General features: G+C 42.7%; 5 protein-coding genes across 7 annotated transcripts; 1 reads left to right on the top strand and 4 right to left on the bottom strand.

Annotated features, from left to right (window-relative positions):
• Positions 1-17,631: 17,631 nt before the first annotated feature.
• tut4 (terminal uridylyl transferase 4) lies at positions 17,632-36,196 on the bottom strand. Of its 3 annotated transcripts, none has more exons than XM_035176473.2 (30): positions 35,813-36,196; positions 32,925-33,481; positions 32,684-32,835; positions 31,902-32,018; positions 31,619-31,796; positions 31,006-31,094; positions 30,857-30,908; positions 30,459-30,528; positions 29,133-29,259; positions 28,675-28,794; positions 26,675-26,869; positions 26,376-26,550; positions 25,782-26,284; positions 25,173-25,323; positions 24,542-24,628; positions 24,108-24,211; positions 23,944-24,001; positions 23,248-23,351; positions 23,074-23,163; positions 22,372-22,485; positions 22,201-22,278; positions 21,896-22,073; positions 21,769-21,816; positions 21,417-21,499; positions 21,176-21,291; positions 20,684-20,838; positions 20,457-20,554; positions 19,484-20,042; positions 18,592-18,762; positions 17,632-18,149 (listed from the first exon to the last, which is right to left on the bottom strand). In XM_035176473.2, the coding sequence occupies exons 2-30, from the start codon at positions 33,397-33,399 to the stop codon at positions 18,061-18,063; spliced, it is 4,536 nt and encodes a 1,511-aa protein (XP_035032364.1). In that variant the 5' UTR covers positions 33,400-33,481; positions 35,813-36,196; the 3' UTR covers positions 17,632-18,060. The 3 variants fall into 3 exon arrangements, with proteins under 3 accessions (XP_035032364.1, XP_035032366.1, XP_035032365.1); XM_035176475.2 differs by having other exon boundaries at positions 19,949-20,042; XM_035176474.2 differs by having other exon boundaries at positions 31,902-32,015.
• A 215-nt stretch (positions 36,197-36,411) lies between these two features.
• Positions 36,412-40,545, top strand: gpx7 (glutathione peroxidase 7). The gene is made up of 3 exons (XM_035176476.2): positions 36,412-36,887; positions 39,092-39,353; positions 40,076-40,545. Exons 1-3 carry the CDS (start codon positions 36,753-36,755, stop codon positions 40,237-40,239), a joined length of 561 nt encoding a protein of 186 aa, XP_035032367.1. The 5' UTR covers positions 36,412-36,752; the 3' UTR covers positions 40,240-40,545.
• Positions 40,546-43,146: 2,601 nt separating this feature from the next.
• LOC124854686 (integumentary mucin C.1-like) lies at positions 43,147-43,644 on the bottom strand (the record flags this gene model as incomplete). Its single annotated transcript, XM_047342930.1, has 1 exon — positions 43,147-43,644. A coding segment is annotated over one exon (498 nt), but the record flags the coding sequence as incomplete, so codon positions are not given.
• Positions 43,645-43,884: 240 nt separating this feature from the next.
• LOC124854684 (mucin-2-like) lies at positions 43,885-45,228 on the bottom strand (the record flags this gene model as incomplete). The annotated part of the gene is made up of 2 exons (XM_047342928.1): positions 43,885-44,936; positions 45,048-45,228. Coding segments are annotated over 2 exons (1,233 nt in total), but the record flags the coding sequence as incomplete, so codon positions are not given.
• Positions 45,229-49,001: 3,773 nt separating this feature from the next.
• Positions 49,002-50,048, bottom strand: LOC124854685 (integumentary mucin C.1-like; the record flags this gene model as incomplete). The annotated part of the gene is made up of 2 exons (XM_047342929.1): positions 49,002-49,498; positions 50,000-50,048. Coding segments are annotated over 2 exons (546 nt in total), but the record flags the coding sequence as incomplete, so codon positions are not given.
• Between the last annotated feature and the right edge of the window lie 18,239 nt (positions 50,049-68,287).

Raw genomic sequence — 68,287 nt, 5'->3', positions numbered from 1 at the left:
TAGTTTCAACCATTTCACCATCGTGCTCATCAGCAGTTCTGTGTCTTACACATGGACCATGATGTGTTCTGCTTCTTCCATGTTGCACCACGTCAGAGAAGTGAAGCTGCAAGACACAAATCCTCCACATTTACACCTCAGAAAGCCCGGGAGTGCAAACATGGTGTCGCCTGTGTGTGTGTGTCATATGAAGGTGGGGGGGGGGTCAGGTGAGGTGAAGGGAGACGGACAGCTAAGCTCTCACTGCTGAACACAGGAGCAGAGGGGTCAGTGTGTCTCTGTGGCAAAGTGCTGCAGACTATGACCTGTTGTTTTTCACCTGGTTCGTTGGTTTCTCTGCCGTCACCTTCAGCATCAATCGACCTGCCTCCACCTGCAGAGAGCAGGAGAACAGCAGGTTTGAGACTGGACACAGACTCAGAGACAGAGCACAATATTATATTCTGTCTAATTCCAAAGTGTGATCAGAAGCTCAGACACTGGGTCGACTATCGATGTGTTAAAATCTGCACGGCCACAATTAAGTGATAGTTTAAAACAATTAAAATAATAAAAAGAAAATCTGTTAATACCCAAATAATAACTGTTCTTTTTCATGGAGCCAATAAACAGAAAATACCAAGATAAAGTGGCATCTCATCATAAAACATGATCTACGCATGAGAGTCTATAGTCGGTTTAACCCAATGAATTTCTTTCAATGACTGTTGGTGGTGGAGGAAATAAGCAGCTTTATGGTTTATGATTTCATCTTGGTATGAATTAAAAAAATCCATTCACGTTGCTGCTTTGTTGCTGTTCCTCCAAATCTGAAAATTTGACTCAAGATTTCCCAAAATTGTTGATACAATCACAAAACTTGTCAAATTGCCTCCAAATGCAATGCAACCATAAATGTGCTGCATTAGGGTCCGGACGCATAAAGAAATGATATGAACATATGAGACCGAACTGTGTCCTAAAAATAGACTCATTGTTTCAGTCATTCATTCATTATGCATCACTCACAGGAAGCTCTTCAAGCTGAGGAAAAGAACCTCGTCTCTCACAGACATGTCAGATGTTTGTCAGGACGTCTCCTCACAAGGTCACCGGCTGAGCTCAGATCCTCCAGATCACAGTCACTGAGCTTCGACTGTTGTTTTCCTGAATAAATTGAATTAACTCCTCGTCGTTCCTTTAATTAAGACCTGGACTCTGCTTCTCTCTGAAGAGTGGCCCTCAACGGGTGAGGGCTCCATGAGTGTGTGTCAGGGTCCACACGCAACATGAGGTCACATTCAAAAGATTTTAGCTATAGCCTTTACCTTAATATAACCTTAACCTAAATATATATCTAAACTTAAAATTAACTTCTTTACCTTTTAGGTCCCCCAACATGGCACCACACACACACACACACACACACACACACACACACACACACACACACACACACACACACACACACACACACACACACACACACACACACACACGCACCTCACAGGGGTCACGTACCAACAACAAAGTCATTGACCACATCTTTCACCAGGTGTCCAACTATCGCGTACGCCACCGCCACCACCACCAGCGCGGCCATCACCAGGTAGAGGACCGCTTTGGGCAGCGGGATGGAGTCTCTGCCCGGTGTCCGGTAGTCGGTGAACAGCAGGTCGCTCTCCGAGTACTGGAAGACGTGCTCCATGCCCGAGGTGTGGTTGGAGTTGAGCGGCGGGTTGCTGGCGCTCATGGCGCCGTGCGGCTGCAGCGCGGTCACCGTGGTGGTCGCCACTGACTCCGCTTGGTCGATGCTGACTAAGCCCGTTGTTTTATTCATCAGAGGCAAAATCTGAGACAGGAAATAGCTCCAGTCCTTGATGGCACTAGTGTTGCATAAAAACATAGTTACTAAGGTGTAATCACCGCAGGAGGGGGGGAATCTGCAGGACCACAGAGGCGCACGGATCTGAAGACGCACAAGGGACGCACCAGGAACCCGTCCTTCCTGAGTGACAGATTAATCCAACAGGTTTCCTCAGGAGCCAAAGTCCGACAGGAGCTCATCGGTGCCTCTGAAAACTTACCTCGCTTCCACTGACGCGACGCACACCGACGAGCTGCGCGCCTTTTACGCACGAATCACGAAGGGGTTCTGCGCATCGAACCATTTCCAAAGAGCAGCAGAAAACAAGAGCCTAGAATCTCCAACAAGGAGAGAGACGAGGAGGAAGACGTGTCAGCGTTTTCTCCCCAGATCCTGAAAACGCGTAAACCTTGATGTTGGATGAAGGAGAAGAAACATCCGCAGAACCACCGGGGTCCGTGCTGATGGTGATAATTACGCACAAAACGCTTCGTCCTGTTGCTGGTGAGCGCAGGACGCAGAGGACGGTGAACGGGCTGGAGTCACGATGCCTCCCTCCTCTTCTTCCTCTTCCTCCTCCTCCTCTGAGGTGACCGGAGAAAACATGTGGTGAGAACCTGGGATCCACTTGTTCGTCTTTGCTCGTCGGCTCCAGAATCAGCTTGAGGTGAGTTCTTGTCTTAATTCGAGCCCAGTGGAGATTTTTCACGAAAACAAATGTAACTTGAATTGAGTCCTGGTAGAGAAAGATAAACCAGAGAGATGATTCTCTTTTCTTTCATCTTTCAACCAGATGAAGTCTGATTAGAAACTTTCAGGAAGATCAAATGAGAGGTTTAAAAACTACAACTAGAGAAAAGTAACACAAATGAGGAGTGAAGCACCTGATGAATCAATGGAGGTTTGATGAAAAATGAATTTATCAATAAAGTAAAAAGGGATAATTCATGAGACTGCATCTCTAAAACTCACAGTGTCAGTAAATGGCCCCAAACTTCTGGAAAGATTAACCTGCTGAACTCAAAAACTAAAATTAATTGACACATGTAGTAAAACTGTAAAGTGATACAGTACATTTCTGTGAAATAACTTCTCTCAGTGTATTTTTGAATATTATATTCAATATAAAATAATACTGTCGTATTTGAATTTAAACAACGTATTATTTTGATTTCTTCATTTGTCTTTGTTGTGAAACATGCTTCAGTTTGAACCGGTCGGACTAAATGTTGGTGCGTTGGTCTGAGGAACCTTCACACCTGATATTTAGGTTCAGACTGAACTGAAAAGTCTGAAGGTCTGAAACGAACCAGGTGTGAACGAGTCCTTTGATTCTGTCGACTCTACCACTGTAGAATCTTCATCTCTCTAAAGAAGAACAAACCGGTAACAGTCCACTTTAGTTTCTTCCATTAGACAGAGTGGACAGTGAACCACAGATAACTGATGTCACTTATCTCTGTACCTCTGAAGACTCCATTTCTCTTCTCCTCCTGTTTTTCCCTGAGAAGATGAACCAGACTCAATTAAGATCACATCAGCCGCTCAAAGATCAGCTCAGAGGAAATGTATTCGACTCACTGACCCTTAAATCAATCACAGCGTCCATAAGTCACCGCGGACGCCACCGCGGCCTTCAGGGATTCTGCCGTCACAAATGTAGAGGACGGTTTCTTTTTTGAGATTAAGAAAAAAAGTGGACGTCAACCACTTGTAGTTGTTCAAAAGGTCAGCGTAGGACACAATGATCAACTCTATATTAAGTTCAGATTCATGAATTCGGAAATGATGAAATTAAATGGATAATCACCGGAGATCGGTGCTTTAACTTCCTGCTGTGATTGGCCCGTGTCGGACCACATGTTGAACCCTGACCGATCACTCCCGTTCATGACCTGCGGTGAAGTGGGCAGAGACGAACCAGCCGTGTCGTCTGAAATGTCACAGAGCATTTACAGGATGTTGTGAAAGTGCAGAGGAGGAAGAAAACACTTCTCGTGTTTCCCTCCGGAGCCTCGACGAGAAGTGATCGTGTTCCGCCACGAGACTTCACTGACGTTGTGAAGCCAGACATCAGAGAATCAGCCCAGTGGGAATTCATCCTGCTGCAAGTCCACATCTGAAAGATCATTTCAGTTTTTCAGTTCAGTCTCCTGGAGAGGTCGACAATAAGCTGACTCTCCATTGGCCTGATAGAAATGACTCATGGTTTACATCAGTTTGACATGATGCTTCTGTCGCTTCTGCTCTTCTTCATACAATCAGTTTGAATCCTGGAGCCTTGTTGAACAGCTACGAGATGAATCGTGACCATTAAACATTTGATTCAGAAACAAACAACGTAAAAAAAAAGGCAAAGTTACAAGTCTGTGTACGTGATTATTTGAAGAGTGAAGGAACTACGTATCCCATAAGCCATTGCGAACGATCCCTTTCATCTGCTTCCTCTTGAATTTAAGCTGGTTGTTGATATAGTGTTGTAATATGTTGCACTTGTGTGTTTGTATATAGTGTTTCGTATGGTGTAGTAACTTAACTCTGAACGATCCAATCGTAGCCGTCATGATTTTGGTAACAGCGAGCTCCACCAATCAGAGACATCACTGCTCCACCAGAGGATTGTGGGTAATGTAGTTTTTCTCTTTGGCATCGTGAATAAAACATAAAACATATTTCTACTTCAGCTGGTATCACACAGACAGAATGAAGATCTGTGGTTGGATGTTTATTACCGCAGTGCACTGTGGGATTTGAGAGCTGTCATGTCGTCCATCTTCATTTACATAATTTAATAGTTTAATAAGCAGGTGAGTCTGTATATTGCAGATTTGCATAATGAGGCTAGTAATGTGTCCGTCTCGTTAATTTCCGATTCCAGTTTAGTGAGGACATCACTGCATTGTGAGGACGTGTTGGACGAATCTGAGGATCTGTGTTTAGGGTTGTGTGTGTGTGTGTGTGTGTGTGTGTGTGTGTGTGTGTGTGTGTACCATCACATGCATGTTCAGTGTTCCAGTAGCTGTGTGTAATATGTTCTGATGAGAACAGGAGCTACCTGCTCATGCGTGGACATGGACATTGAAGGTATTTTAGTCCGATAATCCTCGGAGAATACGAGATCGGTTCATGCAAAATATAAAACTCCTGAAAACTTTGCTAATATGTCCCGGGGGCTTTGAGTGTGTCTGGCTGTGCTGAGCTCAGGGGAGACGAGAAAACTCTGTAGGTTTTTATATTTATAGGCCGGAAGGAAGTCTGGTGGTAACTTGTTGGTATATTTTAGGGATAATCCACAACTAGGCTGAAATCTTTCATTCCACTCGGGCCATGTTTCACCCAAACAAGAGGCCGACTCCGAGAAACGCACAATATTCAAGATGGAAAAGGACAAAATATTCTCGACAAGGTTAAAAGCTAATGAAACGAAAAGTATCTCGTTCCACACAACCGTGCATGAAACTACGTGTCACAACAGTGCAGAGGTATTAAAGATAAAGTCTGTGACCGACCGTGTGTGTGTGTGTGTGTGTGTGTGTGTTTGGAGAGTTGTGTACCTGTATCTCAATCCATGTGTGCGTAATCTGATTTGTAAATTGTTTGAGATAAAGAGTAGAAGAGAACTAAATCCTAAATCAAGTCAAATCAATCGATTTAAGGGATTCTTAGTTTAACAGAAGGATTCATCAAAGGCTTTTCATCCTGAACAACCCAGTGGAGACTGAGAGGAGGAAAACAGAGTGAAAGGAGGATGAAGAAAGAGAAATCAGAACGGAGGATTCTCTCTATTCCCGTGTGGATCAGATGGGATTGTGACGGCAGCGGAGAGCGAGTCCTGCTGAATAACAGAATCTCTGTCTGTGCGGCTCCGGCTTATCTGGCTGCCTGATGAATATTAACCCCAATACTGGACTCGTGTAATTTAATCAGATATGACCCGATTCAGACACACGTTCGATTCCTGCCTCCTCCATCCCTCCATATTCCTCCATATTCTTACATTCACAGGCTAAATCAAGCTCTTGTGTCACTCGTCTCCGTCTCATCCTCACAGGCAGCGTGGATGAAAAGTCTTTTTCTCCACTTAAAACCATCAAGGTCACACACACACACACACACACACACACACACACACACACACACACACACACACACACACACACACACACACACACACACTAATCCTCGGCAGCCCTGAGGTGAGCAGATTCTCAGGAAGTGGATTCACACGATGATCCACGATCCTTATCTTCGTCTTTTGTCCTTTTTCCAGCAAATTAACGTAAATGTGAATCTGCCTTTCTGTGCATTTCTCATTTTTTACATCACATGAACAAACTCCCCCAAATCTTCAGGCTCCTACAGAACATGTACAAACCCTCAGGAGAAATGTTTGAGGAAAAAGCTTCCAGGATGAAAAAAAACAACATAATTTTCAATGTATGAATCAACGTCTTTGGATCGACATCATTTCTCACAACACAAACAGTTTTGTTGTGAGAAACCCTCAATTTAAATAAACGTAACATTTTTAATTCAATTTGATTTGAAATGAAAGAAAAGATCCGTCCTGTAACTGGTCGGCGCCCGAGTCGCCTGCAGGAGGATTTCTGTGTAATCATGTCAGAGCAGGTCAACCTTCAGCTGCTCCTCCATCCCTCCCCGGATACTCTACAGGTAAATAGGACACTGGGCCACATTGATTTTCCCCCAATGAAATGAAATTGGCTTGATGTATTTTAAGGCCCTCCATCAAATCCAAAGCATCCTCTTCAAACTGAAGGTCGAAGGGACGTTGGTCTGCTCTCATGTTCACACTGACGCCTCGTGGTGTCTGACGTGTGAACCTAAACACACTGAAATAACAGATACTATTATATTTACATCTTTACGTGATGTGGCTCGACACAGGTTTTGTGTTTTGTACAGTTTCCTGTCAGAGGATTCATCCACATCCCTGCTGACGGTGCACATGTCGTCTCTGAGCAGCTACAGGTGACACGAAATCTGGATTTAACTCCCATGATCATGATCCTGTGCTGAGCTGTGACACTGTTTCCATCGCATTAATCATCGGATCATCGGAGCTGACGTCTCGTTTCAGCAGGAGATTAATTTCAAAAATGGACATCACTGTTTTCATTGTGATCTTAATATTCCAAATGGAAAAAAAGTTAAGCGAGCAGAAATGTAAGGGGTGAATAATGTTGGATATTTTTCGTGGTTCCCGGCTCTGGATTTGGACGTTTGTACTAATTTCTTCACACATTACTGACTCGTTCTAATCCAACTATCTCCCCTTGGATTCAAATTAAACACATTTTTCACACGCACACAGTTTTGAGTACGAGCTACAAAATCTGAACATGAATTCAGTCCTGCTCTCAAACTGAAACATCATCTTGAACGGAAACGGGGAAAACAAAATCATCATTAATGAGATTTTTAACACTTTAGAAAAAAGGAGGAAAAAAACGGCAGAAACAACATGGATCCTGCAGATGGAAGAGAAAGTGCAGAAGCTTGTTCGGAACAACTCAGAAAGCAAAACGAAATATAATAGAGTTGTAACATAAAGTGAAACATTTGATTCCAGTGTTATTTGAGGATCTGTCCTGGTGGGATCTGTATTTGTCTCTATCAGCGTCGGAGGTGGACACACGAGCTGAAGTCAGAGACACTTTCTGTTCATCTCAGCTGATACTGTCACTTGGATCGATATCACATTAATGTATTCCCCTCACGCTCTCCACGGGGACCTGTCTCCTTTCATCACCTCCGCATCATCCTCTCATTTCTCTTTGGCGTTAATAGAGACTTTGCAATTTTCTGCTTAATAGCAACAGAAATGGAATTCAGTTCAAACATCGTCCGATTGTATTTGCAGAGAACGAGAACGTGAGTAAGTTTGGTGACAACAGAAGCCACAGCTCGGTTTTTCAAGAGCTCAATATTTCTTGCAGAATGTCTTTATTGCTTCATGCATTTTTACTTTGGAAAAAGATTTATTTCGTGGTCTTCCCCCCGGCTGCCGGTGTCCTCCATCACAGACGTGATAATGGAAACCTCTGGCAGATGGAATTGTTTTGAATAGGCTGTGTTTTCCCTGATGAAACACATTCGTTTCTGCTGCTTTCCCTCCTCAGACGTCCTCGCAGGGAAAATGGTCTTTTCACAGCTTCCCCTCAATGTGTCAAAGAGACAAAATCTGCTCTCGGAAAATTTAATTATCACAAATGGTGAGGTGGAGGAGCCGGGGCTTGCTCAGGCAGGGCCGCCCTGTTTGGTTACAGCCAGGAATTCCCCCCCCCACGGCGTCTTTCTCTGACCTCAGCCGACTTATTTGAGCTCTTTGCTTCAACGTACGACAGCAGATCATAGAAACACTCAAAAGACACCAGCTCATTTTGTTATCTAGGTACAAATAGTGCAGTGTTGTAAACGTGTGTGTGTTTGTAATGTTGTGTTGTCTTGTGTTGATACTTCAGAATTATACCTCATCATTAGTGAGTCGTCCTCAAACTCTTCTACAATGTTCTGTCACTTTTTACTGTTTGTGTGCAGAGATTTTTATAAACAGTCTGTGGTGCAGAGGGAAGTTATAAAACTTTGTGTTCATCCTACCTGGTTTATCTGCACTGAAGGTTTTATAGTAATAGTTTTTCAATAAAATTAAACTGAATTTGCTTTATTTTAGTTTTTGTGGTTTATATATAAGTTTGAATGATTTCCTGAACTGGTGTTATTGTTTCAAACTGTTCCAGAGTCTGTTAAACAACCGACACAATCTTCAGACATACGTTCACAACTTTTCAAAATAAACGCTCAACAAAAGCCATTGCAGCTACGAACGTTGTCTCTAAACTACACATTTACAGATGGGACAGTGACGAGCGGGAGGAGGAAGTGGACCAAACATTTCCAATTAATCACAAGATAAAGATTCTTTATTTGGTCATAATGCGGCTTCATCTCATTCTCCATAATGATGCCATTCGTCAGTGTCTGACTGTTGTTGTTGGAGCTGTTATGTAACCATGGTGATGGCAGCAGTTTAATCTCACAGTTTAGATTCATGCGGATGAACATCTGACCTTGATGTGGTCGTCACATGTCATTCTGAGCGGGTTCCCTCAAGGTGAACGGGAGGAGGCTCCTCTGAGGCCGGGACTCATCTCCTGGAATGTACCGTCCCTGCACACTGTGTGTGTGTGTGGTGTGGTGTGTGTGTGTGTGTGTGTGTGTGCGTGTGCGTCTGTGTGTGTGCGTGCTGTGTGTCTGTGTGTGTGTGTGTGTGTGTGTGTGTGTGTGCGTGTGTGCGTGTGTGTGTGTGTGTGTGTGGACTGAGTGAAAACGATATTCACTCAGTGCAATCACATTTATTTAATTTCATTAGAGTGACACTGATGGAAATGGCTGCCGGTCCCCACGACGTCACCGACCTCACAACCAGGAATATGAATAAATGGGATCTTTGGAGCCACAGACACTAACGGCAACGATTCACCCAACAACCATTAACATCTTCATTTGGTGCATTTGGCGTTGAGTCCCTGCAGAGTGCGTCTTCTAGTGTGCGTCAGCGTTTGTGAGGTAACGCAGAGCGACACTGAACTGAGCAGGTGACTCTGCTGGAAGGTGTTGATCTGTTACCATGAGGTGATGAGAGATGATTTCCTCGAGGCTGCAGATCGTCACCCTCAACAGATTCTCAGTGGCAGGTGGAGACTAAAGAGTGAAATACAAGTTTCGCCTGACAGAGAGAGAACTGCACTGATTCCACTTCCAGCACACGGTGGACGGTAACAACTTTATGGACGATAACATGATCGTGGCCAGAAAAACACCAACTTTAACATTTATTTACAAATCGACTAAACAAAACAAATCAATTTGGTTCTGAATCTCGTTTTTTTTTATTATTTATTTAAGATCACTAACATTGTGAGATGTTTTATCGACTTTTTTTCCTTTAGTTTAAAACGTTCTGGTTAAGATGGACGTTTGGGATCAAGTCTAAAGTATAAACTGTCACTGTCCTCGTTCTTCACCCCACATTAATAAGCAGACCTGAGTGTTATTAATCCATTTTTAAAGCCACTGGTCCAGTTAATAAATACCTGACATCAGATTGTCGAGGTGATGAGCAGACTGACACTCGGCTCTAATAACTGACAAGAGTATACGTGGGATAGATGAGGACACAGCATCTGGCCCTTTCACGCCTCATTGACTTGATGGAATACTAATAAAAGCCATATGACAACAGCATACTAAGTGAGCAATTAATATTCTAAAATATTCCCTGCGCCGCATGTGGCACAGACCTGTTCGAGGCTCCCTCACCGGCAAAGTGACGGCGCCGTCTCTCCGGTAAAGAGGAGATGTCCTTATTAACCTTTTCTTTTTCTACCCTGCAAGTCTCATCTCAGACGAACCAGCGTGTTCTGCTGGACGCTCACGTGGCGGCTGACTGTCGTCCGGTCGCCTGCAGTCGTCCTGACAGCAGATAAATGATCTCCTCTGAAGCCGAGTGGCTGAGTGGTCAGGAGCAGTTTCTGTCCTTACCTGGTTCCAGATGAAGGGCATCGAACAAGTTGTGTATAATCAAAAGGCTGTGATGACTGAAGTGTCAGGGACGTGCAGATTCGTTTTGTTTTCAGTGACAGAAAGTGTGAGGTTGTGTGCAGAGTCTGCAGGTTGATGACAGATCCATTGGCCGGACGGAGGGTGGACACACAAACCATCGTACCTTTCAATATACAATACATTTGTTATTGGTTTTCAGACAAGAACTCATTCAGTCATGTCACATATCTTCCAACAAGTTTCATGGAAATCAGTTCAGCAGTTTCTCTATAATCCTTCACACAAACACACACACAAACACACACACAAACAATCACACAAACAAACAAATGTTAAGGGGGAAATCAGACTCGGACATAAAGGCCTGAATGATATTAAACAGTAATGAGGCCTATTACATGATGATAATTCCATAATGACAGTGACCTAACAGAGAAGTATAACCTCTGCATCACGTCATTGAATTTCACTGGTTTTCCTGTTGTTATTCCTCTTTTGCAGTTTTTCTCTGCAGCATCTGAGGACGAATGTGTTGTGTTGGTTGCAGAGGAATTGTCTCTGGAGACACACACACAGACACAGACACACACAGACAACTCACACACTTATTATACGTGCCTGTCTCCTGGGTATCCTCCGCCAGACAGATAAGCGGCGGCAGAGGAAGCCCAGAAAGCCTCTCTGATAGATGATCGGCGGCTGCAGAAATTCAGAGCAGATTTACATCAGCCTGCAGTGAACAGGAGGCAGGAGCCTTCCTCTGGGCTCCCCCCCACCAGCACCTGGCTTAGCTTTAATGTTTCATTGTAGAACCTCGGTCGTATCCATCTGTGGAAGGTGACTTTATTAGAGCTGCTGGAGAAATGAGTTCGTAGAAATACAGTTTGAGCTGAACTAAATATCAACTCTACAAAGATCTTAACACTGTGGAGTCTGAGGTTGTTTTTATATTGAATCAATAAGGGAAACAGTTGTGTCAGGAACTTTAAACGTTTCTAAGTGAAGATGGAATGTGTGTGTGGAAAAGAACCTTTAAGGATGGAAGTACAAAATGTTGGTCGTGCAACTCGAACACAACATGTTTCATGCTTGGGACACGCAACACAGCCAGTTGTCAAGCTAACGGGACATGTCTGCTGTCAATGTAACGTGAAAGAGAAGCACACAGGAAATAATAACCAGACCACATAAAGGACCATGATGCAGTTGGGCAAAGCAGGACGTCGCCCAATCAAAGTCAATGAGCAGCAGCAGTAATTCCCAAAAGGTTGAACCTTTCCTTTAAGTGATCCTGGTTATGTGAGATTTGTCTGTTCATACTTCACCTTCCATACAACACCTCATTATAAGAAGCTTTAATTAGCTGCTTTCATCTTCTGCTGCTTCACAAGCTTCTGATAAAGAAATGATAGAAAGAGGTAAAGAACATCGACAAATTAAAGATCATTATGCGACAAAGGAACCGTTTGAACTGATCTTTACAAGAAGCAGCTTGTTTACATCTTAAACAGCAGGAATATGTTAATGTTTATGAAAGATGTCAAACAAGAAGAATTCAACTACAAACCTTGAAATATTATCGAGACGCAGCTGTTTTTTGTCTCCTGTTTTACTTAAAACATTTTTAATCTATTCATGCTCCAAAACAACACAATCTTCAAGCACATTATATTTATATCAGGTTAGAGTTCAATCGAAATCTAGTTCTATTTAAACTTAAGTTAACTAAATGATGCCTTGACTAATGCTCTGGGTTTGTCTCTGTGGGAGGATATCTGGTGTTTTTGTCTGGTTTTCCTTCGTCTCTCGACATCAGCTGCTGAGCTGTCTCCTCCTGTCGACACCCGCTGCATCGCACGAACAGCAGGTCACTTCGAAAGCTGCCGACCCTCCACGTCCACTTGAGGGGTCAGGAAAGAGCAATTTGCATTTTAACGCAGGGAAAAGCACGAGAGCTCCTGAACAGAGAGGCAGGTCCAGGATGCAGACAAATAGATTCATAATCCTGTACTGATGCAGATCTGATGCATTATATTCCATTCTTTGAAAAGTTTCACTTCATGAACACGAGGGAAATATGTGCACTGTGAACTCCAGCATGATCCGATTATTCAGATTAAAGGTGTCGTCTTTCCTCACGGTTCATGTGATCAGAAGTCAGTCTGGTAAGTGAAGCAAAAGACAAGCAAAGGTCAAACATGAGGAAGCAACTCTAGGGCTGTTTGTGCGTTTGTGTTGTCGGAAAAACCAGAGAAGACGTGAACGCAACCTCAAGTCGGAAAACAAAAAGTCGGACAGTTGGTGAAAACTTTGGAACACGAGTTTCCGACTTGTTGACGTCATCATCACTTAAGAACTGATTAAAATAATTTTACAATTTGCTCTAAACAGAAGCTTTTAATGTGAACTTCAAATATTACATTTCTGTTAAATGCAAAGTACATCTCTGCCCATCAAAGTTCCCCATAGAGTCCCAGGTGAAGTGTTGACAAATGAAATCGTCTTTAACCTTTTAATGATTCTAGATGTTGTTCACAGAAGCAGCGTGAGGAGAATGTATCTCTACACTGGTCATGAGCTCAGATTTCATGCGGCCGGCTGCAGGTTTTGCAAACCTCAGTCTTTCTTGTGCTTTATGAGACCATTGGACTGTGAAGGACGTTATAAAGTCACTTGTTTCCTGCGCAGGTACGACGAGCAGAAGACATTTATAAAAATGTTAAACGACGCTGCCTCCTGATCCAGAGGAGGAGCCGGTGATGGATGCAGCGCGGCAGGAGGAGATCATGGACGTGACGCTTTGATCGATGTATCCCTCCACACAGCTGCTACAGAGATATAGTGCCTGCCATGTTCAGGCCTCATTGTTTAATCTAACACATCATTTGCACGTAGGCAAAGGTTAACGAGACGCCGATAAACCATTCAGTGATAAATTCATCATTCTGAACTGAATCTGTCCCAAAAACTCACACACGCTGATTCACAGAGGAGGAAGAAGGTGCAGCTGCAAACACAAACTCTCCAAACGTCTGATCAAAGCCTTCAGGAGGTTTTATTCCTTGTACTTTCCTCTTGGTGTAATTTGTCTGTTTTATCTCAGCTGAGGCGCTGAGCCGACTTTGGGGGCATGTTTCGACAGCCCCGACATCCATTATCAGTCCCAGGCAAACCCGTTTAGAAATTCTGTAAAGGAATTACTCAGGAGGAGAGGAGATCGCAGTGATGCTGTCACCTCCTCCTCCACCCACACCCCCCATCGCTGCTCTTTAATTGGGCCGCTAATCAATTAAAGCCTGTGTGCGAAAAGATCGTCTGAGCCAAGTGCATAAATGAGGCTGGCAGTCGGATGTGTGGACACGGAGAGGAGACTCTGACTTGGTGTTTCATCCTGAATCATCTTAACTGACGTAGTGACTGAGATACAGGGTTTGTCTTGTGTAACATCCGTGTTATGGGGTCTGTGCATCAGGAGGTTTGTGACGTAACCATCACTTCCCCCTGAACTGGGACTTTTTGTGGTGTAAAAACTTTATTTTGAAAGCTGATGCCTCTGATAGAAACACACTTTCTATAAATGTTCCTGGTGAAAGTTCCTGCACTCGAAACGTAGGCACTGAAATAAGATAAGAATAAGAAGTCAACATCTATAAATATTTATCAAAAGCCAAAACTTTTATTTCGGGAAAATCAATCCGTTTAAATGTTTCTGTCACTTTGAGAGCAGAACTTCTTGATTTAAAGTTCAGATTTTGGAATGCTCTCACTCTCGTTCTCAAAAATTCCCAAAGTAAAAAAGAGAAGCAGCGTGATGAGAAGAGTGCAAGCGCCCAGGTTGAGCACGAGCAGAGTGAATCTGAGCAGAGTCCGGAAGTATCTGAGTGCGAGCGCAGGGTTTGAGTGAATCTGAGCGTTCAATCAATTAGTCCTGTTCTCAATCTGAGACCATGATCGTGATGAATGAGAGAAAAGGAAAACCCATAAGATCCTGATTCCCAGACGCTTCAGTGTTACTACCTGTACGTCTACTCTGGTTTCCTGACAGATCAAGATGCTGCTGCTGGTTTGATCGTTGGGATCTGGACCGTGAATGTTTGACATTCACACATCAGCCGCAGCCGAGCACTTAAAGAGCCGCATGACGTGTAGGGACTGACAATGTTGAGAAGCACGAGCGTCCATTTCCACAGTGATTAAGACCATTTAATAACTTCATCCTGCAAATCAAAAGGAGAGCGGGACGACTCCGGCGTCCGGACTCAGGCTAAAGCTGCTCAGTCGTCCACCTCCTGCTTTATTCTATGAAAAGATTAAAAGGCTGCAGAACCTATTGACTCAGATTCCTCCTGCAGGTAGAGAGTAATTAATGTAATTAGACCCTGTATCTCTGCTCAGGCCTCTTATCAAAGCTGCTTCTTTATCGCTCCTGGAAATTTTAATTAGAAAAATCTTTCTAATTAATGATTGAGCAAAACGTAAGTTAACTTCAAACAGTTGATTCCCTTGTTAATCGATGGCCGGAGGCACTAAAAGAGAAGAGATGGATTCACTGAAGGACCTAAAGCTCCAATAATCATTTCCATTATAGAGCAAAGTCACTGTGGTTCAGTCTCAGTGTTTCCAGCAGCTCTGGTAAAACCACAGTTCCCTACAGAACCAGCACCAGGCAGCAGACACACACAGATCCAGACATCAAGCTGCTGAAGAGAAAAGTAGCTTTGTGAAATCCTGACTTCCTCTGAATCAGAGCTTCTGAGACCATCATAGGCAGATTTTTAATCTTCTGCAGCAGATTCTAATGTAAACTCACGAACCCCTCAGTCCTGTGCTGGCTGCTGCAGCGTGTCGGGCGCTGCAGGCCGAGGGGCGGGAACGTAACCATGGTGCAGAAAGAACAAACAGGAAGCTCCACACCTCAGACACAACGAGAAACAGGATCCACAAAAGGAAACGAGAGCGCGCTGGAAAACAGCGATGGAGTAATTGTACATGTAAGTGAAGGATGCTGATACAGGGACGAGGTGTTAGATGTTCCTCACCGTGCTAAAGGCTGAGGGAGTGGTTGGTCTGTTTCCAGGAGCATCTCCATCACATCACCTGTGTCATGGATCAGAAAAACACGACGGGAGCAAAAACAAAAACTATCCCCAGACTCATTGTCAAGATCGTAGGAAGCAAACAAGTCAAGCAATTTATCCAAGAGCCAGATGAGTGAGTCTGATGATATATCAACATACATGTACATATCAAAATATATATAAATATCCTAAACTACAGATCAGAGGTTAAACCTTTAACTCATTTCTGAAGCACCGATGCTTTCACTGATTATGTTCTGGACAAATGCAGCTAATTTGGGCCTCGGATTAAAGCTGAATTTTTGTTTTAAGTTCACAACACTCACATTGTCCTGTTGTGTTTCTGCTGCAGAGAAACACATCAGACGTCAGAGGAAGCAGCAGCTGAGGCAGCAGGCGACAGCTCAGAGAAACCGGCAGCAAAACAAGAAGCGTCTCACAGTCGACAAGAGAACAGAGAGAACTCTGGGATGTGATCAAACAGTTTACTGATATTCAGAGGAAGTGATAACAACTTATTTACAATCTGAAGCAACTTCTATAACAGTTAGAAAGTGTTGTAAGGTACTGGAGAGTAAATAAGTACTTTTAGTGGAGTACTGCACTAGAGTTCAATATTCAGGTGCTTGTAAGTTATGGGGAACTGAAACTGACAAAATTAAAAGTCAATAGACAGAAATAAATACATGCAGAAATAAATAAACAAATAAAAGCAATTATAAATACATTTGGTGATTGATTGTATTTCTACATGTGTTAATTTATTCTCTATATTGTTGAGTCATTTATTTATTTTGCAGTTTTGGTGTATTTTAATATTTCCATTCTATGCAGCTTTATTAGAGTTGTTGTACTTTTTTATTCCACTTCATTAATTAAATATATTTGTTTCTAATTAAACAAAATAGGACCAAATAATATAATAACTTATAATAAGATAAGATATTAATCACTGGGAGGAAACATTCCTAATCTACACAGCTAACCCAGGCTTACCTTCACTTTTGGTACTTGTACATTAAGTGTTTTTTAGTAGTTTTACTCTTGAGTTGAGGGTTAAGAACAGAAGATGTTGCACGATGTGAATATGTGAATATGTGCTATACAGATCAAATTTGATAGATTTGATGTGTTTGTTTCCATACTTTCACTTGAGCTGAATTTCATGCAGGACTCAGTGTTTATATCTTATTTTTGAACTTCACTGGTGTCTCTCTCTGCAGGTTCCTGACAGGTCGTGTGTGACAGCTCCCAGTGGCGATCGCTCAGGTCCTACATTCACCCCAGGACTCCTCATGTCACTGAACGCAGAGAAGCTGCAGCACAGTAAAATATAAACTTAATAAAGTCTTCAGTAAAACAGGATTCATGTCATCAAAGTGTCAACAAGTCATCGCTCCTTGCATTATTACAAATAACTTACAAGAGCAGATTCTGTCATTTAGCAAGTACAGATGCTTTTTCTTTAAAACAGGTAAACAGTGTGATTGTTTTAATACAGAATTTAGTTTTAATACTACATTTCTTTTTATTTATAAGAATATGGGACAGGCTACTTAAAAAAACTTAATTCAGATTAATTAAGGATTCATTTCACATCCTATTTTAATCATGTGTAAAAGTTTTGCTTTTTAATCTCTAAATCAAAGTGTCTATTTCCTAATGAATAAAAAGCAGATTTGCAGAAATGCCTGAGCTACATCACAGATTTACTCAATTTTATTATATAAAAACTACAAAATAACAATGTGATTTTAACTTTCAATAGAAAAATGATGCATTAATTCCTGTTATTCATCTTGGTGCTGCCATGTGTTGTTACAGATTTATCACAGAAACCTTCTTCTCTGCGTTCCCCGAGGAACGGAACTGACAGAAGAACTGAAAAGGTTATTTTCACCTCCCGAAGGAAAAGAGCTCAATGTATACATGTTGAGTATATATTATTATATATATATATTTGATGATGACGTTCACAAATCATGTCGCGACCCTCCTTCTGTGACCTGTGTCCAGGGGGTCACGACCCCTGGTGTGCGAACCACTGCAGAGGAGTTCATGACCTTCGTCCATCTTTATAAACACTGATAGAAACAAATGAACCCACATGACACAACAAGCTTCTTCGCTTTTTTCTTTATTTTTTTGTAGCTTTTTGTATATTTGATATTTTTCCCTTTTTTCTTGCTATCCCTGCGTTTGGCACTAAATACTGAGGGGACATGTTAGATTGTTTTAAAACAAATGTCTATTCAAAGCCTTCATCTTGCGGCAAGCAAAGTATGAATACAGCTAATAAAAATAAAGGTTTACATTTGTCCTGTTTACTTTACACATAAAATAAAAACACTTTTGGACCCCCTCAAAAACGGGGGTATTAAAATATTTGACATTTGTATCACAAATCAATGTAATGAGACAAAAAATAAAACCTAAAAACTGTACAAAAATGATAAAATTCATTTTAAAAATGTCCTGCGATCAAATGATGCAAAGAGAACATTGCTCTGCTTTTACTGACCATGAACCGAATTCAAATGAAAGACAAGTTCATTTCTTCTGCTGGATGAAGTTCAGATTGACTTGATGTCGGACATGAGGGACCAGAGGGAAGTTGGGGTTTGGATTCACCACAGAACCTGATGAACGAGAGAATCAAAACAAAAAGTCAGGTCATTGTCAGCAGCGAACAAGTGAGGACCTATTTTTCTCAGCAGGAATAAAAACTGGAATTATCGTCCTGTGGTGGTTTTTTCTCCACCAGAGACGTATATGAGGTGACTTTGACCTTTGAACTCTTATCAGTTCATCTTTGAGCCCAAGTGACAACTGGTCAAAATTTGAAGTAACTCCCTAAAGGCAGACTTGAGATATCATGGTCACCTTTACCTTTGACCCCCCAAATCTGAGTCCTACACCTCTTTTACACCAACATTAGCAGGTTTGCTACATGTGGGTGAACCTGCTCAAATGTTAGCGCGTTTAATCAGTTCATCCTTGAATGTTTGAACCAAAATTGAAGAAATTCCCTCACAGGGTTCTTGAGATGTCATGGGATGAACAACTGTAAACATGTCTGACCTTGGGCCATGAAGGGTTTTCCAGGCTGGAAGCCTCCGTTGCCCTGCTGGATGAAGTTCTGGGGCATCCTGTAGGGCCACGATGGAGGCAGGGCGTACTGGGGTGTTTTATTGTGCTCCCACACACGAGAGCCTTGATTCACACCCACAAACTGGGCCGGGTGACCTGACTCTGTAGAGACGAGATGACAAATACACACTTGGTGACTCACAAACAAGACAAAGTTCAATAAAAGTTAAACCAAAACACACATACGTCCTCGTCAAATCCTCACCCGTGTAAAATGAGTGAAAATATTTTAAAAAGCAACTTAACACCTGAATTCAGCTTTGTTTCTGTGCGAATGAAAAGTTCCATGTAGGAAAAATCAGTTCATTTGTTGACTTACTTAAATGTTGAATTAAATCTGCTTTGTCACATTAGCTCGATGCAGCAGCTGAGGCTCCATAAACCTCTGAAGAATTGAACAAGTTAAAATTCCCACATCTTCCACAAATGAATTGGAGCTAAACCCCACAACAAATTGTGTTTTAGGATTGGGTCACTTAAAGTTTAGTGTACAAATTACACACTAGTTCCTGTAGCTGTATAATTTTTCCATGACAAATATCGTATGTTTGTATTAGTTTATATCTCTCAGGTCTTAATTTGTTGTCTATATTTGACTGATGTAAATTAACAATGTGTATTCTTATAAAACTATGTGACATCTTAAGTTTTGTCCAGTTCTCTCTTTTAAAAATGGTAAATGTCTAGATCTAAAAATAAAAACGAGGGAATCCGATGGACGTTCAGTAAATGACAGTAGAACTCAGAGCAGTGGAATTAGTGTGAAGTTGCTCTTTGAAGATACGAGAAACACACGGTGCCGCCACAGTTCACCCGTGAATACCTGACTTGACAACAGTGCCATTTCCCATTAGTGAGCCAGGTTGTGCCATGTGGTTGTGCCAGTGTCCTTCTCGTCCTGGCCCACCGATGCCCAGCCGCCCCCCCGCCGGCTGAGCGAAGATGATGCTGGGGTCGTTCAGGTTCATGGGACCGGGACTGACCCCTGAGCCTGTGGGACTCCCGTTCCCCGACGCAGAGCGCAGAGCGAATTTCAGGCCGGGTGGGGAGGGAGCGGGGTTAGAGGACGTGGCGAGGACCGGTCCATGGATGGGCCAGGAGGTGGAGGGGATGTGAACCGGGTGATGAGGCAGTCCCTGGGACTGGTGTTGGTGGGGGGGCAGAAGCCCCAGTGCGGTGAGCGCCCCCGGGTGGTACGGGCTTGGAAGAGGGTTGGGGAAGCCAAAGAGGGACAGGGGGACCTGGGGGTGAGCTGGCTGTTTCGGGGGACCAGCAGAACTGGTCTTACTGTGGGAGGACTGAGGAGAGCTGGAGGACTGGGAGGAACTCTGAGGGACAGCGCAGGGCTGTGGGGAGTAGGGCGGAGTCTGCCGAGTGTCCGACTGTCAAGAAGAAGAAAGGAAAAAGTATTAGAGTAAACAAAATGAAATCTTTTATATTCAATCATTCCAACGGGAGAACAATTCAAGTTGAAATAGTTTTATGAACATTTTACTTATGATTATGACAAATATTTGTTTTAGTCGTTCAGTGACTGCATTGTACAGAAAACATTAACTGATGAAAACTATCTCCTCACCATCTATCGCTTATTCTCACATTCTCAATAAACATCTTAAAACTTAACCTCCCTGGCAGAGGTAGTAATAAAGTGACTATGAAATATAATGTTTCACTCAGTTTACAGGAAGTTCCCTTTCACTGTATTTGGATGGACACAGACATCTCTAGAAGTTTACAGGAGAAGGTATTTTAATAATTCTTTGTAACGTGGACGTCCTGTTTGCTGTACTCACACACTCGGAGGGTTGTCTGGTTCTTCCAGGACAGTCTGCAGCCGCCTGCGGGATGGGGATGGACTGAGAGCTCACCATGGCTCGTACCATGTGAGGAACTGTGGAGAGCAAGCACTGTTATTCAACACTGGGGATCGTAATAAACTAAACTGATGTTTTAAAATGTGTGAATTAATGAGTGAGGCTGCTTTGACTTGTGAAGTAAGCTTCTACGAGTCTGTGGTCACCTGGTGCTCCGGCGGCCCTTTGTTTGAGGTGGCGGTACTCGGGACAGTCCCTCCGTACGTGACCCATGTCCCCACACAGGAAACAGCGTCTGTCCTTCGACTCGCGCTCCTCCTCTTTAATGTCCTCGTCTTTGTCGTTTTCCTTCTTCTTTATCCTGGAAAAGACAAAAACAGTCAGGGATACGTTAAATCTGAACGTATTTAACATTAGGTAAATAGTTAGTAGCTAGTTCGCAGTTACACATTAATGACCTCGGTTAGATTCACTCAGTATAATCTTGTTAGTAAAAATCCAACCAGTTAGAAATAAACCTTTTTTTCGTGTTAGAAGTTTTTCCCTCTGATTAAATTAATCGTAAGATGATGAAGTTTCCCTCGTTCTCTTTTTGAGAACGAACAAAATAGAATCTATATCCATTTTTAACATATTTATTCCTTCTCAGTGTTTTCTTGTGTCGAGAGAAACATTTCCCTGAATGAAGGATGGACAACCTGCGTCTTTTCGGACAGTCTTTCATGTAATGGCCAATCTTCCCACAGATCCTGCAGCATCTGTCATTGGGCGCCAACTCGCCATCTGTCAGCACCTTGGAGTCAAAGAAATAGTCCTGCAGCAGAACACGGGAGAGAGGGAGCAGATGTTTAAGATCAGGAATCAGGATCAGTTTCCTCAAGAAAAGGAGCAGACAGAATTAGATTATAACATTTAATCCGATTTTTTGGGAAGACGCACCACTTCAGTGCCGGGGATGGGGTAGAAAGGAGTTCCAAACAACTTCCTGCCATTTATAAAAGCCTTCATGATGAAGTTTGTCACTGCAGGAGGAAAAAAAAGAGTCAGCGTGAGGGACAAGGGGAGTTTTAAAATGTTTTATAACAAGAATTCAACAGCAGTTAAAAAGAAATCTAAAATAAAACGAGGATGCCGGTGTTGATGTGCAAAAACACATCATTTCCACAGAATTAAACGTCATGTCCCTGTTTGTACTGTGCTTGCAGGCAGGCACTTTCTGTGTACCTGCTGCACGTGAGCATTATGAGCTGGGAATATCTATTTGTCATCATGGCCGGACAGAAGCACTTACTTTTGCGAGAAACTCCAGCACCAAGATTATGATTCAAATCAAAGGGATCTGTGGAGAGGAACAAATGAATGAGAAGGACCGACGAGACTGAAGCAGGTAAAGACAATCAGCTGACCCGTGTCAGCACCTTCAATAGCGATGCATTTGCTGGTCCACTGTTTCTCAAACGTGGTGAGGCGTTTCCTTTGGCGGATGCTGATGACGTGTTCTTTGAAGTCGAACTCTTCCGTGTAGAAGCGCAGGAGGCCCAACCACAGCTCCCCAACCGACTCCGTGTTCGGCTGCAGCACAGAGAGACGCCGACGCTGCGTGGACAGAACAACACACACTGACTACAAACTTCAACAGCAACAGAGCGACAGGAAGGTGAGAAGACAACACTGCGTTGTGCGTAAATTTTAGTCATTGTGAAGTCGTTTTCATTAAACGCACCAGATCCTCAATGTTGTCAAAAAAGAAAGCATTCCAACCATCGACCATCCGCTCAGGAACAGTCTGCCCGTCAAAGATCTAAAAAACCATCATACAGAGATGATTCAAAACTAAAACACTTACAGGTACAGATTATTCATGATGCTGCAGTGATTAACCAGTGACAGATACCTCCTGCAGGACTGGAACGACTGGTGGCTGCCTCTGCTGAAGGAAGTAAAGCACCATCAGGATGTAAGCGTAAGATGATAGACTTCCTCTGGATGCATCTCCAATGTCACAGCGCTGTGAACACAGAGGCAGGTTAGAGACAGTTACACTGTGGTGTCTTGAAGCGCTCCTCGAAATCACAGGACATCCCCAAAAGACCAGTCGCACTGATCAGAGGGGGCACCAAGAGAAACCATCAAAACCTCAATACAGCTTTTGTTTATTAGTAGGATTATGCAAAAACTACAAAACCTATTTCCATGAGATTTTGTGGAGGAGTAAGACAAGATGCAAGTAAGAACCCATTCAATTCTGGTGTGGATCTGGATCAGGGGGCAGTTCCAGGAATGTTTTGGTTTTTCAACATTTGAGTAAAAAAATTAATGGATCTAGATGAAAAATCTGGATGTAGTAAATTTTAATATAGTTTGGTAAGAGGACTGTTGGGCCTTAGCAAAGTTATGTGGAATTCTTATTCCAAAAGTCTAAATGTTTGCCCGAACATACGAGTTTTCAAACCAAAAAAAGGACCAGCGGCGTTTCCAAACGTCTCCATTTTAGGAGCTTAAAAACACAGAGTAGTGTGGAAGTAGCCTAAGCTGTTCTCGTCAGGCAGGCAGAAGTGCTTAGAGTTGCTACATCAGTTAGTCCTCTCTGACATACCTTTGCAAAAACCTTCATTGTGTATCCAAGGAACTGCACACGTGGATCCAGGGCTGCATACGCAGCCAGCATTCTGGTGTTGTGTTGAGCCTACAGAGGCGATACATCCACATTTATTCACAGCACTCATCAGTAAACACGTAACATTCTGGTATGAAAACCTTGTTCACTCACCAGAGTGTTATAAAGGCTAATATCTCCCTCCAAACCACTCTGTCTGTGCTCAAACTTCACAATAGGCACTTTAGCTGTTGTAATAGGCAAGATGTTCCTCAAACCTGTGACGATGGAAAAAATAGAGCCGTTTTCAGACATGACCTGTAGGTAAAGTCCAGAGAATCGGGTACGGACTTTACCCGAAGTTTGCCGTTCACACATGCACAACACAGCAGGAGGTTCACAACAGCAACAAATCCTCTGCATTATTCAGGCGAGAGGTGGAGCAGCCGGGTAAAGCAGACGGAGACAGGAAGTGACGCATTAACTCCGCTGTGGAGATCATGTGATCATGTTTACATCACCCCGACACCACCGTGAGCTCTTACCACAAACTCTCTAGACAACTTTGTCTGTGTTTTCTACGATTGTGTAACCGTCTTTTCACCAGGAGATGTTTGTTTTCTTTTGTATTTTATTCATTTTTGTTGTGTGTGGTCTCAAATTAGATTCTCCTGACTTTCTACGGACATTATACTACTCACTCTGACTTTTGCGTTTACACATGCACCTCCTCTGGAGAAAATGCGGAGGATCTGCAGAGTTCAGTGCATGTCTGAAAGCAGCTTAGGAGATCACAGTCTATCAGGTCCATACTTGACATACATCACATTTTCATGAAGCGGTAGAGAGATATGTTCACGGTGAGTTCACCTGTATGCTTCTTTAGCACCTTTGCAAGACCTTCAATGATCTCTTTGCAGTTCAGCTTCTGTTAAGACACAAGTGTCAGAAAACCGGTGTCACGTCTCTGATCCGCTGAGGAAACGTTGAGTTGAGTCAAATGTCGGAGCTGTTGTGTGTTTAGTTTTCTCTACCTCGGCAGTTTCATGACCCTCCAGCGTCATGCAGATGTCCAGGTCACTGTCGCGGAAACCAAAACCATTTTTGGAGGAACCAAACAGGCAGAGCTGAGCTTTATCTGCGGGTTCAGATACAGGAAGAGATTTAGATTTCTATTATTAACCTTCAGTTGTTTCTAAACTCTGTTAAAACAAAACCTGCAGATGTTTCACACTACATGGGAATCATTTTGTCTTGTTAACTGCTGGAAAGCTTTTAACTTGAAATGAACTGAGGAAGCATCAACAGTAAACAACGACTGCAAATTAACACCACAAACAGGGAGACAACAGCAGAGGCAGTAAAATATGTCACTGCAGACACACATTAGAAGAAAAGACCTGGTTCTCTCTTCAGAGATGAACGTTCTGGAACATATGTCGAGCTGTATTTTAACCTCAGTGCTCACCATTGTACTCCTTCCTGATAAACCTCTCCAGGCCTACGAGGATCTGCTCCCTCTTCTGCTGCTCTACAGGTGTTGGGGACAATTCATCTATAAACAGCAGAGCAGGAAACAGTCACACAGAGACAATTAATTCAGGCAAACAAAATAATGTGCATCAGCAGCTGTTTGGGTCTATTTAATATTTAATATTTAATGATTCTAGGTTCAGAAAATGTGCCCTGTTTGTTTTTCTTCATAATTGTGGTAAACTGAGGATTTGGAAAAAAAAAGACATTGAAGATGACAAGATTTAATCTAGAAAATAATCTGCAGCAAATCAGTAAGGACAATAAATAGTTTTACCCTTAAAATCACATAATATTGATAACACTGGTTCAGTGATATAGGTTTTCAAGTTCAGAGAAAAGCCGAGAACACTTTTTGCACAACTCATTTTAGAGTCTGACCAAATTTCATTGATTAAATCAACTTGTTTTGTGCTTTTCGTGTCCAGTGATACTCAAAAGTAGAAGAGATCACATTCTGTATGAAAATGTCAATTATCAGTTTCATAATGGCAGTGAATGTTTACGTTTTCCTAAAGAGAATATAAAGTGAGAGAAGAGTCAGAACTGCCCTGTTGCCTACGTACAGAAGCACAGTTTACAGAGCCCGTCGAGAATATCTCTGAAGCGCTCGTTCATGGGAGGCAAAAGCTTCAGCTCAATCTTCTTAAAGTCTTCGGGGCAATCGTCCTTCAGGTGACCATCTCGTTTGCAGATGCTGCAAACAACAGTAGGAGGCTGGAAGGGGAACAAAGTTTGTATATAAAATGACAAAAAGTCCCAAATGTTGTGAACTTGACCATTTACAAAAACTCACTGACAAAACATTGTGACATGTTGAGTAGTTTGAAAATAACATTTCTTAAGGTTGATCACAGAGCACGTTCATAGCAACAACAACTGGTTCTCCAGTTTGAGGTCCTGCGAACTGAGTCAACTTCACCGGACATTGAATAAACAGATGTGCAGCAGCGGCGGCGCAGCTTCAGGGTTCTGAGGACTGAGTCTCGCTGCCAGTTTCAGAAAGAAAAGCTGCAACCAGCACTAACACAGGACAAGCAAACATTTTTAAAACTGTTTGAAATGGCCACTGCACTAGTATAAAATATAATTTACAGAATTTAGTAAGTCTGGCTGACTATTTATTATACATTATATTACTTAAATAAAGGGAAAATGGTGTTTAACATTATTACCTTCCCACCAGTGAAAATCATCTTGTCAAACACATAGTGCAGATCCTCCGATGAAACATTCTCCTCCTTCTCTGAATCATCGTTTTCCTCCTCCCCCTCCTTGTCACTGTCCAGCAGGCCGTTGGGGGAGAGTGAGGGTCTGTTCCCCTCATTGAGAACCATGTCCATGAGGCTGGCATCTAAAGTCCTCTCGTCCTTCTTTTTGGACGAATCTGAACCATCTTCATCGTCGCTCTCAGGCTCCTCATCCTCCTTCAGCCTCTGACTTCTTTCACCTTTCTCTTCGTCTTCCTCCTTGTTCACAGATGCTGCCTCCTTCCTCTCGGCCCCTTCCAGTTTCGCACCTTGCTTGCTGACTCCTTTGCTTCTCTGCGGGCCCCGGTGACCCCGTCTCTGAGGGCACGCAAAGTATTTGTAAGCGGAGCGGAAGCGCTCCTGGATGTACTCGAAAACCATTTGGCTGTTCAAGCTTCGTGCAACATTCCTCTTCAAGGCAAACGGATCTAAAAACAAAAAGGACAAAGACACAGAGTGAAGTTCTGTTTTTTTCTTAAAGCCTTTATAGATGAAATTTCCAACAGAGAGGTCTCCTACCTTCAATAGCGAGCCTGCGGCGAGGCCAGTTCTTGGTTTCTCTGGAGAGGAGTACCTTTAAGCGGATGCTGATGATGGATTCTTCAAGCGCAAACTCCAGTGTGTAGAAACGCAAGAGCTCCAACCACAGCTGGCCCAACGTCACACCTTTACCCAGGTCTAAGGTTAAGCGGGTCTATGAGGGAAGGTAACTGAGGGTTAGTTAAAAGCAGACTGAGAAGAATAATCAATACAGCCCTTCATAAGAGTATGATGAGAATTCTAAATCCTCATACTGTGGGTGCTGTATTGTGACTCACCAAACCCTCAGAATAATGAGAATCATCAAGTTTGCTCTTCTCCAGTTTGGATCTACTTTCTCCTCTGGCCTCGTTTCTGTTCTCCCCTCGTCCGTCTGTGGAGCTCGGAGGTCTGTGCTCCCATCGCACAAACATGTCCAATGCAATTCCAGTTAGATGATACTCATCCACGTGTTTCACATCGAAGCCTTCGATCTGAAAACGCAAAAGAAAGTAAAGCTATCAGAGAGAATTGTTCAAAAACATGACTGTTTTTAAAGAGCCAGTTTCCAGAACCAAAATGATACCAATGTACTAACGCACATCATACTGATAACTTTACCCTATCACTAAATGCCACAGGGATAAAAAAAATCACTGCAGATTTGTGACAATGATTTGGTGCAGGCACATTCTGAGAAACGTAGCTCATGCAGGTAGTTCCTTCAGAAGACTCGACAAACCTGCTCCTCCTTTCCGTATTTAGACTCGTACATACCACACTAATGGGGCCTCTGCTGCCGGTTATAATAGTACTATAATTAGACAACCGTCTATAATTAGACTGAACTATTATTCAAAATCAATACTCGACATTTAGCTCAAACATCAAAAATCGAACTCAGATTCTTGTACAGAATTAAAGGAGTTTGTCATCTACCAACTGTAAAACTACTGAGCAGCAACACTTAGCAGTTAAACCCTGTGTTTCACAGCGAATTATTAAAGTGACGCATTTTTCGTATCTATCGAAGTCGAGCAGTTAATTAGATCTAGAAGCTTCATATCCTGAATTAGCTTCACTGTTGTCAAAATCTATTCTCTGCAGATGCCGTGCAGCGCAGCTACTGATTCACGTGTGAATGGTCCGATCCGTCTGGTTTAACCAGCACAACAGGAAGCTGTGACGCTCCCCAGGTAGAGTCATGACACTTACTTAGAAATACATACTGGCCTCGGGATGCTATTTATTGGAATTACTCAATCTTCAACAACCTGTGGTCTGACATTTAACACATGCTCTAGCAGCAACTCGTCGCACCAAAAGCCTGAGGCGCCAAAAAACAACTACACTCGTTTTGAAGAGAAAATCTAGAGGAGAGAAAATCTCACCTACACTTAAATATTAAAGAGGCTTTCTTCCTGCTCTGCCCTAAAAAATAACTGCCAATTATATCAAAACACCTTCTATCTTTTATGCCAGAAATGATAAATGCAATCCTAATTAACAAGATCATCTTCATTACACCAGGCTGTGACATTAACACTATCAAGTTTATTTTCTGAGATATGTTTTGAATTTCAATGCATTTCTCCTGCTTTATAAACTCAGGAGACCTTCCATTTATAAAAAGAAGATGATTTCTCATTTAAAAAAAGGTCATGAACCACAAATATTGGGGAGCAGGCAGGACGGCACTAAATATAAGTTAAGTTAGAAATTCACACAAATGTCACTCACAGGGAATTGCTATTATGTAGAAGTAATTAAAGTATGCAGCCAGAAAGATAAATGAACAAATATTTACACTTACTATTTTTCCATTAAAATCGGTATGTCTCTGTCTATGAGCAACTAAATGTGACACATGCTGAGGGGATCCAGGCCTGGTGGGATACGTCCCTCCAGGGAGTTCTGGGTCGACCCCTGCGTCTCCAACCAGGTGGGAGCACCCACATCCTGATAAGAGGCCTGAACAAATCTAACAGGCTCTTTTCAAAAAGGAGCAGCGGTTCTACCCTGAACTCTTCACTCTTTAAAACCTCATTCTTTTGGTCTCTACCACTCATTCATTCATGTGTTTAGAAAAAGGATTAAAAAAGTAGAAACGCTGAGTCGCCGAGAGGATGAGGTGTCAACCTTTGTTACGTGTCATTCTCCATCTTACTCCCTCCTCATTTCCTGTTATCTCTCTACTTTCAGCTACTGTATAAGAATAATAAAGAGAAAGAAAAATAAAAGCTATCTGCTGAGGAGGGTGGAAACAGAGGAGTCCTGAAGAGTGCAACACTTCACCTACCCAGCGGCCCAGGTAGACGGGGAGGATGGGCTCTTTCCTCTGCTGCAGGAAGAAGATAACCATGAGGGCGAAGGAGTACGAGGGAATGCCACCTTCAGACTGGCAGTCGATGTGACACAGCTGCAGAGATCAAAACAAATAATTGGTTCAATTATAAAATGATCACTTGTTATACTGTTAACACTAAGTCCATTACACAAAACAGTTCATTTTTCAGTGTTTCTTTCCTCTTATGTGTTCTTAAGTTTTTTTTGTGAATGTAAAAAGTCAAAAATCCTCCTTTGAAATCCAACGTGTCAAGTATCATTGAAAGACTCTTTAAAAAGCAAGTTTACAAAAGAACTCAGACCTTAAGCATTTGCTGCAATGTGCAGGAAACTAAAAAAAAACACTAAAACCCACTTGAATATCTTTATCCTTTCTATTTCTGCTGAGGTGTCAGTCGCTCGCTGCCTTACCCTTGCCCAGTAGCGGAAGGCCAGCACCAGGGGGGCCAATCGGGGCTCCAGTTTAACCAGGGCTGCCAGGTGATTGGTGGTGAGGCAAGCAATGTCATTACCTGCACTCACTTTACAGATCAGGCCGCTGCACGGAGGTAAAGAAAGACAGCAATGAAACGCTGGAGAAAACATTATTAAAAAGGAAGTTATGTTTTCATTGTTGGTGGTCTGTTAGCAAGAATAAACTAAAACTGCTGAACCGATATCATTGAAACTTGGTGGAAGGGTGGGGTATGAGCAGAGGAAGAATTAATTCACTTTTGTAGCTGATTTGATTAAGATGGAATTCTTTCTTTTTCTTTCTTTCTTTCTTTCTTTCTTTCTTTCTTTCTTTCTTTCTTTCTTTCTTTCTTTCTTTAACATTGCAAGTGAAGAAATAAAGCAGAGATCTTCATGCAATAATCTGGTATATTTAGAAGGCTGATATCTACTGAGTGCCATTCTGGTTCTTGTTAATTGTTAATTAATTCTGTATTTTACTGCCCACTTGTGGCAGTAGCAGGCTGTTGACTCTGGATATTAACTTGACTTTCAGCCAATGCTGCTCATTGTTGAAGGTCTTACAAGAAACTTTTTTTGTTGATCTCGGCGCCTCTGTGGACCAAAGCGGTGGCGTTTCCACTGTGACCCGTTTTAAAAACCTCGGTCCAGACATGTACATTTGTTTTGGAAGGAGTTTTTTTTTTTTTAAAAGACACAAATACTGAACATATTCATATAAAAAATGAATACACATAAAATATGAACCCATTTGTAAGTAAAGACAATCTTCTAACAATATTATAACTGATTGAACATAACCATTGAGCATTAAATACATTTATTCAGGTACGAAAACCACACTTTCCTCTCCTCTTATTGTGGGCAAATGGAGACATCTCCCCAGTCTCATTCACCATTTTAGTTCATAAAGAGGCAGCAATATTGAAATAAGGCCATTTGATTAACCAGTTAAAAACTCCTTGTCGGGGCTTTAATGTCATTTTCCTGAATGCGACCTAAGGCTGGAGCGTGACCCTCTCAGCTTATGGTAAATATTTTGAAGATCCCCGTAGCAGGGACCAAGTTGTAGTCATAAAATGTCCTTTTCATATTCAACAATTTTAAAGTTGAAAACAAATATATTATTATAATAACAATTATAATATAATAACTACATACTGCAAACTATAACTTAAGTAAACTCCATTTCTTGGTATGTATGAAAATATGACAACTAATTAAACACTAGGGAATATAAATAAAAAAAACACTGTGCATTGGTGCATTGAAACCAACACTCACCTGATTGCGTCCCGACAGAAAACTGCAGGAACTTTGGCATGAAAATCTGACTCCACCTCAGAAAATTCAGCTGAAGAGGAGAAACGAAACTGTGAAAATGAACTTCAGTAAACTTTTAAAAACACAAATTAACTGCAACAACTCGGGACAATAATTATGGATACGGTCTTAAAGGATTAAAAATGTATACAAGATTAACGTAGATTATGAATTTCTAAGCAATGCATCTTGAAAATGTTCTGCTGTGTCCTCATTTCTTGCAGCTTGCAAACACCACCTGACACATGGACTTACAAGGCAACCCCATGAATTCCAGATCAACAAGAGGAGCCGGTTTGAGCCCATGAATAACATGTAATTAAGTCTGATGTCTTAAGTACAACTGTAAAAGCACTCACGGCTTCTTTTGAGGATTTCCAGCACTTGAATCAAGACCTCAGGTTGTGTCATCTGGACGGACAGAAGTAATTAAAGAAGGTGAGAATGATTGACATGTTATTACAGAAAACACTTTCTTTGTTTCGTGAAACACTAGAAGCTGACTCACTGAGGGAGGGTGTGTGACATCAATATTGATATCACTTGACTTGAAGGCAAATCGCGTGAGACATGAACCATAGAGACGGAGACAACAAGCTGCAAAACAGAGGAAAAGATATTTAGGAAACATGCACTGTCTAAGCTGCATATATAAATGAACTGATCTGGAACAGTCATCCTGAAGAGGGCAGCAGAGTATGTGGAAACTTCTTGAGGCAACCTCAAGAACCAAAGGCTTTAAACACAATTTTATTTACTGTATTTATTTGTTTATTATTTAATACATCTTGGACTGTTTTATAGATAGATCACTTTATTATATTATAAATATTCATTCTTATATTAACACACTAACAATAAGAATTGTTTTCAATCCTACATTTTCATCTGTTTTTACTCCTCACAGCATTTTATGATATTATCTTGTTCTCGTCTCTGTTAGTATTTTATGATTTAATCTTGATTGATAGATTCCCGCTGGCTGTTGCCATCTCTGAAGAATAACCGGACAGAGGATGAGGAAGGTCTCATTTCAGAAAGACTTTAAATTCAAACGTTTGTCAAGACACTTCCTTTTTAACACTATACAGACAAAGCTGAACGACATCACAGCATACAACCTGAGAGATGCTTCTTTATGATCTCCTCCATCTTGATGACCACAGCCTTCCGAACTTCAAAGTCTTCCTCTGAGATCCCATGCTGTCTTGCTGTTTCTATGACGGCCACGTCCACAGCCCTGAGCTGGGCTGCGGAGGGCGGCGGCAGAGCACGCAACTCGTTCTCCTCCTGTTTTTCCTGAGCAGAAAATATAAATACCTCAATCCTAAACCTTTTCTTTCCTAAGAGCATTAATAAAGTTTAAGTCCGAGGACAGCCAACACAAAGTAATAATACCCGTACCATGATGTTCTTCTTGTGTCTCTTCTCCTTGATGTGTTTGTGTGCTCCTTGAATGTTCTCAATGTGCACAGAACAGAGCTTGCATAAGTATTGATAGTTTGGGTACTCAGGGGACTGCTGTCAAAAAAGAGGAAGAAGCAAAAACCATCAGTTGTTATGTTCTCTCGCAGTTTGTAGATTTTGTCATCCAGACAATCAACACCATATTCATTAACGATGAAATGCCTTTTCCAGCACTCCTAGTCTGCAAAAAATACTTTAAAGTAGCGTTTGAGACGATGATTGACAATCAAAGCAATGGGAGAGATATTAAAGCAGATTACAGCAGATTTTCATTGAGGAAAACAACACTGAAAAGGATTCTGATCCAGACGATGTTCCTGCTGAGCTGCTGACCAAGGCTCAGTCGGTAAGAGACATGTTTGAGGGAGAGGAGGCAGGAGTGGAGGCATCTCCACAAGTTGGCCAGATTTGCAATATGCACCTGAATAAGCATGAGCTGATGTGGAAAGATTCTGCTAAAAACAACCACTTCTGCACTTGTGTTTTTCCCCTGATGTGAAAGTCTGAACATCTTTTAAAGACATGTGTATGTTGAACCATTCATATGTACAATCATACGTAGATATTTGAATTTCATAGTCACTTTGTTTTTGTCCAATTTTGACTTTAACTAAATGAGTTAGAATAGTTATGCGATAGAGACCAACTGTCACCTGACAGATGCCCAATGCCTCCCAGGCGTTTCCTGTACATCAGGTATACATGGATAAGCTACTTACTTTGAGCAGTCGGTGGATGTAGTCTCTGTAGAGGCGCTCCTCCGCCTGTCGGAGGCCCAGCTGTTGCTCTGTCAGGGGTCTTTCCTCCACGGTGGGTCTCACCTCTGTGGCCTCATCAGACTGATGCATCAATGCTGCAGCTTTCACCCCCCCTACAAACAGCCAAGAACATGCAGTTTACTTGACCCACATTTGGTGATGAAGAAACTACCATCTCAGGGAAATCATTGTGCAAACCTACCATGGGACTTTTCCTTTGCAGGAGTTATAACGGGGCTCTTGCCCTGCACTGCGAGGCCCCCCTCAGGTGTACCAGTCACAACAGGAGAGGTAGTCTCTCTGTTTGCTGAGGGGCTGCTGTCTGCAGAAAAAGAGGCCCTGGAGTCAGGAACCTGTGTCGACAGTTGCTGTTGTGAGTTTGCCCCTTTGCCTCTCTCTCCAGAACTTGTTCTTCCAGTCAGTCTATTCAGCCTGGTCGGCCGTCCTCTCCTCTTTTCCTGGGGAGTGTCTGTGGTATTTTTGCCTTGCCCACGGCTACCCTGGCTGCCTATAATCTGGTCATCCTTCGCACTGGTGAGGTGTTCTTTGCCGCGAGGTGCAGGTTTGGGGCCCTCTCTCTGCGCAGGAGCTTCTTTATAGGACTTCTCGCTGGACAAAGCTTTGGCTCCTCTCTGAGTCTGATTGACGGATTTTACTGGACCTTTGGACTCATCCATCCCTCCTGTCCAGCTGCTGCTGCTGTCCCTGGTGGAGTCAACACCACGCTGAGGATTACCAGGCAGGCAGGGCACCTGAAATCTAGGTTTTAAAAAAACAAACCAGGGCTATCAATCTAAGTAGTCGGAGAAACACAACACAAAGCATTGAGACAGCCTGTTCTGTTTGTTTTACCAATTCAGTTGAAGATTCAACGTTTTAACATATGAATACATTTATCAATTATCCAAACAGCTAATGGAAAAAACTTCCTGTACCTTAATTAATGAAATACTTCTTTCAGATATACTGTCATTAATCAAACAATGGCAGTGGAGAAGTAATGCAAGATTATAGGGGGAAATTAAAAGGTTTTTAAATGCATGATAAAAAAAAGGCCTGGTTGATGTTTGTGTGTCAAAGACTGAGACGAATTAGGGGACAGCAAAAGTCACTTGCTTAGTTTTCAGTGCCTGGAGCAGCATTAACGCGACGGCAGGTACATCTTTGAAAACTATTGCAGCCGCAGTCGAATTGAACTGTAATTAATATATATACTTATAAAAAGGAGAGCGGCACAAAGTCTACACAGTTTCTTTATGACACTTCTTTGACATTGCTTGTAATAAAGAGCAGAGTTGATACTGTTAGCAGAATTAGTCAGTGACAGAGTGTAATGGCAACAGTTCTGGTGACTGATTAATAGCTCGAGAGCTGTTTCTCTTGCATGTTATTATGTAATGACACTTCTTTGGGCTTTCAGAATATGAAAGGGGGATTTTTCTTAAGAATGTGTTATATTTCAAAAGCTAAACCTTCAGTTGATAGATCAAAATCAGAAGATAAATAATAATTGTTAGTTTTAGCCAAAATACAGATTTACCAAGGTCTGTTGAAGAATTCATCAAATTCTTTACTCTAAGTAAAATTATAGGGGTGGGCGATATGACCATAAATATATTTCACTGTATTTGTCAGAGTTTGCATGGGGATGGTATTATATCACAGTATTACTTTATTTTCAAGTTTTGGGAGCAGAACCCTATCCTGCAAGGTGATATCCTTCCATCTCTTACTAGTCTTGTCGTATATGGCGTGGAAGCGGTAAACGATGCCAGGAGTGACACCGGTGTGGTTTTGGGACGTGCTCTACTAGCGCTGGCTGTCTGCATGCTGGATTTAGCCTGGGTGCAGGTAGCCTCCTCACATTCACAGTGTGTTAGTTTTAAAGTGCCGCTTTCAAACAAAAACTTAGTGGTATGGACGTGGCATCGGAGGCGGACCACAAGATTCAAACCACTCATCTGCACAAATAATTGGAAATCCTGATTGAAGTTTGCCAAGAGGTACGGAGATGAGCCGCAAAGGCTCTGAAACAAAGTGTTCTGGACTGAGGAGACCAAGATAAAGTTCTTCCAAAGTCACTGAAAGGCCAAAGTGTGGAGAAAGAGAGGATCTGCTCATGATCTAGAACATACAAGTTCTTCTGTGAAGCTTGCTGTGGTGTCATATCTGGACCTGTGTTCTAATCTTTACACGTAAAACTCACGCTGGGAGCAGCAGAATGAATTCACAAGTCTACAGAAACATTTTGTCTGCCAGTTTACAGAGAAGTGATGCAAACCTCATCATGCAGCACGACAATGACCCACTAACACAACAAAGGGCTTCATCAGGGGGAAAAGGGGAAGGTTTTCCAACGGCCAAGTCAGTCGCTGAACACAACAGAGCAGCGTTTCACCTCCTGAAGAGGAGACTGGACTGAAAGAGGCAGTGAACAGCTTCACTAATGAAGAATGCCACAGTTTGGTGAAGTCGGGGGGGCTTGACAGGCTTGACAGTTATTGCGGCAAAGCTTATGCAACCAAATATTAAATGTTTTTACTTAAAGTTACGTTAAGACCAACTGCTCCTTTACTTTTGCTCAGACAAACGTGGTGTGATGCAAAAGATTCAAAGTCTGAAGCCGTAAAAAAAAAACAGGAAATAAAACCTGAACTCTTATCTGATATTATCATCATCTTTGGGGGGTAAGAGGTAGGTTCAGGTGAGACTTAAGTAAAAACGTGAAAGTACACACGTATCCTCCATAAATGTTCTTAAATGTTAAAAGTAAAAGTACTAATAGTGCAGAAAGATGGCTCCTTTTTGGGCTTTTATTATTATTATTGCTGTTATCATTCTTATTATTATAAGCTAATGGAGGAAGTGTACAAGTACTGCAGTAACCGAGGTACTTTCCACAGCTGCTGAACACCAACACGTCCCATGTGCAGAGAAGCGGAGCCGTGCTGGTGAGTTTGACCCGGTTCACTGGTGGTACTGGTCGTGACTGGGAGGTGTTGGAGCCGAGTGAGGCTCAGGTGGGACGGAGGGGGGGGATTCGACACAAACCAAAGCACACGGAGAAGATCGACTCAAACAAACGCTCACCATTAAAACCAGAAGAGGATCCCCGCGTTGTGTGAAGGGTTCCCCGGGTGACACCCAGGCGGCTCTCCGCTCTCCGCTCGGCCGACACCTCCGCTAGCTGCCCCGGCTGAGCTAGCTGCAGTTAGCCGCTGAGCCCCGGTCCGGGCTGTGATAATAAATAATCCCGGAACCGAGTGGTTAAACCCACCGAGGAGGAACGCCCGGTGCCGACACGACCCGCAGGAGCTGGAGTGAAGTCGCGGTGCCGCCGGGAAGCTGCTGTGGTGTCACGGTCTAACTGCCTCCGCGCGGCTGCTCCTCATCTTGTTTTCCTGATCCCACGGCCCCGCTCACAACAACCGCCGCCATGTTAGTTCACCACCGCGCTGCATGCTGGGAGTTACAGTGGCGATAAAGAGGGGCGTGCTGCGTTCAAGGACAACTGTGTAGTAAAGGACTTTCTTTCTCTCTCTTTCTCTTTCTTTCTTTCTTTCTCTTTCTTTCTCTTTCTCTCTCTTTCTCTTTCCTTCTCTCTCTTTCTCTCTCCTTCTCTTTCTTTCTCTCTCTTTCTCTTTCTTTCTCTCTCCTTCTCTCTCTTTCTCTTTCTTTTTCACCTTCTGTTTCACTTTCTCTCTATTTCTTTTTTCTGTAATTTTGCATTATTAAAACCGTTGTTATTGTTGAATTGTGACTTTATTCCTGTAACAGTAAACTCCCTTTTCCTTGTTAAATGAGGACTTTATTCTCCTGGTGGCAACACGACTGTTACTTGTCTTTGGTCTAATTTCACTACTTGATCAAACTCATTTGGTTGTTTGCTTGTGGGAAATGATGAAGCGACACAGGAAGTGAATGGAGGCTTTTATTTTGAAGTGCGGCACATAGACTGTATGTGTGCAGCCTGACTCCTGCAGGACTTCGCAGATCTGGTTCATGGTGATTTTAACAGTTTACAGAGAAGATGATGCTCTCCGGGCTTCTCACCGTGTTCCTGACTGTTCTCAGCTTCTCTGAGAGCAAACACAAAGACATGTACACCTTCAAGGTGGTGAACAGCAGAGGGAAGTTAGTTTCCCTGGAGAAGTACCGGGGCTCGGTGAGTCTTTATTACAGACTCTCTCTGTCTCTCTGCATGTCTCGACTCTTTGCATGAATGAACTCTGCATGGGAACTTCTTGTAGTTGCATGTCTCCTGTCTGACTCTGTAGTAACTAACCCTGTAGACAGAGGATCAGCTGATGTCCCATCATGCAGCCCCGCTGGTCTACGTGGCATCAGGCCTGAGCAGCAGAGTCTCCGTTCACAGCAGGTACCGAAGCCCTTTACGAAAGAAACACACAAACTGCGTTCTCAGGGTTTATCAGGACCCACTTAACTAAAACTGCTGTTTCCCTTTAATCTCGTAATGTTCGTTGTTTTTCTTGTTAAATTGCAACTTTTTTCTCGTCATATTAAAACTTTTTTTCTCATTAAATTCCGACTTTATTCTTGTAATATTGACTTGCTTCTCGTTGTTTTAAAATGTTATTTTCGTAAAATTATAATTTTTCCTTTACTTTAAATCATGATTTTTTTCACATAATATAAAACCTTTATCTCTTAATATTGTGAGTTTTTTTCTCATTCAATTCGTACTATATTCTCGTAAAATGAACACTCTTAACCAATAAATTGTGACTTTATTCCCGTAATATTAAAACACTTTTTTTCCAAAGTATTCTAGGACACAATTGAGAAACCGCCACACACAAGTATCTGTTTTGTTTTTCATTGGTCCCTGATGAATGAAATCCTACAATAAATCGTGTGCTGCGTTCATTTCAAAAGACATCACGTGACAATAAACAAAATAGAGAAAGTATAAATTTGTGGGCAGCACAGGATTTATTTTACAGTAGGAGAAGCTGAAGTTTTCCTACCTGACCTTTTCAAATATTATCTTTAAATTGAATACTCCCGACTGACCTTATTGTCTCTCACATACATGGTTCCAGATTCTCCCATGACCACACAGTTAGTCACAGTATTTAAAGCACTTCTTATATAGTGTTTTTTCTATTTGGGATTTAGTATAACATACATATTAAATGAGATGTTCTGTGGTGAAGGGAGCTCCTCTCCTCCACAGACAAGCTCCTGAAACACCTTGTCCGAAGAAGTGTAGATGAAGTGATGTCACATGATCACAAATAATCACACAAATTAAAGTTATTAACCTGAAGATGAGAAGAATATGTTTCCTTTAAATCCCATGATTCATTTTCAGATTTGTCCGACTTTAAATTGCTTCCCTAGATGGTGGTATCACCAGTCTGTCAGTGTGCGGTCAGACTGAGAGACGATAAAATCAGAGAACGCATAAACTTACTTTATCAGTGATGAGCTGCTCTTCTGTCCAAACTCTCCTGTGCTGACTGAGCTGAAGCATGAAGCTGTAACATGTAGTAACCTGCACTAACAGTTTCTGTGCTGTGTCTGTACAGAGGTGCATCAATGACCTCTGCACTAACATGTAAGATAAACAGGTAAACAGCAATAAATAAAACAAATAAGTATTCATGGAAGTGGTTTTAGATGAAAGAAGCATCGTTATTGTCCATTATCATCCATCCAAAATAAGTGTTTTCCAGACACCTCGCAGTTTTAGACACATTAAATCAGTTATTAGTTAAAGGTCCAGTGTGTAAGATTTAGGTGAAAGGGATCTATTGGCAAAAACGGAATATAAAATAATCCTAGTGATGTTTTCACTAGTGTGTTTCATCTCAATTGTACAAATCATTGTTTTCTTGACCCGAGAATCAGCCCTCTATATTTAAATACTTTATATTTACATCAGGAGCATGTCCTACATGAAGGCAGCCATGTATTTTACAGTATCCCAGACTGGACAAACTAAACACCTTTTGAGTTTTTATGACAACTGAAGCTACCACAGGTTCTCTCTCATGTTTGGAAGGGGAGGGTGAGGTGAGGGGTATTCAGCAGCAACATGACACATCACCACTAGATGTCACTACATTCTACACACTGAACCTTTAATAATTAATGTTTGTTTGTCTGTTTTACATTGCTGCAAATTAAGTAAGTAAAGTATTGTGTGGTTTTAAACTGCAGCTCAAAGAAAACTGTTCTTATTTGACATTTATTAATATCTGAAAACACATGCTAACAAACAAATGGATGATGTGTACAGAGCATGTTCTGTACGTCACAGGTGTGAAACAGCTCTTTTCACTCCCCTGGCTGTTGTTTGGTGACATTCAGTTTTAGTTTTACAGTATGTTTCTGTGGCTTCAGGTGTCCCTGGTGGTGAATGTAGCCAGTGAATGTGGCTTCACAGAGGAACACTACAAAGACCTGCAGCAGCTCCAGCGGGACTTTGGGCCGTATCACTTCAACGTGCTGGCGTTCCCCTGCAACCAGTTTGGGCAGCAGGAGCCCGGCAGTGACAAGGAGATTGACAGCTTTGTGCGCAGAGTCTACGGCGTCTCCTTCCCCCTGTTCAGTAAAATTGCTGTTGTCGGAACTGGAGCCAACAATGTCTACAAGTACCTGGTCGGTGAGTGACATGAAATGCTGGTGGTAGTTCTTTCTTAAATCACATGAAGCAAATTAGGCTGAAAGTCAACCAGGGTTCTATGAAAGACAGTGGAACCTGTTGGATCTCATCTTTACAAGTGACGAGAATGAGTATGACACGGAAGACAAAACACAGACTGTACTGACATCATTTATTTGTGCGGGTTCTTACGAAGTTGTAGAAGTTTAGGAGCAGCAATAGGAGTTGTAAGAAGAAGAGATTTGTTGTGAGTCAGCAAACAATAGCAGAGACAAAAGGAAGGAATCATTAAGTGTCACTGATGATACACACAAGTTCACACCCTGTTTACTTTCTTTAACAGAAGATAATCAATTCTAAAGGCATTGTGGGAAAGCAACATGTGAGGGATTAGTGATGTAAGAAAAAAGGAAGATTCAAAGCTTTAAAACAATTAAAAACTGTAATATATTTTGAAAAAGTGCATAATGTCCTTGGAAGCTCTGAAAAAAGGGCATAAATAATAAAACGGTTGTGCGTCTTGAGGGTGTAATCTACCAAATGTCTACAGATCCAAAGTTTTGTAAAATGCTGGAAACAAGTCAGAGGTGGTGTCACCATTATTGGGGGCTCTTTACTGCAAGAAATACAATTCAGGGGGAAAAGAAAACAAGAAAGTTAGGAAGACAATGTAATGTACAGCACAGAATGTTTTTAAATCTTTGCTTTCTTCTTCTCTGCAGAGGCTTCTGGAAAAGAACCTGACTGGAATTTCTGGAAGTATCTGATTGATGTTAACGGCAAAGTGGTGGACACATGGGGACCAAAGGTGTCTGTGAAAGAAATTCGACCTAAAGTAGCTGAAATGGTGCGGCAGATTATCCTAAAGAAGAAAGAAGAGCTTTAACCCCTTGTTTCAACACAGTGTTTTGCAGTACGAGATTCAATACGAACTAGACGGACAAACGGAAAGCTTGTATGTTGTTTGTACAATATGAACCATTCAGTTTGATTCATAAAGCAAAAGCAAATTCTAATTGCTTTCGGAAAGCACTGATGTAACACCACTATGTTTTTACAAGTCAATGTTAAGTTGTATCAGGTGCATGACTTTAGAAACTGCGGTTTTATGCCAAAGAACCCCCGTTTCCCTGTTTGTAAGTCATGTGGATTTTATGTCTGATTTATGGAATAAATTGTTGATACCTCCCCATTGAGTTTATGTTTTATTGCCATTAAAGTCCCCTAAACATAATGATAACATAATAATGACAATCCATAGGATAGCATAGCTTAAGATTTCTTTATTTATATTACCTTTTGGAAAACAAAATAACAACAACATGATTGTTAATAAAAAGCCCATACAATATATAAAGCAGTAAATATTTCATTAGTTTGTAATTTTACACACATTTATACTCATTTACATGTTTTTTTACCTTCATTAAATGTGAAAGTCCAATTTGAGTCATATGAAAGAGTCACCACCACACAAGGATTTATTAACATCTTAAGCAAAGAAAAATATAATTTAATAGATAAAAACAATTAAAACCATAAAGACCCAATATTGCTTTTCAAGCTCTCCCAAAAACTTAACTGAGAAAAAAAAAAGTGCTTTTCCTTGTTTGTCTTACAATATGCAATCATCTGTTAAGGGTGTGTTTACTGTAGACCTACTTTTTTATGCTTTAATCTTCTAACATTTAAGATCCGTAAAGTAGTATTGTTTTCTCTGTTATCTTAAATGACAATTATTTTTTGTGTAGATGTAATCATGCAGAAACAACACGTGTCAGAAATTGGAACCAGTAGATAACATTGGTTGTAACTAAACTGTCATCGGCTGTGATTTTGATTTAAATCTTGCACCTGTACTGACTGACCACATCATTATCACTATACCAATATGAAATAATAACAATGTTAAATAATGGAAAAATAATAGGTCTCCTCAGATGCCGCAATGTTTTGAAGTAGGAAACAAAGTGATTCAAAGTGTTTATGTGAGGTAAATTGTCCCATATTGTGGCTTTCATTTAAACCAGAAATTTGTTACCCTAATGTCTTTTATATAAAGTATTTGTATAATTTTCAGCAAAATATTGAATTAGATAGAATATGGTAAAGATTTCAGTGCATTTGAAATACACAGGTTTTGGAGGAAAACCCATAGTTAGTAACTTCCACTTTAATTGGAAACATTCCAGTCAAATTAAAGCTGATGAATAAATTTAAGACTTTACACTTTATTTTCCCCTTGGGGAAAAGTCTAAAGTCATTGAAGTTAAATTAGAGTTTTGTGTGCATAGTTAATCAGAGGTCATCTGGTGGCTTCATAGTTCCTTCATCCTATTCTAAAATAGAATGAAATAAAGGAATATAATCAACAAATGGAGCATTCCCATCCTGATATAACAGGCATCACTGGCAGAGGTTGGAGCTGCCTGTGTTGTTGAGTTGGAAGTTGTTGCTGGGGTGGAGGACATTGCTGTCGTTAGAGGGACAGTAGTTGTTGTTGGGAGAACAGTTTCTTCAGAAGATATAGTTGGAGAAGTAGTTGTTGTAGTTGGTGCAGTGGTTGTTGTTGTTGATGGGGTTGTAGTTGGTGCTGTAGTTGTTGTTGTTGGAGTAGTGGTTGTTGTCGTTGGAGTAGTGGTTGTTGTCGTTGGAGAAGTGTTTTTTGTAGTTGGGGTAGTGGTTGTTGTAGTTGGGGTTGTTGTAGTTGTGATAGTGGTTGTTGTAGTTGGGGTACTTGTAGTTGTAGTTGGGGTAGTGGTCGTTGTCGTTGGGGTAGTGGTTGTGGCTGTTGTTGTTGGGGTCGTGGTTGTTGTCGTTGGGATCGTGGTTGTTGGGGTAGTGGTCGTTGTCGTTGGGGTAGTGGTGGTTGTTGTTGGTGTAGTGGTAGTTGTAGTTGGTGTAGTGGTAGTTGTACTTGGGGTAGTGGTGGTTGTTGTTGGGGTAGTGGTTGTTTTAGTTGGGGTAGTGGTTGTTGTCGTTGGGGTAGTGGTGGTTGTTGTTGGGGTAAAGGTAGTTGTAGTTGGGGTAGTGGTTGTTGTAGTTGGTGTAGTGGTGGTTGTTGTTGGGGTAGTGGTTGTTGTAGTTGGGGTAGTGGTTGTTGTAGTTGGGGTAGTGGTGGTTGTTGTTGGGGTAGTGGTAGTTGTAGTTGGGGTAGTGGTTGTTGGGGTCGTGGTGGTTGTAGTTTGGGTAGTTGTAGTTTGGCTAGTGTTAGTTGTAGTTGGGGTGGTGGAGGTGGTTATTGTCATTGGTGTTGTGGTTGTTGTTGTTTGGGTAGTGGTTGTTGGGGTAGTAGTAGTTGTCGTTGGGGTAGTGGTAGTTGTTGTTGTTGTTGGGGTAGTGGTAGTGGTAGTTGTAGTTGGGGTAGTGGTAGTTGTAGTTGGGGTAGTGGTAGTTGTTGTTGGGGTAGTGGTTGTTGTAGTTGGGGTAGAGGTAGTTGTAGATGGGGTAGTGGTAGTTGTCGTTGGGGTAGTGGTTGTTGTCGTTGGGGTAGAGGTAGTTGTAGTTGGTGTAGTGGTAGCTGTAGTTGGGGTAGTGGTTGTTGGGGTTGTGGTAGTTGTAGTTGGAGTAGTGGTGGTTGTTGTTGGGGTAGTGGTAGTTGTTGTTGGGGTAGTGGTTGTTGGGGTTGGGGTAGTGGTATTGTTGTTGGGGTAGTGGTAGTTGTAGTTGGGGTAGTGGTTGTTGGGGTTGTGGTAGTTGTGGTTGGGGTAGTGGTAGTTGTCGTTGGGGTAGTGGTAGTTGTAGTTGGGGTAGTGGTGGTTGTTGGTAGGGTAGTTGTAGTTGGGGTAGTGTTTGTTGTAGTTGGGGTAGTGGTTGTTGTAGTTGGGGTAGTGGTTGTTGTACTTGGTGTAGTGGTAGTTGTAGTTGGGGTAGTGGTTGTTGTAGTTGGGGTAGTGGTTGTTGTAGTTGGGGTAGTGGTAGTTGTCGTTGGGGTAGTGGTAGTTGTAGTTGGGGTAGTGGTAGTTGTCGTTGGAGTAGTGGTAGTTGTAGTTGGGGTAGTGGTAGTTGTTGTTGGGGTAGTGGTTGTTGTTGTTGGGGTAGTGGTAGTGGTAGTTGTAGTTGGGGTAGTGGTAGTTCTAGATGGGGTAGTGGTAGTTGTAGTTTGGGTAGTGGTGGTTGTGGTTGGGGTAGTGGTACTTGTAGTTGGAGTAGTGGTGGTTGTTGTTGGGGTAGTGGTAGTTGTAGTTGGGGTAGTGGTTGTTGTAGTTGGGGTAGTGGTTGTTGTAGTTGGGGTAGTGGTTGTTGGGGTTGTGGTAGTGGTAGTTGTCGTTGGGGTAGTGGTAGTTGTAGTTGGGGTAGTGGTGGTTGTTGGTAGGGTAGTTGTAGTTGGGGTAGTGTTTGTAGTAGTTGGGGTAGTGGTTGTTGTAGTTGGGGTAGTGGTTGTTGTAGTTGGTGTAGTGGTAGTTGTAGTTGGGGTAGTGGTTGTTGTAGTTGGGGTAGTGGTAGTTGTCGTTGGGGTAGAGGTAGTTGTAGTTGGGGTAGTGGTAGTTGTCGTTGGGGTAGTGGTAGTTGTAGTTGGGGTAGTGGTAGTTGTTGTTGGGGTAGTGGTAGTTGTAGTTGGGGTAGTGTTAGTTGTAGTTGGGGTAGTAGTGGTTGTTGTTGGAGTAGTGGTAGTTGTAGTTCGGGTAGTGGTTGTTGTCGTTGGGGTCGTGGAGGTGGTTGTTGTCGTTGGTGTTGTGGTTGTTATTTTTGGGGTAGTGGTTGTTGTAGTTGGGGTAGTGGTTGTTGTTGTTGTTGGGGTAGTGGTAGTTGTAGTTGGGGTAGTGGTAGTTGTAGATGGGGTAGTGGTAGTTGTAGATGGGGTAGTGGTAGTTGTTGTTGGGGTAGTGGTTGTTGTAGTTGGGGTAGTGGTAGTTGTCGTTGGGGTAATGGTTGTTGTCGTTGGGGTAGTGGTAGTTGTAGTTGGTGTAGTGGTAGCTGTAGTTGGGGTAGTGGTGGTTGTTGTTGGGGTAGTGGTACTTGTAGTTGGGGTAGTGGTTGTTGTAGTTGGGGTAGTGGTTGTTGTAGTTGGGGTAGTGGTTGTTGTAGTTGGGGTAGTGGTAGTTGTAGTTGGGGTAGTGGTTGTTGTAGTTGGGGTAGTGGTAGTTGTGGTTGGGGTAGTGGTAGTTGTCGTTGGGGTAGTGGTAGTTGTAGTTGGGGTAGTGTTTGTAGTAGTTGGGGTAGTGTTTGTTGTAGTTGGGGTAGTGGTTGTTGTAGTTGGTGTAGTGGTAGTTGTAGTTGGGGTAGTGGTGGTTGTAGTTGGGGTAGTGGTTGTTGTAGTTGGGGTAGTGGTTGTTGTAGTTGGGGTAGTGGTAGTTGTAGTTGGGGTAGTGGTGGTTGTAGTTGGGGTAGTGGTTGTTGTAGTTGGGGTAGTGGTAGTTGTCGTTGGGGTAGTGGTAGTTGTAGTTGAGGTAGTGGTAGTTGTCGTTGGGTTAGTTGTAGTTGGGGTAGTGGTAGTTGTTGTTGGGGTAGTGGTAGTTGTAGTTGGGGTAGTGTTAGTTGTAGTTGGGGTATTAGTGGTTGTTGTTGGAGTAGTGGTAGTTGTAGTTGGGGTAGTTGTAGTTGGGCCGGTGGTAGTTGTAGTTTGGGTAGTGGTTGTTGTAGCTGGGGTAGTGGTTGTTGTAGTTGGGGTCGTGGAGGTGGTTGTTGTCGTTGGTGTTGTGGTTGTTATTGTTGGGGTAGTGGTTGTTGTAGTTGGGGTAGTGGTTGTTGTACTTGGGGTAGTTGTGGTTGTTGGTAGGGTAGTTGTAGTTGGGGTAGTGGTTGTAGTAGTTGGGGTAGTGGTTGTTGTAGTTGGGGTAGTGGTTGTAGTAGTTGGGGTAGTGGTTGTTGTAGTTGGGGTAGTGGTTGTTGTCGTTGGTGTCGTGGTTGTTGGGGTAGTGGTTGTAGTAGTTGGGGTAGTTGTTGTTGTCGTTGGGGTAGAGGTTGTTGTAGTTGGGGTAGTGATAGTTGGGGTAGGGGTGGTTGTTGTTGGGGTCGTGGTTGTTGTAGTTGGGGTAGTGGTAGTTGTAAGTGGGGTAGTGGTGGTTGTTGTTGGGGTAGTGGTGGTTGTTGTTGGGGTAGTGGTAGTTGTAGTTGGGGTAGTGGTTGTTGTAGTTGGGGTAGTGGTTGTTGTCGTTGGGGTAGTGGTAGTTGTAGTTGGTGTAGTGGTAGCTGTAGTTGGGGTAGTGGTGGTTGTTGTTGGGGTAGTGGTAGTTGCAGTTGGGGTAGTGGTTGTTGTAGTTGGGGTAGTGGTTGTTGTCGTTGGGGTAGTGGTAGTTGTAGTTGGTGTAGTGGTAGCTGTAGTTGGGGTAGTGGTGGTTGTTGTTGGGGTAGTGGTAGTTGTAGTTGGGGTAGTGGTTGTTGTAGTTGGGGTAGTGGTTGTTGTAGTGGGGGTAGTGGTTGTTGGGGTTGTGGTAGTTGTAGTTGGGGTAGTTGTAGTTGGTGTAGTGGTAGTTGTACTAGGGTAGTGGTAGTTGTACTTGGGGTAGTGGTGGTTGTTGGTGGGGTAGTTGTAGTTGGGGTAGTGGTTGTAGTAGTTAGGGTAGTGTTTGTTGTAGTTGGGGTAGTGGTTGTTGTAGTTGGGCTAGTGGTTGTTGTAGTTGGTGTAGTTGTAGTTGTAGTTGGGGTAGTGGTGGTTGTAGTTGGGGTAGTGGTTGTTGTAGTTGGGGTAGTGGTTGTTGTAGTTGGGGTAGTGGTTGTTGGGGTTGTGGTAGTTGTAGTTGGGGTAGTGGTAGTTGTCGTTGGGGTAGTTGTAGTTGGGGTAGTGTTAGTTGTAGTTGGGGTAGTGGTAGTTGTAGTTGGGGTAGTGGTCGTTGTTGTTGGGGTAGTTGTTGTTGTAGTTGGGGTAGTGGTTGTTGTCGTTGGGGTAGTGGTAGTTGTAGTTGGGGTAGTAGTGGTTGTTGTTGGAGTAGTGGTAGTTGTAGTTGGGGTAGTTGTAGTTGGGCTGGTGGTAGTTGTAGTTTGGGTAGTGGTTGTTGTAGCTGGGGTAGTGGTTGTTGTAGTTGGGGTAATGGTGGTTGTAGTTGGGGTAGTGGTTGTAGTAGTTTGGGTAGTGGTTGTTGTAGTTGGGGTAGTGGTTGTTGTCGTTGGGGTTGTGGTTGTTGTAGTTGGGCTAGTGGTAGTTGTAATTGGGGTAGTGGTGGTTGTTGTTGGGGTAGTGGTGGTTGTTGTTGGGGTAGTGGTAGTTGTAGTTGGGGTAGTGGTTGTTGTAGTTGGGGTAGTGGTTGTTGTCGTTGGGGTAGTGGTAGTTGTAGTTGGTGTAGTGGTAGCTGTAGTTGGGGTAGTGGTGGTTGTTGTTGGGGTAGTGGTAGTTGTAGTTGGTGTAGTGGTGGTTGTTGTTGGGGTAGTGGTAGTTGTAGTTGGGGTAGTGGTTGTTGTACTTGGGGTAGTGGTGGTTGTTGGTAGGGTATTTGCAGTTGGGTAGGTAGTGGTTGTTGTAGTTGGGGTAGTGGTTGGAGTAGTTTGGGTAGTGGTTGTTGTCGTTGGTGTTGTGGTTGTTGTAGTTGGGCTAGTGGTTGTTGTAGTTGGGGTAGTGGTCGTTGTTGTTGGGGTAGTGGTGGTTGTTGTTGGGGTAGTGGTAGTTGTAGTTGGGGTAGTGGTTGTTGTACTTGGGGTAGTGGTGGTTGTTGGTAGGGTATTTGCAGTTGGGGTAGTGGTTGTAGTAGTTGGCGTAGTGGTTGTTGTAGTTGGGGTAGTGGTTGTAGTAGTTTGGGTAGTGGTTGTTGTAGTTGGGGTCATGGTTGTTGTCGTTGGTGTTGTGGTTGTTGTAGTTGGGCTAGTGGTAGTTGTAATTGGGGTAGTGGTGGTTGTTGTTGGGGTAGTGGTGGTTGTTGTTGGGGTAGTGGTAGTTGTAGTTGGGGTAGTGGTTGTTGTAGTTGGGGTAGTGGTTGTTGTCGTTGGGGTAGTGGTAGTTGTGGTTGGTGTAGTTGTAGCTGTAGTTGGGGTAGTGGTTGTTGTAGTTGGGGTAGTGGTTGTTGGGGTTGTGGTAGTTGTAGTTGGGGTAGTGGTAGTTGTCGTTGGGGTAGTGGTAGTTGTAGTTGGGGTAGTGGTAGTTGTTGTTGGGGTAGTGGTAGTTGTAGTTGGGGTAGTGGGGGTAGTGGTTGTTGGGGTTGTGGTAGTTGTAGTTGGGGTAGTTGTAGTTGGGGTAGTGGTAGTTGTGGTTGGGGTAGTGGTTGTTGGGGTTGTGGTAGTGGTAGTTGTCGTTGGGGTAGTGGTAGTTGTAGTTGGGGTAGTGGTGGTTGTTGGTGGGGTAGTTGTAGTTGGGGTAGTGGTTGTAGTAGTTGGGGTAGTGTTTGTTGTAGTTGGGGTAGTGGTTGTTGTAGTTGGGGTAGTGGTGGTTGTTGGTAGGTAGTTGTAGTTGGGGTAGTGTTTGTAGTAGTTGGGGTAGTGTTTGTTGTAGTTGGGGTAGTGGTTGTTGTAGTTGGGGTAGTGGTTGTTGTAGTTGGGGTAGTGGTAGTTGTAGTTGGGGTAGTGGTGGTTGTAGTTGGGGTAGTGGTAGTTGTAGTTGGGGTAGTGGTAGTTGTAGTTGGGGTAGTGGTAGTTGTTGTTGGGGTAGTGGTAGTTGTAGTTGGGGTAGTGGTAGTTGTAGTTGGGGTAGTGGTGGTTGTTGGTAGGGTAGTTGTAGTTGGGGTAGTGTTTGTAGTAGTTGGGGTAGTGTTTGTTGTAGTTGGGGTAGTGGTTGTTGTAGTTGGGGTAGTGGTTGTTGTAGTTGGTGTAGTGGTAGTTGTAGTTGGGGTAGTGGTGGTTGTAGTTGGGGTAGTGGTTGTTGTAGTTGGGGTAGTGGTAGTTGTCGTTGGGGTAGAGGTAGTTGTAGTTGGGGTAGTGGTAGTTGTCGTTGGGGTAGTGGTAGTTGTAGTTGGGGTAGTGGTAGTTGTTGTTGGGGTAGTGGTAGTTGTAGTTGGGGTAGTGTTAGTTGTAGTTGGGGTAGTAGTGGTTGTTGTTGGAGTAGTGGTAGTTGTAGTTCCAGTGGTTGTTGTTGTAGTAGGGTAGTGGTTGTTGTAGTTGGAGTCGTGAGGTGGTTGTTGTCGTTGGTGTTGTGGTTGTTATTGTTGGGGTAGTGGTTGTTGTAGTTGGGGTAGTGGTAGCTGTAGTTGGGGTAGTGGTGGTTGTTGTTGGGGTAGTGGTAGTTGTAGTTGGGGTAGTTGTTGTTGTAGTTGGGGTAGTGGTTGTTGTAGTTGGGGTAGTGGTTGTTGGGGTTGTGGTAGTGGTGGTTGGGTAGTGGTAGTTGTCGTTGGGGTAGTGGTAGTTGGAGTTGAGGTAGTGTTTGTAGTAGTTGGGGTAGTGTTTGTAGTAGTTGGGGTAGTGGTTGTTGTAGTTGGGGTAGTGGTTGTTGTAGTTGGGGTAGTGGTTGTTTTAGTTGGTGTAGTGGTAGTTGTAGTTGGGGTAGTGGTGGTTGTAGTTGGGGTAATGGTTGTTGTAGTTGGGGTAGTGGTAGTTGTCGTTGGGGTAGTGGTAGTTGTAGTTGAGGTAGTGGTAGTTGTCGTTGGGTTAGTGGTAGTTGTAGTTGGGGTAGTGGTAGTTGTTGTTGGGGTAGTGGTAGTTGTAGTTAGGAGTAGTATTGGTGAGTTGGGGTAGTTGTAGTTGGGCGGTGGTAGTTGTAGTTTGGGTAGTGGTTGTTGTAGCTGGGGTAGTTGTGGTTGTTGGTAGGGTAGTTGTAGTTGGGGTAGTGGTTGTAGTAGTTGGGGTAGTGGTTGTTGTAGTTGGGGTAGTGGTTGTAGTAGTTTGGGTAGTGGTTGTTGGGGTAGTGGTTGTAGTAGTTGGGGTAGTTGTTGTTGTCGTTGGGGTAGTGGTTGTTGTAGTTGGGGTAGTGATAGTTGGGGTAGTGGTGGTTGTTGTTGGGGTCGTGGTTGTTGTAGTTGGGCTAGTGGTAGTTGTAATTGGGGTAGTGGTGGTTGTTGTTGGGGTAGTGGTGGTTGTTGTTGGGGTAGTGGTAGTTGTAGTTGGGGTAGTGGTTGTTGTAGTTGGGGTAGTGGTTGTTGTCGTTGGGATAGTGGTAGTTGTAGTTGGTGTAGTGGTAGCTGTAGTTGGGGTAGTGGTTGTTGTAGTTGGGGTAGTGGTTGTTGTAGTTGGGGTAGTGGTTGTTGTAGTTGGGGTAGTGGTAGTTGTAGTTGGGGTAGTGGTTGTTGTAGTTGGGGTAGTGGTTGTTGTCGTTGGGGTAGTGGTAGTTGTAGTTGGTGTAGTGGTAGCTGTAGTTGGGGTAGTGGTGGTTGTTGTTGGGGTAGTGGTAGTTGTAGTTGGGTAGTGGTGGTTGTAGTTGGGGTAGTGGTTGTTGTAGTTGGGGTAGTGGTTGTTGGGGTTGTGGTAGTGAGTTGTCGTTGGGGTAGTGGTAGTTGTAGTTAGGGTAGTGGTGGTTGTTGGTAGGGTAGTTGTAGTTGGGGTAGTGTTTGTAGTAGTTGGGGTAGTGTTTGTTGTAGTTGGGGTAGTGGTTGTTGTAGTTGGGGTAGTGGTTGTTGTAGTTGGGGTAGTGGTAGTTGTAGTTGGGGTAGTGGTTGTTGTAGTTGGGGTAGTGGTAGTTGTCGTTGGGGTAGTGATTTGTGTTGGGGTAGTGTTTGTTGTTGTTAGGGTAGTGTTAGTTGTCGTTGGGGTAGTGGTTGTTGTAGTTGGGGTAGTGATAGTTGGGGTAGTGGTGGTTGTTGTTGGGGTAGTGGTTGTTGTAGTTAGGCGAGTGGTAGTTGTAATTGGGGTACTGGTGGTTGTTGTTGGGGTAGTGGTGGTTGTTGTTGGGGTAGTGGTAGTTGTAGTTGGGGTAGTGGTTGTTGTAGTTGAGGTAGTGGTTGTTGTCGTTGGGATAGTGGTAGTTGTAGTTGGTGTAGTGGTAGCTGTAGTTGGGGTAGTGGTTGTTGTAGTTGGGGTAGTGGTTGTTGTAGTTGGGGTAGTGGTTGTTGTAGTTGGGGTAGTGGTAGTTGTAGTTGGGGTAGTGGTGGTTGTAGTTGGGGTAGTGTTAGTTGTCGTTGGGGTAGTGGTTGTTGTAGTTGGGGTAGTGATAGTTAGGGTAGTAGTGGTTGTTGTTGGGGTCGTGGTTGTTGTAGTTGGGCTAGTGGTAGTTGTAATTAGGGTAGTGGTGGTTGTTGTTGGGGTAGTGGTGGTTGTTGTTGGGGTAGTGGTAGTTGTAGTTGGGGTAGTGGTTGTTGTAGTTAGGGTAGTGGTTGTTGTCGTTAGGATAGTGGTAGTTGTAGTTGGTGTAGTGGTAGCTGTAGTTGGGGTAGTGGTTGTTGTAGTTGGGGTAGTGGTTGTTGTAGTTGGGGTAGTGGTTGTTGTAGTTAGGGTAGTAGTAGTTGTAGTTGGGGTAGTGGTTGTTGTAGTTGGGGTAGTGGTTGTTGTCGTTGGGGTAGTGGTAGCTGTAGTTGGGGTAGTGGTGGTTGTTGTTGGGGTAGTGGTAGTTGTGATTAGGGGTAGTGGTTGTTGTAGTTGGGGTAGTGGTTGTTGTAGTTAGGGGTAGTGGTTGTTGGAGTTGTGGTAGTGGTAGTTGTCGTTGGGGTAGTGGTAGTTGTAGTTGGGGTAGTGGTGGTTGTTGGTAGGGTAGTTGTAGTTAGGGTAGTGTTTGTAGTAGTTAGGGTAGTGTTTGTTGTAGTTAGGGTAGTGGTTGTTGTAGTTGGTGTATTAGTTGTATTTAGGGTAGTAGTGGTTATAATTAGAGTAGTGTTTATTGTAGTTAGGGTAGTGGTTGTTGTAGTTGGTGTAGTAGTAGTTGAATTAGGGTAGTAGTGGTTGTTGTTGGGGTAGTAGTAGTTGTAGTTAGGGTAGTGTTATTTGTAGTTGGGATATTAGTGGTTGTTGTTGGAGTAGTAGTAGTTGTAGTTAGGGGTAGTTGTAGTTGGGCAGTGGTAGTTGTAGTTTGGGTAGTGGTTGTTGTAGCTAGAGTCGTGGAGGTGGTTGTTATCGTTGGTGTTGTGGTTGTTGTTGGGGTAGTGGTTGTTGTAGTTAGGGTAGTGGTTGTTGTACTTGGGGTAGTTGTGGTTGTTGGTAGGGTAGTTGTAGTTGGGGTAATGGTTGTATTAGTTGGGGTAGTGGTTGTTTTAATTGGGGTAGTGGTTGTAGTAGTTTGGGTAGTAGTTGTTGTAGTTGGGGTAGTGGTTGTTTTCGTTGGTATCGTGGTTGTTAGGGTAGTGGTTGTAGTGGTGGGGTAGTTGTTGTTGTCGTTGGGGTAGAGGTTTTTGTAGTTAGGGTAGTGATAGTTGGGGTAGGGGTAGTTGTTGTTAGCGTCGAGTTTGTTGTAGTTAGGCTAGTGGTAGTTATGGTAAATTAGTGGTGGTTGTTGGGGTAGTGGTGGTTGTGTTGGGGTAGTGGTAGCTGTAGTTAGGGTAGTGGTTGTTGTAGTTGGGGTAGTAGTAGCTGTAGTTGGGGTAGTGGTTGTTGTAGTTGAGGTAGTGGTAGTTGTAGTTAGGGTAGTGGTTGTTGTAGTTGGGGTAGTGGTAGTTGTCGTTAGGGTAGAGGTAGTTGTAGTTAGGGTAGTGAGTAGTTGTCGTTGGCGTAGTGGTAGTTGTAGTTGGGGTAGTAGTAGTTTTTATTGAGGTAGTGGTAGTTGTAGTTAGAGTGAGTATTGGTTGAGTTAGGATAGTAGTGGTTGTTATTGAAGAGTAGTAGTTGTGAGTTCAGGTAGTGGTTGTTATCGTTGGAGTCGTGGAAGTGGTTGTTATCGTTAGTGTTGTGGTTGTTATTTTAGGGTAGTGGTTGTTTATGAGTAGTGATGGTTGTTGTTGTTGTTGTTTGGGTAGTGGTAGTTGTAGTTGGGGTAGTGGTAGTTGTAGATGGGGTAGTGGTAGTTGTAGATGGGGTAGTGGTAGTTGTTGTTGGGGTAGTGGTTGTTGTAGTTGGGGTAGTGGTAGTTGTCGTTGGGGTAGTGGTTGTTGTCGTTGGGGTAGTGGTAGTTGTAGTTGGTGTAGTGGTAGCTGTAGTTGGGGTAGTGGTGGTTGTTGTTGGGGTAGTGGTACTTGTAGTTGGGGTAGTGGTTGTTGTAGTTGGGGTAGTGGTTGTTGGGGTTGTGGTAGTTGTGGTTGGGGTAGTGGTAGTTGTCGTTGGGGTAGTAGTAGTTGTAGTAGTGTTTGTAGTAGTTGGGGTAGTGTTTGTTGTAGTTGGGGTAGTGGTTGTTGTAGTTGGTGTAGTGGTAGTTGTAGTTGGGGTAGTGGTGGTTGTAGTTGGGGTAGTGGTTGTTATGAGTTAGGGTAGTGGTTGTTGTAGTTGGTGTAGTGGTAGTTGTAGTTGGGGTAGTGGTAGTTGTAGTTGGGGTAGTGTTAGTTGTCGTTGGGGTAGTGGTTGTTGTAGTTGGGGTAGTGATAGTTGGGGTAGTGGTGGTTGTTGTTGGGGTCGTGGTTGTTGTAGTTAGGGTAGTGGTTGTTGTAGTTAGGGTAGTTGTTATTTGTCGTTAGGTAGAGGTTGTTGTGGTTAGGGTAGTGTTGGTGGGTAGAGTGGTTGTTGTTGGGGTAGTGGTTGTTGTAGTTGGGCTAGTGGTAGTTGTAATTGAGGTAGTGGTGGTTGTTGTTGGAGTAGTGGAGGTTGTTGTTGGGGTAGTAGTAGTTGTAGTTGGGGTAGTGGTTATTTGTAGTTAGGGTAGTGGTTGTTGTCGTTAGGATAGTGGTAGTTGTAGTTGGTGTAGTGGTATGCTGAGTTGGAGTAGTGGTGGTTGTTGTTGGGTAGTGGTAGTTGTAGTTGGGGTAGTGGTTGTTGTAGTTGGGGTAGTGGTTGTTGTAGTTAGGGTAGTGGTTGTTGGGGTTGGGGTAGTGGTAGTTGTAGTTGGGGTAGTGGTGGTTGTTGGTAGGGTAGTTGTAGTTGGGGTAGTGTTTGTAGTAGTTGGGGTAGTGTTTGTTGTAGTTGGGGTAGTGGTTGTTGTAGTTGGTGTAGTGGTAGTTGTAGTTGGGGTAGTGGTGGTTGTAGTTAGGGTAGTGGTTGTTGTAGTTGGGGTAGTGGTTGTTGTAGTTGGTGTAGTGGTAGTTGTAGTTAGGGTATTAGTTGTAGTTAGGATAGTAGTGGTTGTTGGAGTAGTGGTAGTTGTAGTTGGGGTAGTTATGATTGAGTGGTGGTAGTTGTAGTTTAGGTAGTGGTTGTTGGCTAGAGGGTAGTAGAGTGGTTGTTAGCGTTAGTGTTGTGGTTGTTATTGTTGGGGTAGTGGTTGTTGTAGTTAGGGGTAGTGGTTGTTGTACTTGGGGTAATTATGGTTTTTGGTAGGTAGTTGTAGTTAGAGGTAATGGTTGTATTAGTTGGGGTAGTGGTTGTTGTAGTTGGAGGTAGTGGTTGTAGTAGTTTTGGTAGTGGTTATTTGAGTTAGAGGTAGTAGTTGTTATCGTTGGTGTAGTAGTTGTTAGGAGTAGTGGTTATAGTAGTTAGGGTAGTTGTTGTTGTCGTTGAGGTAGAGTTGTTGTAGTTAGGGTAGGATAGTTAGGGTAGGAGTGATTTGTTGTTGAAGTCGTGTTTGTTGTAGTTAGGCTAGTGGTAGTTGTAATTGAGTGTGTTGAGTGGTTGTTGTTAGGGTAGTGGAGGTTGTTGTTAGAGTAGTGGTATTTGTAGTTAGGGGTAGTGGTTGTTGTAGTTAGGAGTAGTGGTTGTTTCGTTAGGGTAGTGGTTGTTGTAGTTAGAGTAGTAGTGATTGTAGTTAGGTAGTGGTTATTGTAGTTGGAGTAGTTGTTGTTGTAGTTAGGGTAGTGGTTGTTGTAGTTAGGGTAGTAGTAGTTTTAGTTGAGGTAGTGGTTGTTGTAGTTGGGGTAGTGGTGGTTGTAGTTAGGGTAGTGGTTGTTGTAGTTGGGGTAGTGGTTGTTGTCGTTGGGGTAGTGGTAGGTCTAGTTGGGTTAGTGGTAGTTGTAGTTAGGTAGTAGTAGTTGTTGTTGGGGTAGTGGTAGTTATAGTTAGGGTAGTAGTAGTTGTTTTTGGGGTAGTGGTAGTTGTAGTTAGGGTAGTATTATTTGTAGTTAGGGTAGTAGTAGTTGTCGTTAGGTTAGTAGTAGTTGTAGTTAGGGTAGTAGTAATTGTTGTTAGGGTAGTGTGTAGTTGTAGTTAGAGTAGTGTTATTTGTGTTGGGATATTAGTGGTTGTTGTTGGAAGTAGTGAATTTGAAGTTAGAGGTAGTTTTAGTTGGGCAGTGGTATTTATGATTTAGGTAGTGGTTGTTGTAGCTGGGGTCGTGGAGTGGTTGTTGTCGTTGGTGTTGTGGTTGTTATTGTTGGGGTAGTGGTTGTTGTAGTTGGGGTAGTGGTTGTTGTAGTTGGGGTAGTTGTGGTTGTTGGTGGGGTAGTTGTGGTTGGGGTAATGGTTGTATTAGTTGGGGTAGTGGTTGTTGTAGTTAGAGGTAGTGGTTGTAGTAGTTTGGGTAGTGGTTGTTGTAGTTGGGGTAGTGGTTGTTGTCGTTGGTGTCGTGGTTGTTAGGGTAGTGGTTGTAGTAGTTGGGGTAGTTGTTGTTGTCGTTAGGAGTAGAGTTGTTGTAGTTAGAGTAGTAATGGTTAGAGGTAGGTTGGTTGTTGTTGGGTAGTGGTTGTTGTAGTTAGTATAGTAGTAGTTATATTAGGGTAGTAGTGGTTGTTGTTGGAGTAGTGGTGGTTGTTGTTAGGGTAGTAGTAGTTGTAGTTAGGGGTAGTGGTTGTTGTAGTTGGGGTAGTGGTTGTTATTTGTCGTGGATAGTGGAGTTGAGTTGGTGTAGTAGTAGCTGTAGTTGGGGTAGTGGTTGTTGTAGTTAGGGTAGTGGTAGTTGTAGTTGAGGTAGTAGTTGTTGTAGTTGGGGTAGTGAGTTGTCGTTAGGTAAGTGTAGTTATGTTGAGGTAGTAGTAGTTGTCGTTAGGGTAGTAGTAGTTGTAGTTAGGGTAGTGGTAGTTGTTGTTGAGGTAGTGGTAGTTGTAGTTAGGTGAGTATTAGTTGTAGTTGGGATAGTAGTGGTTGTTGGAGTAGTAGTAGTTGTAGTTCGGGTAGTGGTTGTTGTCGTTAGAGTCGTGAAGTGGTTGTTATCGTTGGTGTTGTAGTTGTTATTTTGAGGTAGTGGTTGTTGTAGTTAGGGTAGTGGTTGTTGTTGTTGTTATTGAAGTAGTGGTAGTTGTAGTTAGAGGTAGTAGTAGTTGTAGATGGGGTAGTGGTAGTTGTAGATGGGGTAGTAGTAGTTGTTGTTAGGAGTAGTGGTTGTTGTAGTTAGGGTAGTGGTAGTTATCGTTGGGGTAATGGTTGTTGTCGTTAGGGTAGTGGTAGTTATAATTGGTGTAGTGGTAGCTGTAGTTAGGGTAGTGGTGGTTGTTGTTGGGGTAGTGGTACTTGTAGTTGGGGTAGTGGTTGTTGTATGGTGGAGTAGTGGTTGTTTGGGGTTGTGGTAGTTGTGGTTGGGGTAGTGGTAGTTGTCGTTGGGGTAGTAGTAGTTGTAGTAGTGTTTGTAGTAGTTGGGGTAGTGTTTGTTGTAGTTAGGGTAGTGGTTGTTGTAGTTGGTAGTGGTAGTTGTAGTTGGGGTAGTGGTGGTTGTAGTTAGGGTAGTGGTTGTTGTAATTGAGGTAGTGATTTATTTGTAGTTGGTGTAGTGGTAGTTGTAGTTAGGGTAGTAGTGGTTGTAGTTGGGGTAGTGGTTGTTGTAGTTAGGTAGTGGTAGTTGTCGTTGGGGTAGTGGTAGTTCTAGTTGAGGTAGTGGTAGTTGTCGTTGGGTTAGTGGTAGTTGTAGTTGGGGTAGTGGTAGTTGTTGTTGGGGTAGTGGTAGTTGTAGTTGGGGTAGTGTTAGTTGTAGTTGGGGTATTAGTGGTTGTTGTTGGAGTAGTGGTAGTTGTAGTTGGGGTAGTTGTAGTTGGGCGGTGGTAGTTGTAGTTTGGGTAGTGGTTGTTGTAGCTGGGGTCGTGGAGGTGGTTGTTGTCGTTGGTGTTGTGGTTGTTATTGTTAGGGTAGTAGTTGTTGTAGTTAGGGTAGTGGTTGTTGTACTAGGGTAGTTGTGGTTGTTGGTAGGGTAGTTGTAGTTAGGGTAATGGTTGTATTAGTTGGGGTAGTGGTTGTTGTAGTTGGGGTAGTGGTTGTTAGTTTGGGTAGTGGTTGTTGTAGTTAGGGTAGTGGTTGTTATCTTAGTGTCGTAGTTGTTAGGGTAGTGGTTGTAGTAGTTAGAAGTAGTTGTTGTTATGTTAGGAGTAGAGGTTGTTGTAGTTGGGAGTAGTAATGATAGTTGAGGTAGAGTGATTATTGTTGAGTGTTAGTTTGTTATAATTGGAGGTAGTGGTGGTTGTAATTAGGAGTAGTAGTGATGTTGTTGAGGTAGTAGAGGGTTAGTTGTTAGGGTAGTAGTAGTTATGAAGTTAGGGTAGTGGTTGTTGTAGTTAGAGGTAGTGGTTGTTGTCGTTGGGATAGTGGTAGTTGTAGTTGGTGTAGTGGTAGCTGTAGTTGGGGTAGTGGTTGTTGTAGTTAGGGTAGTGGTTATTTGTAGTTGGAGGTAGTGGTTTTTGTAGTTAGGGTATTGTGGTTGTAGTTAGGGTAGTGGTTGTTGTAGTTAGAGGTAGTAGTGATTATGGTTGGAGTAGTGGTTGTTGTAGTTGAGGGTAGTATTGTTGTCGTTAGGTAGTGGTAGTTCTAATTAAGGTAGTAGTAGTTGTCGTTGGGTTAGTGGTAGTTGTAGTTAGGGTAGTGGTAGTTGTTGTTAGAGGTAGTGGTAGTTGTAGTTGGAGGTAGTATTGTTGTAGTTGGGATATTAGTGGTTGTTGTTGGAGTAGTGGTGAATTGTAGTTAGGAGTAGTTGTAGTTGGGAAGGTAGTAGTTGTGATTTGGTAGTAGTTGTTGTACTAAATTGTGGAAGTGGTTAGTTATCGTTAGTGTTGTGGTTATTATTAGTTAGGGTAGTAGTTGTTGTAGTTAGGGGTAGTGGTTGTTGTACTTGAGGTAGTTGTAGTTGTTAGTAGGAGTAGTTATGAATTTGGAGTAATGGTTGTAATGGTGGTGGAGTGTTGTTGTAGTTAGAGTAGTAGTTGTAATGAATTTAGGTAGTAGTTGTTATAGTTAGGAGTAGTGGTTGTTATCGTTAGTGTCGTGGTTATTAGGGTAGTGGTTGTAGTAGTTAAGTTAGTTGTTGTTGTCATTAGGGTAGAGTTATTTATGTTAGAGGTAGTAATGTAGTTAGTTAGAGGTGGTTGTTGTTGGGGTCGTGGTTGTTGTAGTTGGGCTAGTGGTAGTTGTATTGGGGTAGTGGTGGTTGTTGTTGGGGTAGTGGTGGTTGTTGTTGGGGTAGTGGTAGTTGTAGTTGGGGTAGTGGTTGTTGTAGTTAGGAGTAGTGGTTGTTGGTTAGGATAATAGTGGTAGTTAGTTGGTGTAGTGGTAGCTGTAGTTGGGGTAGTGGTTGTTGTAGTTGGGGTAGTGGTTGTTGTAGTTAGAGGTAGTGGTTGTTGTAGTTAGGAGTAGTGGTAGTTGGAGTTAGGGTAGTGGTTATTGTAGTTAGAGTAGTGGTTGTTGTCGTTAGGGTAGTAGTAGTTGTAGTTGGTGTAGTAGTAGCTGTAGTTAGAGGTAGTGGTGGTTGTTGTTGGGGTAGTAGTAGTTGTAGTTGGGGTAGTGGTTGTTGTAGTTGGGGTAGTGGTTGTTGTAGTTGGGGTAGTGGTTGTTGGGGTTGTGGTAGTGTAGTTGTCGTTAGGGTAGTGGTAGTTGTAGTTGGGGTAGTGGTGGTTGTTGGTAGGGTAGTTGTAGTTGGGGTAGTGTTTGTAGTAGTTAGGGTAGTGTTTGTTGTAGTTGGGGTAGTGGTTGTTGTAGTTGGGTGTTAGTGGTTATTTGTAGTTGGTGTAGTGGTAGTTGTAGTTAGGGTAGTGGTTGTTGTAGTTGGAGTAGTGGTAGTTGTCGTTGGGGTAGAGTGAAGTTGTAGTTGGGGTAGTGGTAGTTGTCGTTGAGGTAGTGGTAGTTGTAGTTGAGGTAGTGGTAGTTGTTGTTAGGGTAGTGGTAGTTGTAGTTAGGGTAGTGTTAGTTGTGGTTGGGATAGTAGTGGTTGTTGTTGGAGTAGTGGTAGTTGGATTTGGGTAGTGGTTGTTGTAGTTAGGGTCGTGGAGTGGTTATTTGTCGTTGGTGTTGTGGTTGTTATTTTTAGGGTAGTGGTTGTTATAGTTGGGGTAGTGGTTATTTTGTTGTTGTTAGGGTAGTGGTGGTTGTAGTTGGGGTAGTGGTAGTTGTAGATGGGGTAGTGGTAGTTGTAGATGGGGTAGTGGTAGTTGTTGTTAGGGTAGTGGTTGTTGTAGTTGAGGGTAGTGGTAGTTGTCGTTGGGGTAATGGTTGTTGTCGTTGGGGTAGTGGTAGTTGTAGTTGGGGTAGTGGTAGCTGTAGTTGGGGTAGTGGTGGTTGTTGTTGGGGTAGTGGTACTTGTAGTTGGGGTAGTGGTTGTTGTAGTTGGGGTAGTGGTTGTTGTAGTTGGGGTAGTGGTTGTTGGGGTTGTGGTAGTGGTGGTTGGGGTAGTGGTAGTTGTCGTTGGGGTAGTGGTAGTTGTAGTTGGGGTAGTGTTTGTAGTAGTTGGGGTAGTGTTTGTTGTAGTTAGGGTAGTGGTTGTTGTAGTTGGTGTAGTGGTAGTTGTAGTTGGGGTAGTGGTTGTTGTAGTTGGGGTAGTGGTTGTTGTAGTTGGTGTAGTGGTAGTTGTAGTTAGGTAGTGGTGGTTGTAGTTAGAGGTAGTGGTTGTTGTAGTTGGGGTAGTGGTAGTTGTCGTTGGGGTAGTGGTAGTTCTAGTTGAGAGTAGTAGTAGTTGTCGTTAGGTTAGTATTGAATTTATGGTTGAGGTAGTAGTAGTTGTTGTTAGGGTAGTGGTAGTTGTAGTTAGGGTAGTATTAGTTGTAGTTAGGATATTAGTAGTTGTTATTGGAGTAGTGGTAGTTATGAATTAGAGTAGTTGTAGTTGGGCAGTGTGGTGTAGTTAGGTAGTGGTTATTGTAGCTGGGAGTAGTGGTTGTTGTAGTTAGAGTAGTGGAGTGGTTGTTGTAGTTGGTGTTGTGGTTGTTATTATTGGGGGTAGTGGTTGTTGTAGTTGGGGTAGTGGTTGTTGTAGTTAGGGTAGTGGTTGTAGTAGTTTGGGTAGTGGTTGTTGTAGTTGGGGTAGTAGTTGTTGTCGTTAGTATCGTGGTTATTTAAGGTAGTGGTTGTAGTTAGAGGTAGTTGTTATCGTTAGGTAGGGAGTTGTTGTGATTAGAGGTAGTGATAGTTGGGGTAGTGGTGGTTGTTGTTGGGGTAGTGGTTGTTGTAGTTGGGCTAGTAGTTATGGTGGGGTAGTGGTGGTTGTTGTTGGGGTAGTGGTGGTTGTTGTTGGGGTAGTGGTAGTTGTAGTTTGGGGTAGTGGTTGTTGTAGTTGGGGTAGTGGTTGTTGTCGTTGGGATAGTGGTAGTTGTAGTTGGTGTAGTGGTAGCTGTAGTTGGGGTAGTGGTGGTTGTTGTTAGGGTAGTGGTAGTTGCAGTTAGGGTAGTAGTTGTAGTTGGAGTGGTTGTTATCGTTGGGTAGTGGTAGTTATAGTTGGTGTAGTGGTAGCTGTAGTTGGGGTAGTGGTGGTTGTTGTTGGGTAGTAGTAGTTTGAGTTAGGTAGTGGTTAGTTGTAGTTAGGAGAGTGATTTATTGTAGTTAGGGTAGTGGTTGTTTGAGGGTTGTAGTGGTTGTAGTTGAGGTAGTGGTAGTTATTACTTAGGGTAGTGGTGGTTGTTGGTAGGGTAGTTTGTAGTTGGGGTAGTGTTTGTAGTAGTTAGGGTAGTGTTTGTTGTAGTTAGGGTAGTGGTTGTTGTAGTTGGGCTAGTGGTTGTTGTAGTTGGTGTGGTGTGTTGTAGTTGGGGTAGTGGTGGTTGTAGTTGGGGTAGTGGTTGTTGTAGTTAGGGTAGTGGTTGTTGTAGTTGGGGTAGTGGTTGTTGGAGTTGTAGTGGATTGTAGTTAGGGTAGTGGTAGTTGTTCATTGGGGTAGTTGTAGTTGGGGTAGTGTTAGTTGTAGTTGGGGTAGTGGTAGTTGTAGTTGGGGTAATAGTCTGTTGTTGGGAGTAGTTATTTATGGTTAGGGTAGTGGTTGTTGTAGTTGGGGTAGTGGTAGTTGTAGTTAGGGTAGTGGTTGTTGTTGGGGTAGTGGTAGTTGTAGTTAGGGTAGTGGTAGTTGTAGTTAGAATGGTGGTTGTTAGTGAGGTAGTTGTAGTTGAGTGTGATGTTTATTAGTTAGGGTAGTGTTTGTTGTAGTTAGGGTAGTATTTATTTATGAATTGGGATAGTGGTTATTTATGATTAGTGAGTTGAGTTATAGTTGGGGTAGTGGTGGTTTTAGTTGGGGTAGTGGTTGTTGTAGTTAGGGTAGTGGTTGTTGTAGTTGGGGTAGTGGTTGTTGGGGTTGTGGTGGTTGTAGTTGGGGTAGTGGTAGTTGTCATTGGGGTAGTTGTAGTTGGGGTAGTATTAGTTGTTGTTAGAGGTAGTGGTATTTGTAGTTAGGGTAGTATTTGTTATTTGAGGTAGTTATTGTAGTTAGAGGTAGTAGTTGTTGTCATTGAGTAGTATTGGTTGTTAGTTGTTATTAGTTAGGTAGTGGTTTTGTAGTTAGTGTATAGTTTGTTATGTTGAGGTAGTAGTTGTTGTGGTTTAGGTAGTGGTTGTTGTGGTTGGGGTAGTGGTAGTTGTAGTTAGGGTAGTGGTGGTTGTTGGTATTAGGTAGTTGTAGTTGGGGTAGTGTTTGTAGTAGTTGGGGTAGTGGTTGTTGTAGTTAGAGTAGTGGTTGTTGTAGTTGGGGTAGTGGTTGTGTAGTTGGTGTAGTGGTGTTGTAGTTAGGGTAGTAGTGGTTGTAGTTAGGAAGTGGTTGTTGTAGTTAGGGTAGTGGTTGTTGTAGTTGGTGTAGTGGTAGTTGTAGTGGAGTAGTGGTGGTTAGTTGGGGTAGTGGTTGTTGTAGTTGGGGTAGTGGTAGTTGTAGTTGGGGTAGTGGTAGTTCTAGTTGATGGTGTAGTTATAGTTAGGTTAATGGTATTTATAGTTAGAGTAGTAGTTGTTGTTGTTAGGTGTAGGTAGTATTGGTGTAGTTAGGATAGTAGTGGTTGTTGTTAGAGTAGTAGTAGTTGTAATTTGGTGGTGGTGTTTGGTAGGATTATAGTTTGATAGTGGTTGTGTGGAAGTAGTGGTTGTTATGGTTAGAGTAGTGGTTGTTGTAGTTAGGGTAGTGGTTGTTGTAGTTGGGGTAGTTGTGGTTGTTGGTAGGGTGTAGTTGTAGTTGGGGTAGTGGTTGTTGTAGTTTGGGTAGTGGTTATTTGTAGTTAGGGTAGTGGTTGTTGTAGTTAGGTAGTGGTTATTTATTAGGGGTAGTAGTGGTTGTTATTAGGGTAGTGGTGGTTGTTGTTAGGGGTAGTGGTAGTTATTGTGGGGTAGTGGTTGTTGTAGTTAGGTGTAGTTGTTGTTTTTGGGAGAGGTTGTTGTAGTTAGGGGTAGTGATAGTTAGGGTAGTGGTGGTTGTTGTTGGGGTAGTGGTTGTTGTAGTTAGGGTAGTGGTAGTTGTAATTGGGATAGTGGTGGTTGTTGTTGGGGTAGTGGTGGTTGTTGTTGGGGTAGTGGTAGTTGTAGTTGGGGTAGTGGTTGTTGTAGTTGGGGTAGTGGTTGTTGTCGTTGGGCTAGTGGTAGTTGTAGTTGGGGTAGTGGTGGTTGTTATTGGGGTAGTAGTGGTTGGTTGGGGTAGTGGTAGTTGTAGTTGGGGTAGTGGTTGTTGTAGTTGGGGTAGTGGTTGTTGTCGTTGGGATAGTGGTAGTTGTAGTTGGTGTAGTGGTAGTTGTAGTTGAGGTAGTGGTGGTTGTTGTTGGGGTAGTGGTAGTTGTAGTTAGGGTAGTGGTTGTTGTAGTTAGAGGTAGTGGTTGTTGTAGTTAGGGTAGTGGTAGTTGTAGTTGGGGTAGTGGTAGTTGTAGTTGAGGTAGTGGTGGTTGTTGTTGGGGTAGTAGTAGTTGTAGTTGGGGTAGTGGTTGTTATAGTTGGTATGGTTGTGGTTGTAGTTGGGGTAGTGGTTGTTGTAGTTGGGGTAGTGGTTGTTGTAGTTGGGGTAGTGGTTATTTATGAGGTAGTGGTAGTTGTAGTTGGGTAGTGGTAGTTGTATTGGTGGTTATGGTTGGAGTATTATGATTATGGTTAGTGAGTAGTTGTGTTAGGGTAGTGGTTGTTTATTAGAGGTAGTTGTTGAATTAGGAGTAGTAGTTTATTTAGTTAGGGTAGTGGTAGTTATGAATTGGGGTAGTGGTTGTTGTTGGAGTAGTGGGTTATGATTAGGTAGTTGTAGTTGGGGTAGTGGTAGTTGTAGTTTAGGTAGTGGTTGTTGTAGTTGGGGTAGTGGTTATTAGTTGGGGGTAGTGGTGGTTGTTGGGTAGTAGTATTTGTAGTTGGGGTAGTGGTTGTTATGGTTGGGGTAGTGGTTGTTGTAGTTGGGGTAGTGGTTGTTATGGTTTAGGTAGTGGTTGTTGTAGTTAGGGTAGTGGTTGTTGTAGTTGGGGTAGTGGTTGTTGTAGTTGGGGTAGTGGTAGTTGTGGTTGAGGTAGTAGTGGTTGTTGTTAGGGTAGTGGTAGTTGTTGTTGGGGTAGTGGTAGTTGTAGTTGGGGTAGTGTTAGTTGTAGTTAGGATAGTAGTGGTTGTTGTTAGAGTAGTGGTAGTTATGGTTAGTAGTAGTTGTAGTTAGGAGGTAGTGGTTGTTATGTTAGTGTTATGTTTATTATTTTAGGAGTAGTAGTTGTTGATTTAGGTAGTAGTTTATTGTTGTTAGGTAGTGGTATTATGTTGGTATTGTTAGTTGTAGATGGGTATTGGAGTTAGTTAGAGGTAGTGGTAGTTGTTGTTGGGGTAGTGGTTGTTGTAGTTGGAGTGGTGTGATTGTAGTTGGGGTAGTGGTTGTTGTAGTTAGGGTAGTGGTGGTTGTAGTTGGGGTAGTGGTAGTTGTAGTTGGGGTAGTGGTGGTTGTTGTTGGGGTAGTGGTGTTTAGTTTGGGTAGTGGTTGTTGTAGTTAGGGTAGTGGTTGTTGTAGTTGGGGAGTAGTGGTTGTTGAGGTTGTGGTATTGGTGTATGGTTGAAGTAGTGGTATTGTAGTTGGGGTAGTGGTAGTTGTAGTTGGGGTAGTGGTTGTAGTAGTTAGGAGTAGTGTTTATTTTTAGTTGGGGTAGTGGTTATTTGTAGTTGGGTGAAGTGGTAGTTGTAGTTGGGGTAGTGGTGGTTGTAGTTGGGGTAGTGGTTGTTGTAGTTGGGGTAGTGGTTGTTGTAGTTGGTGTAGTGGTGGTTGTAGTTGGGGTAGTGGTTGTAGTTGGGGTAGTGGTTGTTGTAGTTGGGGTAGTGGTAGTTATAGTTGGGGTAGTGGTAGTTGTAGTTGAGGTAGTGGTTGTTGTAGTTAGGGTAGTGGTAGTTGTAGTTAGAGTAGTAGTGGTTGTTGTTAGAGGTAGTAGTAGTTGTAGTTGGTAGATGTGTGTAGTTGGTTAGTGTTATAGTGGTTGTTGTTGGAGTAGTGGTAGTTGTAGTTGGGATTGGTGTAGTGGTGGTAGTTGTAGTTTGGGTAGTAGTTGTTGTAGTTAGGGTAGTGGTTGTTATGGTTGGGGTAGTAGTGGTTGTTGTAGTTAGGTGTAGTGGTTGTTATTGTTAGGGTAGTGGTTGTTGTAGTTGGGGTAGTGGTTGTTGTAGTTGGGGTAGTTGGTTTTTGGTAGGGTAGTTGTAGTTGGGGTAGTGGTTGTAGTAGTTGGGGTAGTGGTTGTTGTAGTTGGGGTAGTGGTTGTAGTAGTTTGGGTAGTGGTTGTTGTAGTTGGGGTAGTGGTTGTTGTAGTTGGGGTAGTGGTTGTTGTCGTTGGGGTAGTGGTAGTTGTAGTTGGGGTAGTGGTAGTTGTAGTTAGGGTAGTGGTTGTTGTAGTTGGGGTGGTGGTTGTTGGGGTAGTGGTAGTTGTAGTTAGGGTAGTGGTAGTTGTAGTTGAGGTAGTAGTAGTTGTAGTTGGAGTAGTGGTAGTTGTTGTTGGAATGGTAGTAGTTGTAGTTGGGGTAGTGGGGGTAGTGGTTATTGGGGTTGTAGTAGTTGTAGTTAGATGATTGTAGTTAGGGTAGTAGTTGTTATTGTAGAGGTAGTAGTTGTTGTTGTTAGTAGTAGTTGTGTTAGAGGTAGTTGTTGTAGTTGGTAATGTAGTAGTTGTTGGTAGTGGTAGTTATGAATTAGGAGTAGTATTTATAGTTGGGGTAGTAGTTGTTGTGGTTAAGGTAGTAGTTATTTATGGTGAGTAGTAGTGGTTATGTTAGGGTAGAAGTGAATTTATGGTGGAGTAGTGGTAGTTATGTTAGGGTAGTGTTAGTTGTAGTTAGGGTAGTAGTGGTTGTTGTTAGAGTAGTAGTGAATTGTGTTGTTTTAATGAAGTAGTTTTTGGTTGAGTATTGTAGTTATTGTTAAGTAGTGTTTGTTATAATTAAGTAGTGGTTGTTGTTATTATTAGGAGTAGTGATGATTATGGTGGGAGTAGTGGTAGTTATGGAGTAGGTAGTGGTAGTTGTAGTTGGGGAGTAGTGGTAGTTGTTGTTAGGGTAGTGGTTGTTGTAGTTAGGAGAGTGGTAGTTGTAGTTAGGGTAGTGGTTATTTATTTAGGTAGTAGTTTTATGATTTGTTATATTAGTGTTGTAGTTAGGGTAGTAGTGGTTGTTGTTAGAGTAGTGGTAGTTGTAGTTAGGTAGTGGTTGTTGTAATTGGGTAGTGGTTGTTGTAGTTAGGAGTAGTGATTGTTTGAGGTTGTAGTAGTTGTGTTAGGTAGTAGTAGTTGTAGTTAGGGTAGTAGTAGTTATAATTGGGGTAGTGGTTGTAGTAGTTAGGGTAGTGTTTATTTATGTTGGGAGTAGTGGTTGTTGTAGTTAGGGTAGTAGTAGTTATGAATTGAGGTAGTGGTGGTTGTAGTTGGGGTAGTGGTTGTTGTAGTTAGGGTAGTGGTTATTTGTAGTTGGGGTAGTGGTAGTTGTAGTTGGGGTAGTAGTGGTTGTAGTTGGGGTAGTGGTTGTTATGATTGGAGTAGTAGTAGTTATCGTTGGTGGTAGTGAATTGTAGTTGAGAGTAGTAGTAGTTGTTGTTAGGTTAGTAGTAGTTGTAGTTGGGGTAGTAGTAGTTGTTGTTGAGGGTAGTAGTGTTGTAGTTAGGGTAGTATTGGTTATGAATTGAGATAGTAGTAGTTTGTTGTTGGGTAGTGGTAGTTGTAGTTAGAGGTAGTTGTAGTTGGGCAGTGGTAGTTGTAGTTTGGGTAGTGGTTGTTGTAGTTGGGGTAGTGGTTGTTGTAGTTGGGGATGGAGGTGGTTGTTGTAGTTGGTGTAGTGGTTGTTATTGTTGGGGTAGTGGTTGTTGTAGTTAGGTAGTAGTTTGTAGTAATTAGGAGTAGTGGTTATTTATGTTGGGGTAGTAGTTTGTAGTAGTTTTAGGTAGTAGTTTATTATGAATTGGGAGTAGTAGTTGTTATGTTAGAGTAGTATTTGTTAGGGTAGTGGTTGATGAATTAGGAGTAGTTGTTATTGTAGAGGTAGTGGGTATTGTAGTTGGAGTAGTAGTAGTTTAGAGTAGTAGTGGTTGTTGTTAGGAGTAGTGGTTGTTGTAGTTGGAGGTAGTAGTAATTTATGGTTAGAGGTAGTGGTAGTTGTTGTTAGGAGTAGTGGTGGTTGTTGTTGGGGTAGTGGTAGTTGTAGTTGGGGTAGTGGTTGTTGTAGTTGGGGTAGTGGTTGTTGTAGTTGGGATAGTGGTAGTTGTAGTTGGTGTAGTGGTAGTTGTAGTTGGAGTAGTGGTGGTTGTTGTTGAGGTAGTGGTAGTTGTAGTTAGGTAGTGGTTGTTGTAGTTAGAGTAGTAGTTGTTGTAGTTAGGGTAGTGGTGAATTTGGGTGGTATAGTAGTAGTGTTGGGGTAGTAGTGGTTGTTGTTAGGGTAGTAGTAGTTATAATTAGGAGTAGTAGTTGTTAGAGGTAGTGGTAGTTGTAGTTGGGGTAGTTTGATTGTAGTTGAGGTAGTAGTGGTTGTTAGTAGGGTAATTGTAGTTGGGGTAGTGGTTGTAGTAGTTAGGTAGTGGTTGTTGTAGTTAGGAGTAGTGGTTGTTGTAGTTGGGGTAGTGGTTGTTGTAGTTGGGGTAGTTGTAGTTATAGTTGGGGTAGTGGTGGTTGTAGTTAGAGGTAGTGGTTGTTGTAGTTGGGGTAGTGGTTGTTGTAGTTGGGGTAGTGGTTGTTGGGGTAGTGGTAGTTGTAGTTAGGGTAGTAGTAGTTGTTATTAGGTAGTTGTAGTTGGGGTAGTGTTAGTTGTAGTTGGGGTAGTAGTAGTTGTAGTTAGAGGTAGTGGTGTTGTTATTAGGGGTAGTTGTTGTTGTAGTTAGGGTAGTGGTTGTTGTAGTGGAGTAGTGGTAGTTTGTAGTTGGGGTAGTAGTGGTTGTTGTTGGAGTAGTGGTAGTTATAGTTGAGGTAGTGGTTGTTGTAGTTAGGGTAGTGGTGGTTGTTGGTAGTGGTAGTTGTAGTTAGGGTAGTGGTTGTTGTAGTTAAGGTAGTTTTAGTTGTAGTTAGGGTAGTGTTTGTTGTAGTTAGGGTAGTGGTTGTTGTAGTTGGGGTAGTAGTAGTTGTAGTTGGGGTAGTGGTGGTTGTAGTTGGGGTAGTGGTTGTTGTAGTTGGGGTAGTGGTTGTTGTAGTTGGGGTAGTGGTTGTTGGGGTTGTAGTAGTTATAGTTGGGGTAGTGGTAGTTGTAATTAGGAGTGAATTATGGTGAGGTAGTATTAGTTGTAGTTGGGGTAGTGGTAGTTGTAGTTGGGGTAGTAGTTGTTGTTAGGAGTAGTTGTTAGTTAGGGTAGTAGTTGTTATAGTTGGGGTAGTAGTAGTTGTAGTTGGAGGTAGTAGTAGTTGTTGTTGGTGGAGTAGTAGTTATGAATTAGAGTGGTGTAGTTAGGTGGTAGTAGTTATGGTTAGGAAGTAGTTGTTGTAGTTAGGGTAGTGGTTGTTGTAGTTAGAGTAGTAGTGGTTGTTGGTAGATTTAGAATTAGAGTTGTTTTAGTAGTTAGGTAGTAATTTATTTATGATTAAGTAGTATTTGTATGTTGGAGTAGTGATTTATTAGGTGTAGTAGTAGTAGTTGTTGTTAGGGTAGTTTGTTGAAGGAGTAGTTGTAGTTGGGGGTAGTGGTTGTTGTAGTTGGGGTAGTGGTTGTTGTAGTTAGGGTAGTGGTTGTTGTAGTTGGGGTAGTGGTTGTTGTAGTTGGGGTAGTGGTAGTTGTAGTTAGGGTAGTGGTGGTTGTAGTTGGGGTAGTGGTTGTTGTAGTTGGGGTAGTGGTTTTATTATTAATTGAGTAGTTTATGAATTAGGGTAGTAGTTGTTATAGTTAGGGTATTATTGTTGTTGTTGTTGTTGTTGTTGTTGTGGTTGTGGAGTAGTGTTGTAATTAGAAGTAATGGTAATTTAGGTAGTAGTGGTAGTTGTTGTTGGGGTAGTAGTTGTTATGAGTTGGGAGTAGTGGTAGTTGTTGTTAGAGGTAGTAGTAGTTAGGGTAGTATTAGTTGTAGTTAGGGTAGTAGTGGTTGTTATTGGAGTAGTAGTAGATTGTGTGGGAATGGTGGTTGGGTAGTGGTAGTTGTAGTTTAGGTAGTAGTTGTTGTAGTTAGGGTAGTAGTTTGTTGTAGTTGGGGGTGTAGTGGTTGTTGTATTATTGTTATGAATTTATTATTGTTGGGAGTAGTGGTTGTTATGGTTGAGGTAGTGGTTGTTGTAGTTGAGGTAATTATGGTTGTTAGTAGGAGTAGTTGTAGTTAGAGGTAGTAGTTTTAGTAGTTGAGGTAGTAGTTTGTTATGAATTAGGAGTAGTGAATTTAATAGTTTAGGTAGATGGTTGTTGTAGTTAGGAGGTAGTAGTTGTTGTAGTTGGTGTAGTGGTTATTAGGAGTAGTGGTTGTAATGGTGAAGGTAGTGGTTGTTGTAGTTAGGTAGTGGTTGTTGTAGTTGGGGTAGTGATAGTTGAGGTAGTGGTGGTTGTTGTTGAGGTAGTGATTTATTTGTAGTTGAGTAGTATTGTTGTAATTGGGGTAGTAGTGGTTGTTGTTAGGGTAGTGGTGGTTGTTGTTGGGGTAGTGGTAGTTGTAGTTAGGGTAGTGG

This window comes from Hippoglossus stenolepis, chromosome 14 (genome assembly GCF_022539355.2).
Source record: "Hippoglossus stenolepis isolate QCI-W04-F060 chromosome 14, HSTE1.2, whole genome shotgun sequence".
Classification (NCBI taxonomy): Eukaryota; Metazoa; Chordata; class Actinopteri; order Pleuronectiformes; family Pleuronectidae; genus Hippoglossus; species Hippoglossus stenolepis.
This window is presented reverse-complemented; position numbering and strand designations above follow the sequence as displayed.

What these genes read in the sequence shown, in the direction of transcription:
- tut4 (XM_035176473.2), bottom strand. Translation starts at nt 33,399, where the DNA reads ATGGATGAGTCCAAAGGTCCAGTAAAATCCGTCAATCAGACTCAGAGA. An exon ending in TATCAGGAAGGAGTACAATG is followed by an intron (nt 24,212 to 24,541) that starts GTGAGCACTGAG and finishes CTGAACCCGCAG; the next exon opens with ATAAAGCTCAGCTCTGCCTG. An exon ending in CCAGACAACCCTCCGAGTGT is followed by an intron (nt 20,043 to 20,456) that starts GTGAGTACAGCA and finishes TCTTCTTGACAG; the next exon opens with TCGGACACTCGGCAGACTCC.
- gpx7 (XM_035176476.2), top strand. Translation starts at nt 36,753, where the DNA reads ATGATGCTCTCCGGGCTTCTCACCGTGTTCCTGACTGTTCTCAGCTTC. An exon ending in TGGAGAAGTACCGGGGCTCG is followed by an intron (nt 36,888 to 39,091) that starts GTGAGTCTTTAT and finishes CTGTGGCTTCAG; the next exon opens with GTGTCCCTGGTGGTGAATGT. An exon ending in TGTCTACAAGTACCTGGTCG is followed by an intron (nt 39,354 to 40,075) that starts GTGAGTGACATG and finishes TCTTCTCTGCAG; the next exon opens with AGGCTTCTGGAAAAGAACCT.